The sequence below is a fragment of the Cryptomeria japonica genome, chromosome 5 (genome assembly GCF_030272615.1).
Source record: "Cryptomeria japonica chromosome 5, Sugi_1.0, whole genome shotgun sequence".
NCBI classification, from domain to species: domain Eukaryota; kingdom Viridiplantae; phylum Streptophyta; class Pinopsida; order Cupressales; family Cupressaceae; genus Cryptomeria; species Cryptomeria japonica.
Window position 1 is genome coordinate 896,720,452 of NC_081409.1, and position 72,089 is coordinate 896,792,540.

Genomic DNA, 72,089 nt, shown 5'->3' on the forward strand with positions numbered 1-72,089 from the left:
CTTTCATCTCAAGGCTTGCCGCAGCGAGGGAGTCCGCCACCGAATTGCCCTCTCTATAAATATGTTGAATGTGAAATTCTTCCAGCCAAACAATCATAGACCATATGTCCTTGAGAATGTTGCAAATCATCCGGTTGATCCCAGAAACACCTTTAGTCGCCTCAATGATTAGCTTAGAATCCCCCTCAATGACCAATCTTTTAGCATCAATAGTGAGAGCCAATTTAAGACCCCAAAAGAGCGCTAAGGCTTTAGCCATGTTACTCGAGGCAGAACCAAAATTTCCAGCATAGGCCAAAACTAAATTGCCCAAGTTGTCCCTTATAACTCCACCTCCTGTCGCAACCCCACTACGAGTGACACCATCAAAGTTGAGTTTAAACCATGAGGGAGGAGGGGCCGACCATCTAGTGTTGAATTTCTCCAACCTTTTAGAATTGTCATATTGGAGGAAGTTGTCAGGCAAATTCCATATCCTAACCCAACTGCAATCCATCTCCAAAGGGGCAGATTGCGGCTTTTTCCATTTGCAGACCAAAGCATTCTCCCTCAGAAGCTTTTCCATTATGCCGACCACAATGTCCACAGAGTTCTTGGTATCACGGAAGATCCGGTTATTATTTTCCTTCCAGATGTTCCAGCAGATATGAGGAGGGATGAGTTTCCAAAATTGCCTGATCGGGGGGTGAGAAGATGAGCACTTCCAGTTGATGATAAACTACTGCAAGTCTTCTAAGAAGGTCCAGACGATGTTGAATTTCTGTAAGACTTTGTACCTGACCATGGAGGCGAAGGGGCAATGAATAAAGAGATGATTGATACTTTCCTCAGCGCTATTACACAACACACACCAATTGGCCATCATAAATCCTCTCCTCTTAAGGTTATCAATGGTTGGATTTTCCCATGGAGAGACGTCCACTAGAAAAAAATTATTTTTGGGATAAGCTGCGAATTCCATACTTTCCTCCAGCTGTAGCAATCATTAGTAGGAGTGATGAGAAGATTGTAGGCCAACTTGACACTAAAGGACTCAGAGGGATTGAAAGCCCAAACAAACTTGTCAGCATGGGGGGATAGGGGAATCTTGACATCCTCAATAATAGACTGAAGGTCCCTCGCCAAATGACCCAAATGAGTGTTATCCCCCAGACCATCAGCAAGTCTCAACCAGCAGCGAAGGGGGGGATATGTAATTCATCACAAGAGGACCAAGCGATTCCTTGAGACTCCCCATGAGGTAGCTGAAGCGAGTAAAGGCCAGGGGTCTATCCCCAATCCAATTATCCTCCCAGAATCTAATCTTCCCACCATTGCCTAACTGCCATTTAGGCCTCCCTTAAGCAGTTTCCAACTTTTGAAGATGTTGTTCCATATTTTAGAGCCTGAAGGGAGGTCATGAGAGGAAACAAGGGAAGAAAAGGGGGTGTGGTTGAAGTACTTTGCCTCATAATCTTACACCAGTCAACACTACCCATCACAAGATTCCATCCAATTTTAGTCAGCAAGGCCTTATTTAGGTCCTAAATTTTTCTGACCCCTAGGCCTCCCATGAACTTGGGTTTGAACACCACCTCCCAGTTGACAAGACTGATTCTAGCTTTCTCCTCCATACTCATCCACAAAAAACTTCTTTGTATTTTTTCAAGTTTCTCTGCCATAGCATGAATGGAGATCTTAAATAAGGATAGGAAATAGACAGGGACACCTTGAAGAGAAGCCGATAGAAGCTGAAGTTTGCCGGCACTGCTCAGAGTTTTGCCTGACCAACCAACCAGTTTCTTCTGCATTCTTTCCAGTATAGACTCCCAGAACTGGGGGGTGACCTCCTTAACCATGAGGGGAAGACCCAGGTAGGAATCAGGGAGATTAGCAACACAACATCCAAGAATGTGGATTAGTTTATTTTGGAGATTACTATCTGTGTTGAAAAAATAAATTTTACTCTTGTTATAGTTAATAAGTTGTCTTGAGGCCTTGGCATAATCCTCCAACAAGTGTTTCCATTCTTTAGCTTCAATAACATACGACAGGCAAAACAGGAAAGTGTCATCAACAAATTGTTGCATAACCACCGGGGGAAGGGTAGAAGCCGCTTTCACACCCGAGATTCTTTTGTTCCTAATCAAGTGGGAGAAGTTCTGGCTCAGAACTTCAGCTACCATAATAAATAAGTAAGGTGATAGAGGGTCACCCTGCCTTGAATAATCCCCAAGGAGTGCCATTGACAATCACCGAGTAGTGAACACTTTCCACCGCCACCTTGGTAACATTGAGGAATCTTTCCCGAAATCCCAACTTGGATAGGACAACATACGGGAAATTCTAGTTAAATTTATCATAAGCCTTAGAGATGTCAAGCTTAAAAGCCATACCTGGGTTGCGACTCTTCTCCATGGAGTGAATGACTTCATGAGTAGTTATGACCGCATCGAGGAATTGCCTGCCCGAAACAAAACCCCACTGCGAGGGGCTAATACATCTATCCAGCAAAGGTTTGATTCTGTTAACAACAACTTTAGAAAAGATCTTGTAAACCGTATTGCACAGGTTGATAGGATAGAAATCAATTATAAGCTTAGGATCTGGAACTTTGGGAACTAACACAATGAAAGTATTATTCAATTTCTTCAGAAGGTTCCTTGTTCGAATGAAGTCCCTGGTGGCTTTAATCAAATCATACTTCACAATCTCCCAAAACTCCTGAAAGAAGGCCGGGGGGAAGCCATCGGGGCCTGGGGCCTTATAGGCAGCCATAGCAAAAACCACCACTTTAACTTCCTCTTCGGTAACTTGACACATCAGCAACTCATTGTTAGCATCATTCAGGACATGAGGAATAAGATTGAGAAGTTTATCACTTAATTCTGTAGGTTCTCTCGCCCTGTCATTAGTGTAAGCATTAGTGAAGAAAAGAGAAGCTCATTGCCCAATCTCATTAGTCCCCACCAATTCTTCATTTCTGTCATTGAATAAGGAACGGATAGTGTTTCCCTCTTATGCTTCGAAGAAGACTTGTGAAAGGATGTGTTCCTATTCGCCTCAATTAACCACTGAATCCTGGATCTTTGCTTCCAAAAGATCTCTTCAAGGCCCATGATGTCTTTCCATTTTTGTCTCCAACATTTCTCGTCTTTGTGGATATCCATAGAGGTGACCCCCTCAGCAATGATTCTCTGAAGTCGGTCCATTTTAGTTTCAACCTCCTTCTTTCTGTTAAAGATATCTCCAAAAGAAGATTTATTCCAAGCTCTGACCTCCCTTTTAATTATTTCCAGCTTTTTGGAGATTCTAGTCATAGAAGAACCTTGAACAGGGGAGTTCCACCAATTTTGGATGGACTGTTTAATCTCCGGGTGATAGTGCCACATAATCTCATACCTAAAGGGTATGGTTCCCGAGATCGGCCTATCAACCCAAGAAAGGAGGATCAGGGAATGGTCAGAAATTGTGTGAGGGAGGTTCGAGAGAGAGGTATTGTTGCCGAGGTCCCACTTAGCTGAGACCAGGAATCTATCTAGCCTGACCTGAATAAGATTAGAGCCTTTTCTGTGGTTAGACCAGGTGAAGGGATTCCCTTGAAGATCTAGATCTAACAGGTCATTTTTCCTAATGAAGTTAGCAAAGTCAAGCATGCTATCACTGTAATTAGTTAGACCACCCAACTTCTCCGAGGGATAAAGAGGGGTGTTAAAGTCACCGGCTAACATGAATGATGCCTCCTTATTGTCAGCCATGAAGATAGAGATTTCCTCCTAGACTAGGGCTCGACCATTTCTAGTATTGGGAGCATATATGTTGAAAAAGTACCAGGAGAAGTTATTCAAAGTGAACCTTATAGCAAGAAAACTGTGAGAAAAGGCAATTGCATTCCCATCCAACTTACTTTTATTCCAAAGAGTCTCCACACCACCCGAAGCGCCTTCTGCCTCACTATAATAGAAGGCAACATCAGGCCATAAACTGTCCACAAGAGAAGCAAATTTTTGATAGGTCATTTTCACTTCCTGAATTAAAATAATATCAACCTTATTGGTTACAATGCATTGCTTAAGAGCATACTGCTTCTGAGGTCTGTTTAAGCCCCTTAAGTTCCAAGAAAGGAACTTCATTTCTTGCCTTTCTGAGATGTCTCTAGAGTAAGTTGCTGGCCCTTGGCAATTTCTCTGGCCATTACCTTAGTTTCGAGGGTCCTCTTAGAGAGTCTTCCTGGTTTAGAGTTATTACCAAGGTCTGCCTTCCTATTTCCTCTAGTCTTTCTTTTTGGTTCTTGCCATTCCTCTGTCACATTATCCACTGGCAAAGACAAAGCATATCGACTACCCTAGGAGAAAAAGGTTACAATGATCTCCCCAGTAGATTCCCCACAAGTATCCATAGAAGAAGAACTTGGATCCAAGCCGTTCACTTTGGGGGGCGTGGGGGCAGCCCTGACACACCATATACCCCTTCCATCGTCCCCCATAGTATTGGGATTCAACATTTTAAGCACATTGGGGGTAACCTCCTTGTACCCCTTCTTCTCCCTGAAGCACTCCTCAACTTTCAGTCCTTCCTGTTCTTCCTCCAGGAGATCTCTCCCTCTTCTAGGTCTGGTCCCAAGCAGTTCCCTGAGGAAGGGGGGCTCGCCTTGGGGTCAGGGGTCTTCATTATATTGAGAATACCCTCTAAGAAGGGGTAGCCATCCTCAGCAAGAACTTGAGAATCGTTCCTTTCCATCGAGTCCTTAACCGGGTCCTCAACCTTGTTAGTAGTCGGGGGGCTAGGGGGGGGAACATTTTGAATCGAGTCCTCAATGACAATTCCCGGGGAGGACAATTTCTCCTTCTGTTTGTCCTCCAGAGGCAAAGGGGCCAGACAATTAGCTATCACATGGCTATGTTTTCCACATCTTTGGCAATAAAGGGAGGTGTTCTCAGAGACAATAGCTTGTGTCCAATTAACCCATTTAGATTTTAGAGCGATGAAGTTCGGAAGGGGGTTGTTAACAACCACATTCACACAGAGGCGAGCATAAACAAGTCTAGTTTTCTGCATCGTCACATTGTCAGCAGCAACGAACTAGCCAAATGATTTGCCAATCCATTTGAAAATGGTATCGTCCTAGAATTCCAAAGGGAGGCTAGGGAGTCTGATCCAAACAGGAGCAAGTATGAGGAGATCAGCACTAGGGTCAAACCCTGACTTCCACTTAGAGAGGGCCAAACAGTGTTTGACAGTGCCTCTAGGCAGTCGTTTTGCCAACAATGCTTCAAGCTCCACTAAACTTTCTTCATCATCATCATCATCATCTCTGTTGGATCTGGATTCATAGCTATGGTCGGTATCTCTACTTCTTCTCACAGATGGGTTAGAGATAAAAGCTCGGAATGCAGATTCTGATTTCTATACACTACCATCATAGCCATTTAATTCAAAAGCACTAAGTTTGCCAATGATAGAGTCAAGAGTTACCTTTGTTTTGTCAATGGATTTCATAGCTGCAACTCGAATAGCATAGAGCGATAGCAGGGTTCTCAGTACTTTACTGATCACTGTGGCATCTTCCACTTTCCCTCCTGCACTCTTTATTTCACCGACTATCTCTTTTATCCTTTGACCATATTGCTGGATATTCTCACCTTTAGACATTCTCATGTCATCAAACTTTCCTCTTAAACTCTCCTCTTTAGCAATCTTAACATGTTCATCACTGCTATAAATCTCTTCAAGTTTTTTCCATCATATGCAATTTCAAGACCATGAACATCTACATATTCAACATCAGATAGGGAACTTATAATAGCCTCCAATGCTTGGTGATTTTCTTGTTGTTCTTTCTTCTGATCATCAGTCAGAGTTCCAATAGGTACAATATACTTAGTTTCTACATGATCCCAATACTGACTACCAAGACTCTTGATGTAAATCTTCATTTTGTCGCTCCAAATTCTATAGTTCTCTCTATTGAACTTCAAACCTTCCTTCATCATGATCTACATGATCTTTTCCTCAAGATATTAGGCTTAGAGATCTAAGAGGACCTAAGATGCTCTGATACCAATGATGGTATGATGAAAGAATAAGTATCTGGTAGATTGCTGAGAGGGGGGGTGAATCAGTAAATTGAAAAACTGATACAAACTCCCTAACTCAAATTCAAACTCACAAAGTAAACTTATCAATAAAACAATTCTGTCAAGATCAATACTGATAAGATTACCGGTTGTTTGTTATAGCAACTTAACAATAAATAACTTCAATCTTGTAAACATCAAAATGCTTAATCATTTGTCAACATATTCAATCTCTCAATGCTTCCAGTTATCATGCCTTATCAGAATAGTCAAGTAGTTAATCAAATCAACAAATAAGATCATAATCACAAAAGCATTCACCATATGACACAAATATTTATACGTGGAAAACCCAAATAGGTAAAAACCATGGTAAAATGAGACTCACAAGATAGCTATCTGAACTCTTTTGAAGTTCACCCTATTAGGAGCCAAGCCCGTTAAAGCTTTTACAATAAGTCCTGTTAAGAACTGTTCCTGTTAGGAATCACCTGGTTAAGGGATTTGCAAAATGCCTTGATGAAAAGTAAAATACCCTGTTAGGAGTAACTTTGGTAGAGGGTTTGAGAATCCAAGTTAATGGACCACCTTGTTAGAGGATTTAAGAAGTAACCAAGCTTGTTAGAGCTTACCCGGTTAGGGGATTTCATTTCTGCTGTGATTGTTAGAAAACAACAGGTTTTTCTTGATCTGTCTGAATAACACTACATCTGCTTGATCAGATCCTTTTTAAGCTTCAATCTGCCTTTACTCAAACTGCTGATTCATTCTCCGGTTAGGCAACCACACACATAACTAATTTCTGCCAACTTTTGCCAACACAAAATAAAACAACTTCATCGACCTTAAATACAAATCAATTAGGTCAGTAACACAACAAAAACCTAATTCTCATCATCGAGATTACAAACACGTCGGTACAAGCATGACTGTTAGATTTCATAACAATATCTTCACATTAATCAAGAAAACCTCAACCGCTCCTTGATCACCGATTCATCGGACTTGTAACTCATCACGCGCTTTGCATTAGATGCAATCCACTTTTCTCCTTCCCTAGACATTAAAACACACCAAAATAACTTGAATTTATCTTCATACAATGACCACACGTGTCACCATCATTACCGCTCAACATCAAATCTTAAACCAACAAACTTGATCAGTTAGGGTTTAACAAAAACAGCTGATAGGGTTTACCGGTTACATAACATAGAAATGGTTTAACCTTATACACCGGTTTACCAGTTCAAATTACAAACTTACATACCGGTTTACAACATCTTTCACAAAGTTCATCCTACTGGTTACAAGACAATAGCAATAACAACAATATCAGCAATATCATAAATACCATTCACCGGCTCAATTGACATCAATGACAACATATCATTAATGCAATCTTTATACAAAATGCCAACAACCTAAACTTATTTAGGGCATAGGTGACAACTAACATTTCCTTTTCAGTGACAGTATAATTTAGCTTTGGTCCTTGCAAATTTTTACTGATATAATAAATTGCATTTTCCAAAACTCCTTGCTTCTGCCCCAAAACTGCTCCTATTGCAAAATCGGATGCATCTGTATGAATGTGAAAAGGAATTGACCAATTAGGTCCTTTAAGCACAGGGGCCTTTGTTAAGGCTCCTTTTAATTTATAAAATGCCTCTTCATGTGTAACTGTCCACTCAAACTCAACATCTTTTGTTAATAGATAATACAGAGGTCCGACTATTTTACTACAGTCCTTGATAAATCTCTTGTAGTACCCTGCATGGCCTAAAAACATTCTTACATCCTTTTGTTTTGCAAGGACACGAAGAGATTTTGGCTGGATCTACTTGAATACCTGATCGAGAAATACGATGCCCCAACACTATACCTTCTTGCATCATCATAAAAGATTTTTCACTGTTTAGGGATAAATTGTGATCTTTACACCGCTGCAACACTTTGGCCAGATTTTGTAATGCTTCCTTAAAGGTGGCCCCATAAATAGTAAAATCATCAATGTAAATTTCCATGCACTCATGGGCTATATCTGAAAATATACTGAGGACAACCCTTTGAAAGGTTGTAGGAGCATTACATAAACCAAAAGGGAGAACTGAATAGGCATATGTGCCCCAGGGGCAGGTAAAGGTAGTCTTTTCTTGATCTTCCAGAGCTATTTTTATCTGATTATAACCACTAAACCCATCCAAGAATGAAAAGTATTACCTGCTAGAGAATCTAACACTTGATCTATGAATGGAAGTGAAAAAGTGATCCTTTTTGGTAGCAGTGTTGAGCTCCCTATAGTCCACACAAACTCTCCATTTCCCTCCCTTCTTTGGAACTATAACCAAGAGGGAAACCCATTGACTATCTGAAATAGGGTAAATGAATCCTGCATTAAGCAACTTTTGTAGTTCCTCTTTAACTATTTCCCTTAGGGTAGGATTAATCCTTCGCTGAGGCTGTCTAATTGGTTTACAATCTTCTTTGATATAAATCCTATGGGTACACAATGTAGGATTTAATCCCTTAATGTCATGGTAATCCCATGCGAAGGGTTGTTGTTGAACTTTGAGTAATTTTATTAATGACAACCTTTGATATGCTACTAATTGACTATTGACATTCACATTTCTTCCTGTGGCAACCTCTATTTGATCGACTGACTCAACATTAGATATTTCAGGCAGACAAGAGGTTTGAATCTCTTGTGGTAGTAATGCATGAAATATGTCTGTGGTTGCATGAGAATCTAAAGAGCTTGCAGATGGAAGAAGAGTATGCAAAGGACTTGATGGTATACCTGTGGACTGTTGAGCTGCTCCATAATGATTTTTTATGATGTTAGAGAGTACTGTATCATCCTCTTGAAGTGCTATGAATGGTTCCCTTATTAACATCATCAGTTGTTGAACAAAATTAATTTCCTCTGCTTCTTCTCCTATATCTGGCCATACTACTTGTTTGTGATCAAGTTGTGGTTGTGTTGGAGAATAGAGTGCAAGAGTTTTATTAGTAATATGATCTAAAATGGTCATGTCCCCTGATCTGCAACTTATGTATGCATCAGCTGTAGCAAGCCAAGGTCTTCCCAAAATAATTGGATATCCCCCCAATATTGCCTTAGGAGAGAGTATTATAAAATAAGTCGGGTATTCCCAAGAGTCTAATGTGACAACAATATCTTCAACCATCCCTTCAGGTCGGACAATAGAGCTATCAGCAAGCTGCAGGACCGTTGGGGTTGATCTAAGACTAGTAATGTTGAATTGTTGCATGACATCTTTAGTCATCACATTTATGGCTGCTCCTAAGTCTATCAAGGCATTTTTAATTTGAGTTCCATTAATAACTACCTTCACAATGGGGCTACCTGGGTCAAAATATTTAGGGACAACAATTTTTCCTAGCATAATATCAGCCAGTTGTCCTACTACATGCACTGTTTTTGGGTCCTTTTTCTTTCTCCCGAGTTTCTTCAAACATTCTTCCTTAATAGCTTTTCCATATATGGGAATATCCTTAATAGATTGAAACAGTGAAATATTTACACATGTTTTAACTGATCAATAAGATCAAAAGCTATATCATCCTGCTGCCTAGATATCTCTACCTGCAATCTTTGAGGAAACGAGGGAGTTCTTACATGTGTGTTTGAAGTCTCAGACTAATGAACCTGCTCAGGGTTTCCAGGCTGATTAGGTGTAGTGTCTTGAACAATCTCCTCAGATGGTAATTTTGTTATGACTAGAGGAGATGGAGTAGGTAGTGTTGTTCCTGACTGTAAGTGAATATCACTTATATTGAGAGAATATGTAGGATAGTTATTAGGATCAATTGAAAACACTTGATGTTGTTGCTGAGGTTTATTATTTGGATTTGGCACAGGCTGTGTTGGCAGTTGGGTTGGCTTGGGTGGAGTAGCATTAGGAGTTGGTGGCATTAAAGCTTGATGTTGGGACTGTTGTTGTGGCTGCAGGAAACTTGATGATTGGTTCACCCATTGCTGTCCTCCCCTCCATTATGGTGACTGTTGCCAGTTATCTTGGGGAGGTGACCGATTCCCTTGTGGCTGCTGCCATTGAGAGGAAGGAATCTGATAATTAGGCCAAAGGTTTTGAGAGATTCCAAGACTGAGGAGTATAATTTCCAAGTATGGAGGTTGCCACTGATTGTTCTGTACATTGAAGTTCATATAAGGATTTGAAAATGACAATGGATCTTGTATCATACCTTGTCTTGGAGGCCACTGCCTTCATTGTGCAACATAAAAGAGTTGTTCATCATCTCCATAGATAGGTTTGAAATCTAGGGAAGTCTGGTGGCTATCAACTTTAGCTAGCAATTTACATTTACAGTCCTTCTTCTTTTGTCGATAGTGAGGACAAAATTCAGCAAGCATAGCCTCTGCCTCCTCATGCTTCTTTCTTGCCTGAAGTGTATCCAATTGAGTAGCCATATTATTGATTATATCCTTCTTAAAGTCCTTTATCAAATGATTTATTTCCATTCTTGAAACTGTTGTGGATGACTTTGCAATCGAAGAGCCAGGCCTATAGTGTCTTCCCCTCTTGGTTGCAGCTTTGGAATACTTTTGACAGATTTGTCTGATTTCATCCCATTGAACTTGAGTAATATCTCCTCCTCCCATAAGGTCTAAGGAGTCAACACAATCTTCATTGATTTCCCTTAGAAAGATCAACTTCATGAAGTCTTCACTCAGAGTACTATGTTTGTATTTTCTGACACTAAACATAAACCTCTCCAAATAATCTTCCAGGCTTTCATCTTCTTTTTGTGTCATCTTGAAGATATCATCACCATGTCGATCCATTCCCCTGCAATAGTCTTTATACTTATCTAAGAAGTTTGTCTTCATCTCCTCCCAGGTAGTGATTGCATATCTTCCTAGACTCATAAACCATCTTAGGGCAACTTCTTTCAAAGTAGCAAGGAATAACTTGAGTTTATGGGCGTTAGTGGTATAATCATAACTTCTACAAAGGATGTCAAATTCAAACAAAAGGTATTCGGATCTTCTGTTACTGAACCATGAAATTTTGGAAGAGAAGAAGCCGGTATATTCTTCAAATTTGAATTATCATGTTGGTCAGGAATGGGAAACTCAAAGGTTGGGTTTACAGGCGGAGGTGGAGGATTTGTTGCCATTGGTCTCTGATAAAGGACTAAAGGTAAAATGTTTTTCTCAGGGGGTTTGTTTAGGAAGTCTAGGTCTCCTTCTGATAGATTAAAAACACCTCTATTTCGCACATAAGTTTCTGCGAAAGGGTTTACTTCTTATATCTTGAGTGGGATGCGAGAGAATAAATCTTCCTAATGCATCTCTTCTCCTCCTATGCATGCAGATTAATGAAGAAATTCAAAAAGCTAGCTAAAAACTTAAAACTAATGGTTACAACAGGTTCTTAGTTTGGCACCATCCCTGGCAAGGACACCAAAAATGTTGGTCCTCACAACTGGAATGACAACTAGGTAATAAAACACAATTCAGAGATTGGGTATCTTTGAATAGCTAGTTTTCTTGTAGCAAAGGCTCATTTACTTATCGACCAGGGACGTAAACTTAAAATGGGCCAGCACGGTATGTGCACCAAGTTCATATCACAACCATTCTATATTACTGCAGGAAAGGAAATTCTTTAAAGTAAACATGCAAAATCTTAATGAACTAATACTTAATCCAAATTCACAACTGGAAATCACTCAAACAATTACTACTAAATGATAATGTTTTGGCAAGCGGATAGGAACTACTCCGCTGCTGTGGCTGCAGGAACAGACACAAGAACTGTTTCCAGTGGCTGCAGGAACAGACAATTGCAGAAACAACTACTACTGAAGAATGAAATCTAATTGAAAAACACAAAGGATTACTCACCAAGTGGGCCCCCTTGAGTGAGCATATCCAGAACTTTCAAATTACAATTGTTTATCTTTTAAAATCACATAGATCTCTTTATTCCATTTTGACTGTGAAAATACATAAAATACCGGAAGTCTGAGTATTACAAATATAATGGTCGTTCCCTTCTACCCTGAAAAGAGAGAGAGACCCCTTTATTTATAAGGAAGCTTATAACAGATTCCTAACTGATCGACCACATTTCTACGAAATAGGCGAACAAGATTCATTAAACAAAAAAGAAGAAGAAGACAACGTAGAAAAACTGAACAACATCTATCCTGCGACTGAGAAAATATAGCATGACATGCTTCCTAGATCTAAGCTCCACTAAGAACAGTTATAAATGTTTCATAAATCATTCTGTTGAAGAACCGGTCAAGTGGCTTTGATCTCCCTTATTACTGGTTTCTTTTGATTGGGTTTGTATTGCGGCTATATACCTGGCACTTCTTTAAACCGCCACTTAGTCTTTCATTCTCCTTTGGCGACCATGCATCATGATATTAATGCGCACAACAAATATGTGTATATACTAATGCTAACAGGATATAATTTAAACCATACTTAAGATTGATTTTAGATATTTGCATAGATAAATCATTTAAAAACCATTATATGACAACCTTAAGTATAAGTCAAATCAGCTTCAGAAACACTTAAAAGGTATCAACTTAGGAGAGAATTCTGATCCAAATGTCATCTAATCATAAGACCTAGGCAGGAGTATTATAACAAAAATCTATCAAAATAGAGCCATTATTTAGGCTCATCGCTTCCTGCAGTGGAATATATGTTTGACATCAGAATATACGACCCTGTATCTTGTGATCTTAAGTCAAGAAGACATTCTGCTGCCCGTCTTCCCATTTCTATATTTCCATGGATTCTGCAAGCACCAAGAAAAGCACCCCAAATAGCTCCATTTGGTTTCACTGGCATTTTTTTGATAAATTCCTCTGCCTCATCCAGGTGCCCAGAACGACCAAGAAGATCAACCATGCAAACATAGTGCTCTATTTCTGGAATGAGGCCATGTTCTTGGCTCACTGAATCAAAATAGTGATGCCCTTCATCGATGAGACCACACTGGCTACAAGAAAAGAGAATTCCTACAAAGCTTATGGCATTTGTCTTGATACCTGCGTGGAGCATTTGCTCAAACAATTCGATAGCCTGATACCCTAATCCATGTTGTGCATACCGTGTAATGATAGTAGTCCACAATACAACATCATTTTTGGATTGTTTGTCAAATGGTTTACAAGCATCATCTATACTTCCACATTTTGCATACATGTCAACAAGATAACTCCCAACTTAGGCAGCCATCTCATTTCCACTTTGGCAATGTGTGGATGCACTTGCTTCTCCTGTTCCAGAATTGCAATGCTTGCACAAGCCTTTAAGGTGCTCGCATAGGGGAATAAGTCTACCTTAACCCCTTCTCTAAGCATTCTTCGAAAGAGATTCACAGCCTCCTCGCCCTGATCATTCTGTGCATATCCAGAGATCATAGCATTCCATGAGACAATATTAGCTATGGATTCACCTGAACAAATCCAACAGCCATCCCAGTTGGCAATCCAAATATGAAGTTTGTCATTCTGTCAAACACATGGTGTGCAACATCTACCCTCCTGCATTTGGAATACATGTTAACAAGAGCATTACCAACAACACCATTTAAATCAAACCCAGATATGAAAACATGACCATGCACTTGCTTTACCTTTCCTAAATCTCCCAGTGCAAAACAGACTCCAATTGTCACGATTTACTTAGGTAAAAGGTGAAGTTTGGTAAGGTTTGGACAATTTTAGTTATCTACAACTTTTTTTTATTGAAACTAAGCAAAAAATTACATAGAGAAGGCAACACGTATGTTGTCAGAAAAGAAAGAATAAAATACTTCAGTAACAAATTGGATTACAAGAGTACAATAGCGTTGTTATAATAGCAATGAAAATATACATATCTACTTAAAATAGTGCTACTAGTAACAAAGACACATCAATAATCTTAGTATTCTTCTTGCAAAGCTTATGGGACTAGGAAAAAAGAAAAGCGGCCTGAAGGCGTATGTTAGAGTAAAGCCTTATACTATCAATTTCCTTGTGATAATTGCTAAAAAACACAACATTACATCTATTATATCAAATATGCTTAAGAAATATTTGTCTAATAGAATTAGTAATGAAGTTGTTATGCATTCCAAAACCCAATATGGCTTCTTTCCAATTTAGATCATGATAAAAAGTTGAAGAAAATTTCTTGAACAAAACAAACCACTATTTTTTAGCACATAAACAATTCCATACTTTCAGTACCTTGGCAAAATGAGCAATTAGCTAGTTGAACAATAACACATTTCAACCTATCCCCAACATGTAGTTTGCAATGCATTATCTTCCACACCAACACTTGAGTATTGAAATCAGTTGTAGATTTCCAAACTTGGGCACTCAACTTATTCCAGAACTTAGAATTAAATCTACATTTCCATTTGCAATTTGGTTGAGGAGTGGGAGACCAACTAGGCAAAATATGAGTATACACCACCTTCAATGGAATGTTTTTGAAATGGCTACAAGACAACCATCGCTAATCTTTTAAAAAATTACAATCCTTTGGGGTGCATAGCTTCATAGAGAGTTCAGCAATGACTAGAGACAATTTTTAATGAATAATCAATTGTTGATACATTAGTTCATACTCATTAATGTACCAATAATTGTTGCAAGAATTGAATATAGAGACGTGTGCTTACATGAGAAAAATTAGATTAATTTCTTCATACAAGCATATAAACATGATGATTTATTAATGAGTGCATTTAGAAGAAAAATAAAAATGAGTATTATAATGATTTGATGAGTTCAATTTTTACTAAACTCCATTTCATTTTTATCATTTAAGTTTGACTATTTATTTATCACATCTTCAATCTTGTTATGAAATCTATTATGATATGTCATGATACATCATCCTTGAGTATTCCTCTATAATAAGTAATTAGGTCAATTGGAGTGTTGTTTAATTGGTTGGACACACCAAGATTCAATTTTTTGCTAAAGAGAATTTGGTTTAATTGGAAAGTCCATGTTGTAGACATCTAGATGGTGCTTAGTTCAAGTTTTCTACAATACAAAAAGAAAAGAAAAAATATTCAGATTTCTAAAAATATGATGTAAGGGATGATACCATCCCATTTATTAATATAATTTAAACAATAACAAAAAGAAATAATTTTAAATAATACATGTAATACATTTAATGCAGTTTTTAATTTTTTAATTTTTCTTATGGAAGATTTTATATCTATTCAACATGACAAAAATAGATTAAACAATGTCAAATTGAAACTTAACAATTTTATTAGAAAGTATTAGAAAGAAATATAGAATAATTATCATGAATACAATTATATAAAAACTATAATTTAAAATTCTTTAATAATACATGTTTAACAAACCATAATGTAATTTGAATAATTTAAATAAGAATCCTGCTTTTTAAAAAATTGATTTAATATTGAATGAACATTAAGCTGGAGTGATATTAGAATATTGTTTCAAATTTATGATGCCATTGAATTCATCTAGACACCCTGAATGTATCTTGTGACCAACTATGAATTTATGAAAACAATTTGTCACTTCACATGTTATAAATATTGAATGGATATGAAGTATATATAATAATATGCAGAAATTGTAAAATAATTGAATCCAACAACTCCAATTTTCATCTTGTGGAAGCGGATCTCATGCGGACGCGTTTATTCTGGCTCCAAAACGATAGTACGGATTGACTAACACGCGTGTTAGTCACGCGTTTTACACCGTCAATTTTGCAATTAATGGCTACGATTGACTAACCTGTCGCTAACACACTGTACGAAAGGTCCGTTTTGAAACCAGAATAGACACAGCCATCTCATGCGGGGCTTATCTGCCATGTGGATGTCATGAAATTTTATACAAAACCATTGTTCTATGATGTTAAATTGTACACCAAAACAAATCATTATTTTCATAAGATACCTGAGTCATGATATAAGCTACCATTGGATGTTTCAACTCAACATCGGATTGGATGTTTCACATGCCTGACCACTCAACATTTGTCACAACATGATTGTCTTTTGCACTGCACCTGCCCTGCTCTGCCCCTTGTTTTCCTAAATTACATCCTGACTATGACTGCCACTCAAATTGGTGGTTGCAACTTGCACAGCTCTCCTCTTACAAATACCAGGCCCTTCACCTGCTCAACAATCACAACCCTCTTCCATTCTAGTTTATCTTTCTGTAAAAGCTTAAATCCATTTCCATGGCATCTACCTCTACTTCTAGTCATATTAATGAGCAGAATGAACATACAAATCCATTTGATGAAATTGTTGTATCTTCCTCCACTTCTACTACACCCTCACTGGGAACCCTGTTTTGATTGCTGTTCTCCCTTTCTCTCTCTCTGTTCTACTCGAAACCATTCTAATTCTTTTCAAGAGATCGCACCATCTCCATCTGAACCACATGCTTTTGACCAGGTTATACCATCTACATCTATTTCTGGTAGATCCACTCCAATGCCACACAGAAAACTGCCCTACGATGTGTTTATTAATCATCGTGGCCCAGATGTCAAACAAACACTCGCAGCCACTCTCTATAAGCCCCTCACGGGCATGGGATTGAGGGTTTTTCTTGATAATGAAGAGCTTGAATTTGGGATTTTTTGCCCAGAGAAATAGAAGAGGCAATGCACACTGCTTCGCTGCATATAGCTATATTTTCTGAGAATTATGCACAATCCTCATGGTGTTTGGCAGAGCTTTCATACATGCTAAAAACGGGCACTCAAATCGTTCCTGTTTTCTATCATGTTCAGCCTGATGATGTCAGATATGCAAAAGGAGTTTTTGCTGAGGCGTTTTCCCGGCATATGAAAAAGGGTAGATACACCAAGGAAAAGCTTGAGGAGTGGAAGAATGTGCTCAACAGTGTTTCATATAATGTCGGTTTTGTTCATAATGTTGTGTGAGTACCAAGCACTCTTCTCTCTAGCACTTATCCTCTTCTTATCAATTCCTTCCTGATTGGTTGCATGTTTATTTGTTTCTTATTTTTCGTTACACATGTCATCTTAAGTGATGTTTGGTCTATTTTGTTTTGCTGCTGTTGTATATGCTTAGTGATGAGGGGATCCTGATGAAGAACATTGTTCGTTCTGTTTTGAAAGTAATAAAAAAAGTGTCGTTTGTGGTTGCCAACCATCCAATTGGTCTAGATGAAACTGTCATAGACTTTGAAAGGACAACTCTTCAATCCACAGAGAGCCATAACAATGTCCAAATTGTAGGAATATGGGGCATGGGTGGTTCTGGCAAGACCACTCTTGCCAAACAGTTATATAATGATAAATATAGAACTGTGGGCAAGTCTAGTTTTTTATTAGATGTTAGGGATGCTGCTTCTAAAAGTAAATTGCATAAGAAACAGAAAAAGCTTCTAGAGGATCTTGGTATCTCAGGAGAATCAATTGACAATGTAGAAGAAGGGAAGGGGATTCTTGCTAGCCGTTTGCGATATTCGGGTGCTTATCATTCTAGATGATGTGGATAGTGTAGATCAATTGAATGCTCTAGTGCCTAAGAAGGATAGTCTTGGATTGGGTAGCTTGATTGTAGTCACTTCAAGAGAATTAGAAGTCTTTCGTTGTTGGGACATTTCATCCATCTATAGAATGAAAGAATTGGATCGACCTCATGCCAAGCAGCTCTTTTGTTGGCATGCTTTCTTGCAGCCCTCTCCGCACCAAGAACTTGAAGATCTAGTTGAAAATTTCCTAGATGTTTGCCATGGATTACCATTGTCTCTAAAAGTTTTTGGAGCACAACTATATGGTATCTCCAAGAAAGATTATTGGGAAATTCAATTGCACAAGGTCTCTAGAATTTTACCCAAAGATATCAAAGAGAGATTAAAAATCAGTTATGATGCGCTAGATAACGAGAAGCAGATATTCTTAGATGTTGCCTGTTTCTTTATTGGAGAGGAAGTAAGTTCAGCTATTACAGCTTGGGACGGATTGGGATGGAATGGTCAGCATAGTTGGGAACAACTCTTAAATAAGTGTCTTGTTGAACTCAATGATGACCGTATAAGAATGCATGACCACTTACACGATTTGGGAAGAGAAATCGCAAATCATCAGTCACCCTACCGCCTGTGGTCTCCCCAACAAATTATTAATGTTGGTAATGAAGTACAGGTAAGATTAGTGCTTTTCTTTGTCTAATTGTATTTGTTTGATTCTTGTTTCCATAGCTATTTGACTTCATTTTTGTTTGTATTTAAAAGAGAATTGCAATTCGAGGAATAATAGCCACAGCGGTTGAAACCCCAAGCGAGAATGAGGGGTTTCTTCGATGTTCTGAGGATGGAAAGCTTATAGTTAAGGCAAGTGGAGTAAATTATAGCCTGGAACCCTCTTCGCTTGGATTAAAATTTTTGCACGTTAGACGAAATCATCATAATCAAGTAATCGGTGAACTATCACGAGAGCTGGTATGGCTTCGCTGGCAGGACATTGAGCAGAGAAATCTTCAGTCATTGAGTTCACTTAAAAATTTGAGGGTTTTAGAACTCAGCGAAACTTGGAATGGGGAACATCACTTAGAAAAACTATGGGAAACTGACAGCAATGTAAGTATCTTGATTGAATAAGCTACTTCCATATTTTTATTATTGTGCAGATTCAGTCGATTTCATTGTGAATTTTTCGCAGGCTCCTGTGCAGTTAAGAGAGCTGTTTATCAGAGACTGCCCAAACTTTCAAGTACTTCCAAAGTCAATAGGATGTCTTGAACATTTGAAAAAGATAATCATTAGTAGGAATAAGATAAGGAAGCTGCCGGAAGAATTTTGTCTTCTTCAATCGCTGGAGCACCTGGAGTTGGATGGTTCAGAGCTATCATCATTACCCAGCAGTTTTGGTGATCTAAAAAACCTAAGGCATCTTGCTTTTTTCAATTGCCAGAAATTGAGGAGGTTGCCAGTCTCGTTTAAAGAGCTCACACTCCTACAACACCTCTTCTTACAGTGCTGTTATGAACTCACCTTAGAGTCAGACATTCTGGAAAACATGACAAGGCTAGTGTATTTCATTATCGATGGTAGCAATCAATTGGAAGAGTTGCCTCGTCACATTACAAATCAACCCTCCTTGACAGAGCTATGTTGTTATTCAAAGAAGTTAAAGGAGATACCAGTGAACATCGGTCAACTGAGCAAGTTGCGAAGAATGGATATAAGAAGTGAATTGATGACAAGCCTGCCGACGTCTATTGGAGATTTGTCTTCCTTGACTTATCTTCATATTTCTTATTGTCACAAGCTGGAATGTCTACCTGAGTCTCTGGGGCGCCTTGATCTCTTAAGGAATTTAAGAATGGATTTTGTAGGAGTGAAATCCTTACCAAAGTCATTAGGGCAACTAATTAATCTTCAAAAGTTGGAGATAATGCGTTGCCCAACCGGTGAATTGGATCTTGGGGCAGGGTTGTTTACATGTTTGAAGGAGATATACCTTAAGTCAACTGAAGTGTCCAAGATCTCCATCTCTGAAGACTCTCCTCTCGAGTGGCTCAGATTTTGGGATAATGGACATCTAAAGGAAATAGAAGTCCTACCAAATACACTCCAGCACATAAGTTTGATGAGGTGCCCCAATTTGGATGTGCTTCCTAGTTTTGCACAATTAGGTTCTCTCGAAAGTTTCATCATCAAAGGCTGCTACAGAGTAAAGAAAATACCAGGTTTGGAACATTGCAGAGCAATGGAAAGATTGAGAAAAGTGGAACTCCAAGCAATCAACAGATCAAGTTTCGAAGGTTTCATTCATAGCATGCAGGTAATAATAGTTTATAGACATATAAGATTCTATTTATTTTCAACTAATTGTGCATTATTGCTAACGTGTTGATGTGCGAAGGACTTGCAGAAATGGCCAAAGGAAGAAATAATAGTGTGCACGCGAGCAGTCCCTGATGCGGCCACAATTGTAAACTCGTTTGTAAACTCCTTTCCCAATCTCTCTGTGGTTGACTCCTTCGCTAACCAAAAACTGAAGTCCGACCCATTTCTCAAATGGCCCTCCGCTGCTCGCTGTATTCTTCTATGTTTTGTTGTGAATTGTTAATCTCAAATAACCTCGTTACGGCCGGCATACAGTACTGAAAATGCGGATAAAACAATTATGGGGCACTCTGATGTGATGGTGTTGGAGGAGGGTAAATGGGTATGGACAGCTCTGTTAACGAAACATTCATGGTTCCATAAGGGCATTTCAGGTGAGACACAACCACGGGTGCACATATGTGAAGATGGTCGTGGTGTAGGAGAAGTGGAGAAAGGAGTAGTTGTGATGGGAGAAGAGGAGAGCGTTTGGGAGGCTTTCACCGGTTTATGTGTTGTCCTAGCAAATTAAGAATATTGTCAATAATATTGATAGACATGTGAATTAAATAGATTCATTGGAACGAAAACAACATTCTTTAGTAACTTATGGTTCTCTTTCATTATATATATAAATTATATTTAAATAATATAATATAATAATATTTTATAATTAATTTTTTTATTCAGAAATTATTAAAAGTGGATTTTTATTATTTATAGAAAATTATAGAAAAGTACAATTAAAAAAAATAAAATTAAGAATATCATTTTATTTGATGGTTGTGGTTTTAATTTAATAACATTTTTAAAGGAGATTTTATTCAAAGTTTACACAAGATTACTAAGATCCAATATTGAATTCAACTATGAAGACATATAGACATGTAAATAAACAACTTAAAGATTGTCTAGAACCACAATAATAATAAAATAGAACATACATACAAAATTTTAAAGAACACTAAATTTTTTAATTCACGTGACAATAATGATTACATCACTTAAGCCACCCTTATTCATAATGGTAAAGAGGTGGTTTAAACCCTCCATCAATTACCACTTGTGAGCACTCATAAACCTTATAAGATGAATACTTGTATATTTCTATAACAAATGGGAAGCATGCTTATATAGATGCGAGATCCTCAACTATTGCCTTGTTATTTTCTTAAATCTAATCTTTAAAATTGCCATTGAAGAGAGAAAATTAAGATTCACATTTTTTTATAAAACATAAATATCATGTTGCTATCAAACCTCAGACATCGATTTTCTAATTGGGTCCTAAGAGAGATGTGAGAGATGGTGTGCTATCAACCTCGGACATCGATTTTCTCTTTGCACAAAGGTTTTGCATTCGTTCTCTTTGTTTTGCCAATACCATATCTCTCTTATGTTCCTCTTCAATTGGCATGTCTTCTTCTATGGCGTTCAATTTCCTTGATTGACGAATTTGCCTTATATTTTCTCTTGTCTTTGCATTCTTAGCTTCACGCTTTTCCCATGTTGGCTTTTGTTCTCTTTTCCTCGGCATGGTGGTGATTTCTAAATATACCTACACAAAGATTGTATAAAACAATTGCATAAACCAATAGCAACATATGAAATTAAGTTATGAATGCTAAAATTGTTGAAGTTATGATCTAAGTGGAAAGATGTGATAAGGTGGTCTTATTCACATATGCACTGCTTAGATTTTTCTCTTATTGATGTAGTTAAATTGTATATTATGAAATAGCAACAAAAAAAATCATAATAAACATTTTAGTTTTTAAAAAAAAAAAAAAAATCTCAAATAACAAAAATCCCTCTAAAAACTTCAAATGTTTGTCGTCTATGATGTCCAACCAGCAAAAAGGTGGTGAAATTGTGATGGAATATGTTGAATATTCTTCTATAATAAGTCAACACCATGAAAAAAGTGTTTCCTTGTTGTGATCAGACAAAAAGCACAGACAGAACTAGGTAATGTGGGCCAGAATCATGGGTCCAATATCTTAGTTTACTGTTTTTCACGTGCAATCCATTTGACATGTGCCAAATTTGGCGCACGCCAAATTGGCTCTATCAACTTTTTAACATTCACCAAAAATATTAAGGTGTGTGTGCATTAGAGAGAGAGAGAGAGAGAGAGAGAGAGAGAGAGAGAGAGAGAGAGAGAGAGGGGGGGGGGAAGAATAGAGATAGAGAGTGAGATATAGGAGGAGAGGGAGGAAAAATAGAGATAGAGAGATATAGGTGGGAGAGAGAGAGAGAGAGAGAGAGAGAGAGAGAGAGAGAGAGGAATAATAGAGATAGGGAGATATAAGAGGGGAGGAAGGAAGAATAGAGATAGGGAGATAGAGAGAGTGAGAAAAAGAGAAAGGGAGTGGAAGGGAGAGACTTGAGAAGGAAAGAGGGAAAGAGAAAGGGAGAGAGAGAGGGAGAGAGAGAGAGAGAGAGAGAGAGAGAGAGAGAGAGAGAGAGAGAGAGCTGAGAAAGAGAGAGAGAGAGAGAGAGAGAGAGAGAGAGAGAGAGAGAGAGAGAGAGAGAGAGAGAGAGAGAGAGAGAGACCTGAGAAAGAGAGAGAGAGAGAGGAGAGAGAGAGAGAGAGAGAGAGAGAGAGGGAGAGAGAGAGAGAGAGAGAGAGAGAGAGAAGAACGAGATGGGGGATGAGCGAGGAAGAATGGAGATAGGGAGATAGAGAGAGTGAGAAAAAGATAAAGGGAGTGGGAGGGAGAGACTTGCGAAGGAAAGAGGGAAAGAGAAAGGGAGAGAGGGAAAGAGGGAGAGAGAGAGAGAGAGAGAGATAGAGAGAGAGAGAGAGAGAGAAGAAGAAAGGGAGGGAGGGAGAGAGAAATGAAGAATAGAGATAGAGAGGGAGATATAGGAGGAGAGGGAGGAAGAATAGAGATAGGGAGATATAGGAGGGGAGGGAGGAAGAATAGAGATAGGGAGATAGATAGAGTGAGAAAAAGAGAAAAGGAGTGGGAGGAAGAATAGAGATAGGGAGATATAGGAGGGGGGAGGAAGAATAGTGATAGGGAGAGAGAATTGAGAGAGAGGGAAAGAGACTTGAGAGAAAGAGAAAGGGAGCGAGAGGGAGAGAAAGAGAGATAAAGGAAAATAAAGAGAGACTTGAGAGAGTAAGAGCAAGGGAGGGGGAGGGAGAGGGAGATAATGGGAGAGAGAGACACTTAAGAGAGGGGGAGAGAGTGAGAGATAGAGATACTTGAGAGAGGGAGAGAAAGAGAGACCCCAAGTGAAAGACAGAAAGAGAGGGATAGACCAAAGAGAGACAGTGGGCGAGGGAGATGGGAAAGAGAGGGAGAGTTACCTAAGAGGGAAGGAAGTAGAGAGGGAGAGACCTAAGAGAGAGAGGGCGAATGCAAGGAAGAGACCAGGGAGATAATGCTGATATGAGCATGTTGATTACTGAAATTTGACTGTCTGAAATTTATATGAATACTCTAAAAACTAGAATATACATTATATCTTCTAGAGATCTAGAACCACTCTCAAACATCCTGACAATATATACATAAAATATAACATTTAAGTATACTTATACTTAAATGTTATATTTTATGTATATATTGGAGAGAGAGCACTTGGTGCCTTCTAAGATGAAAAAAATGCTAAGAAATACATTTGGTGTGCGCCAAATGTATTTTCAATTTTTTTCCATTTGGCATGTGCCAAATGTGTTGCCTTGGGAAACACCAAGACAAAAGATTGGATTTGCCTTGGGCATCCAACCCAAAGGCTTGTACACCCTTCTCAAGCTTGAGATGTGTTTTCTCACAAATATTGAAATTTTTTAAACTTTTTTGTTCATGCTCTCGGTCAAGTTTGCACTTGTTTCAATGCAATAAAAAAAACACCACAGAATCATCAAGCTCTGTCTTAGCTATCCAGCCATATAATTATTTTCAAATTTTGATAATGTTAAGGTCTTCATCCATAATTTCTTTTGTTAGTGTGTCTGATTTTTGTCAAAAACCAACATGTCATATTTTGGCCATAGATTTTTACTCGTTTATTAAGTTTTGAAACAAATTACATTTTTAGAAACTAGACTCCATTCTACACAATTTTTAAAAAAAAAAAAAAAAATCTGATTTTTTATTTCACAAATTTTTGGGGGAGCATGCTCAAATTTATGCTTTTTAGAACGTGTCCACTTCGGAAATTCGTCAAATATTCAAATTAGCCAAAAAAACTAGCATAAAATTCAATGTGTTAGCTACTTTCTCATCGAAGCAATTTGCAAAATTCTAAAAAAAAGTTGACGTTTTAGGGGCACCATATTTTGTGCTATGTTATTTTTTTTTCTGAAAAAACAGGACCATTAAATGTAGTGCCCCTTTTTAAAAGTTAAAACCCTCAATCTCCTATGTTTTCAAAACAAATTACTAGTTTAGAAAGTAGATTTAGAGCACTTCAACTTTTGTTCTTGTTGCATCTTCAAATTTTGAGTGTACCTATCTTCAAATTGTCGTCGAAGTTCAGACCTTGTTGATTTCAGAAAAAATTAAATAGTGGCATCTTAAGACCCCTTTTTGGTCCCCCATCTTTGTGCAATTACCCATGTGCAACATGTCATTGGATTAGGAAGATGTTTCTTGTGACACAACTTACCTCTTGTGCTTTGAAGATGGTTTTGGAAATCATGAGCACATGCCTCTGTGTTGAGCTCTATTAATATGTTGATGCCTTAGTTGTTTTTTATGAGAACGATAGGTTGAAGACGTTGTTATGCTGCTGGAATTATTCTCGAAATCTCTGTTTTAAATATCCCTGAAGAGTATTGGCTCTATGCATTGTATTGTAACTATTTTGTTGTTGATAATACAATTGAGTCTGGCTTTTGGAATATGGGTTTTTTCTCGAAAGGGTTTTCCCACATATATCTGGTGTTGTGGTTTTATTTATGTAATTTGATTTTATATGTGTTTATCTAATTTGCAATTGTTTAAAAGTTTGTAAGAAATTTCTGCATCATCTCACCTGTTAGATTTAGCATTTGGAAGCGTTATTTCGCACTTAGGCTTTCTTTCAAAAAGATAGTTGTGAACAATAAGAACAAGGTGAGGAGTCTGCCGAAAGAATTTTGTCTTCTTCAATCACTGGAGTACCTAAAGTTGGATGTTTCGGAGCTATCATCACTACCTAGCAGTTTTGGTGATTTGAGAAACCTGAGGCATCTTGAGTTGTCCAATTGCAATAAAATGAAGAGGTTGCAGCATCTTTTAAGGAGCTCACACTCCTGCAAGACCTCTTTTTCCGGTGCTATTGCGAACTCACCATAGATTCAGACATTCTAGAAAACATGGGAAGGCTAGAATCTTTGAATATCTTTGGTTTCTCGCAATTGGAAGAGTTGCCTCGTCACATTACAAATCAGGCCTCCTTGACAGAGCTATGTTGTCATACAGAGAGGTTAAGGGAGCTACCAATGAACATTGGTCAACTGAGTAAGTTGCAAAGCATATCGATTACAAGTATATTGTTGACAAACCTGTCGAAATCTATTGGAGATTTGTCTTCCTTGACTTTTCTTCATATTTGTAACTGTCGGAAGCTGGAATGTTTACCCGAGTCAATGGGGCGCCTTAATCTCTTAAGGACTTTAAGTTTAGGTTGTTAGGAGTGAAATCCTTACCAAAATCAGTTGGGTAACTAATTAATCTTCGAACGTTGATGATAGATGATTGCCCAATCGACGAGTTGGACCTCAAGGCAGGGTTTACTCATCTGAAGGAGATATATCTGAAGTCAACCGAAGTGTCCAAGATCTCCATCTCTGAAGACTCTTCTCTCGAGGAGCTCTCACTTTTGTATAATAGCCATCTAATGGATATAGAAATCCTACCAAATACACTCTATAAAATAGCTTTGAGAGGGTGCCCCAAGTTGGCTGTGCTTCACAATTTCGCACAATTAGATTCTCTATGTGCATTTGAACTTGAAGGCTGCTATGTAGTTAAGAAAATACAAGGTCTTCACAATTTCGCACAATTAGATTCTCTATGTGCATTTGAACTTGAAGGCTGCTATGTAGTTAAGAAAATACAAGGTTAGGAACGTTGCAGAGCATTAGAGATCCTAAGAGCAGAGACGATGTGGGAGGATGCAGGTATAGAAGGTTTGGAGCACATGGAAAGATTTTAAGAGAGTGCATCTCACATCACTCAGTAGATCAGGTGTTGAAGATTGCATTCAAAGCATGAAGGTAATAATAGTTTATAGAATTCTAATTATTTTCATTGATTGTGCATTCCCTAATGTGTTGATGTGCAAAGGACTTGCAGAAATGTCCTAAAGAACATATGATAGTATGCACGCGGGTGGTCCCTGATGCAGCCACATTTGTAAACTCCTTTCCCAATCTCTCTATCGTTGACTCCTTTGCTAACCAGAAAACAAACTCTGGCGCATCCCTCAAATGGCCCTCTATTGCTGGCTGCATTCTTCTATGTTTTGTTGGGAATTGTGAATCTCCAGAAACTGTATTGCGGTTGCACTTGCATTACCCAGAAAGTTATATTGGCGAGTCCGATTGTCCAATAGAGGAGGGTAAATGGATGTGGACAGCTTTCTTCACCCGACGTTCTTGGTTCCACAATAACCTTTCAGGTAAATGGGTACGCATATGTGAGGATTTTGAAGGAGAAGTGGAGAAAGGAGTGCTTGTGATGGGAGAAGAGGAGAGAGTTTGGGAGGCTTTCACCAGCTTATGTGTTGTTCTAGCAGATTAATATTATTCTTAACAATATTTAAGGAAAAATGAATTAAACAGATTTATTGTAATCAAAACAGCATTCCGATGATTATATTTTCATTCTTTATTAAAAAAATTTAAATAAAAACATATCATTTACTTACATACAAACATGGTAAAATCAAACAAACAATTTGGCGCACAGAGATTCTGTAAGCTTAACACTTAACTATGATCTAGCTATCTAATCAAGTATTATGCTAATCATATCAACCTTGCAAATTTCATTGTTTTAACCATGGATCAGAGTAATTAATTCGATATCATGTTGCAAGTGTTTTTAAAGTATATATAGACTGACACAATAAAAGCTTGTAATGACTTAAACCGAGATAACAGAATGGGCACCAAAAAATATCACAAGGGCATCAATTAGTCTCTAAAATTTACCAAGTGTATGGCTTGTGATATCTTTCCAGAGTTTTCAGAAAAAAGGAAGATAAGGAAAGAACAGTGAGAACAATTACACTTACAATGCTCAAGCACAGATTTTCACACAAAAATAATCATACTGCTCTCAGTACTGAGTACAGTAACCGGGTTAAAACATGGCCCAGCTAATACCCAGGTTAGGTTTGGAGGTGCAAGTGATTGGGGATGTTGAACATACCCAGGTTTTCTTTCTCATAAAGAGATAAGAAAATCGTGTGGTTCTGGCACTAAAGCACAACTTCTTATTTCCCTGCTTGATTGCATCTATGATTTGCATACTCAATACCCCATCAAAACATCGAGGGTAAAATAGCTGAAGCACATTGTCATCACATATCATTCAGGTAAAACTAAACAAAAAATTTGGCGCATATAAATTCTGTAAGCTTAACACTTAAGTTCTATGATCTAGCCATCTAATCAAGTATAATGCTAATCATATCAACCTTTGCAAATTTCTTTTTTTTAATCATGGATCACAGTAATTAATTCGATATCCTGTTGCAAGTGTTTTTGAAGTATAGACTAACACAATAAAAAGCATCTAATAGTCTAAACCAAGATAACAAAATAGCCACCAAAACGCCACCACAAGAGTCTTGAGAAAAATTGGGCCTTAATCATATTCATCAATCTTCAATGAATATTCAATTCTGCTATCAGTTTATAGTAAAGAAAGATGTTTTATATTACATGCATTTTCTGGAATAAAGACACCTTGACATAAATGATGTATTCACCAAAAGTCAAGCATTAGCTGATATATTAGAATCATAATAACAAGCATCCACACCTTTCGAAAATTTCTCTCAAGAAATCAAACAAATCATATCGGGGAAGAGATGTGTACAAAGATATAAGATGACTCCACAGCCTGATTAGTAAACTTTGGGATTTACCCTCAACCTTACAAAGACGGATGATTGAATGTTAAGACAAATTCTATATCTGTTTCCATCTGTTCAGAAAGCTTTTGATGTAAGCTTTCTAAGCTGTTGATTATGATCCGCATCCATAAAAGTCATTTGTCCATTACTCTTCACAGAACAGACCATACTCTCTCTACTGAGGACATTAAACTCTTCATTGTACATTTCCAATATAACATCCTTTACCAGTTGGCAGTTGACACAATCACAAAAATCAATGTCATGTCACTCCTTCCTCTCTTAGCCAATTGAAATCTTACAACTGTTACTCGACGCCCAGCATCACCAATAATCTCCACAGGAACATTTTCCATCCTTAAAATGATGAAAACGACGGTTATCCCTGAGAACTATTTCTCGGCAAACTAGCTTAGAGATGAATTTTATAGCAATGTGGCAATCACCACATACGCGCAGGTTTTTTGTAATTCGTAATGTTGATCCTGAAGGTGTGCTGATGAGTCCAAAACCAATTGCTAGCTTTTCACTATGGTGGCCAAGAAGAAACTCCTTCTGCTCTTCCTCTACATCGTGCAGCACAAAGTTTTTGTCAGGAACATATCCTACTTGTTTCATTTCCATGGACAATTTCTCCAAGAAAGTGTAAATCTCTTCTGTTTGTGGATGTGATCTATCTCCAACAGTAAACAAATGAACCTTATCTCTGACCTCAATCCAGCTGTACCCAGGTTTTTTCTTTAAGTTTCTATATTCCATCATTTTCCTAACTTTGGCTGCATCAGCCCATCTTCCTGCAGTGGAATATAGGTTTGACAGTAGAATATACAACCCTGTATCCTGTGATCTGAAGTCAAGAAGACATTCTGCTGCCCGTCTTCCCATTTCTATATTTCCATGCATTCTACAAGCACCAAGCAAAGCACCCCAAATAGCTCCATTTGGTTTCACTGGCATTTTTTTGATAAATTCCTCTGCCTCATCCAGGCGCCCAGAACGACCAAGAAGATCAACCATGCAAACATAGTGCTCTATTTCTGGAATGAGGCCATTTTCTTGGCTCATTGAATCAAAATAGTGATGCCCTTCATCGATGAGACCACAGTGGCTACAAGCAAAGAGAATTCCTAAAAAGCTTATGGCATTTGGCTTGATACCTGCCTGCAGCATTTGTTGAAACAATTCGATAGCCTGATGCCCTAATCCATGCTGTGCATACCCTGTAATGATAGTAGTCCACAATACAACATCATTTTTGGACTGTTTATCAAATGCTTTACGAGCATCATCTATACTTCCACATTTTGCATACATGTCAACAAGAGAACTCCCTACAAAGGCAGCCATCTCATTTCCACTTTTTATAATGTGTGGATGCACTTGCTTCCCCTGTTCCAGAATTGCAATGCTTGCACAAGCCTTTAACGTGCTCGCATAAGGGAATAAGTCTACCTTAACCCCTTCTCTAAGCATTCTCCGAAAGAGCTTCACAGCCTCCTCACCCTGATCATCCTGTGCATATCCAGAGATCATAGCGTTCCATGAGACAGTATTCGCAATGGATTCACCCGAGTGAGTTTTTGATGCTTCACCACGAAAAAATCCAACAGCCATCCTGGTTGGCAATCCAAATCTAAAGTTTGTCATTCTGTCAAACACAAGGCGTGCAGCATCTACACTCCTGCATTTGGAATACATGTTAACAAGAGCATTACCAACAACACCGTTCAAATCAAACCCAGTTCTGAAAACATGACCATGAACTTGCTTTCCCTTTCCCAAATCTCCCATTGCAGAACAGACTCCAATTGTTATGCATAAACTGTATTGATCCATCCTAATACCTGCACTCCGCATGGGAAATACAAATTGCAACGCCTTTTCATTCATCCCATTCTGTGCATATCCCGCAATCATTGCATTCCATGACACGACATCTTTTTCTGGAATCTCATAAAAAAGCTTCTTAGCCTCTTCGAGACGCCCATTCCCAAAATACCCTGCAATCATGGCATTCCAAGAAAACTTATCTGGATTAAACATTTTGTCATATATTTGCCGCGCATCTTCAATGTTACCACATTTTGCATGCAAATCAATAAGCGCATTCTCCACAGCAACATCAACCTCAATTTCCATCTTCCTAATCTGATCCTGAATCTCTTTGCCCCGTTCCAAGTCCGTTAACCCCGCACAAGCTTTTAAAACGCTAGCGAAAGTAAACTTATTAGGTAATACGCCTTCGCTCTGCATTTGCTCAAAATGCTGCAAAGCTTCTTCATGATGTCCATTGTGAGTATATCCTGTGATTAACGAAGTCCAGGTGACTACATCTCGTTGAGACATTTTGTCAAACATTTGGCGGGCAAACTCCATCTTCCGGCATTTTATGTACATATGAAGTATATTGTTTTGCAAGAAGAAGTGCTGCTGAAATCCTACTTTGATTATGTGGGCATGGGCATTCTTACCTTCCTCTACGGATCCAGCACTGCCACAATTCTTTAAGAATCTGGTGAGGCTATAAGAATCTCTGAGAAACTTCATGGATTCTAATTCTTGTCTTTATCCATTATTATTATCTGCTGATAAGGTTTCAGCACATGAAACATAATAATTTGTCTGATGGCGTATGAGTTTTGCTAATTTGGAAGAAAGTAAAGTAGTTGCGTTGTTGATAATGACATTGAACTTCCTCCCATGGAAACCCATATGTTGGTATATGTGATTACAGATATGCTTATTGTATTTGTGTAAATTTGCATTGATGTTTGTAACTTTGGTGCAGAGATTTTTCTGAGGTTTTGGTTTTAAATGAGCAAGATTTTTCGTTTGGTTTGTTTCCTTGCAAGAGACCTTGTTTCTAACTTTAATGGTGAAAATTGCAGACCGGCAGTTTGTAAGGGAAAATAAACTAGTTGTATAAATATGTAAGTTAATTACTTAAAAAATCATTCTAGAATGATATAGTTGTATTGAAATAAAGTTATCATAAATATGAAAAATTAATATAAAAGTATTTAGTGATGAATATATTAGTGTATAAGTGTTATATTTTTATTTTTTATGTATATTGTTGTATATATCGATTCAAAAATATAATAGAGATATCCACAAGAAAATATAGGGGGACACAAGGTCACCTTCAGAGTCATATGGGCAGCACGCATAAAGCTAAAGTAGAGTCACAGCACGCATAAAGCTAAAGTAGAGTCACACAGGTAGAGCCTGGAAAGCTGAATAACAACTAAACAAATCAAGAGGTTGACTATTTTCAAAATCCACTAGTGCATTGTCTTGCCTAACTTTCTTGAGTGTGGAGGTGTTTGATGGGAGTGCGAACCAAAGACCTATGCACATACCTAAACTTGTAACTTATGGATATAATCTCACTAACTTGTGTTGTTTGAAACTTGTTTTCTCTTGCGTATGGGCTCCAAATTGATTACAAATAGAGGGTGTTTAGAAATCGCTTTAGGGATTTTGATGAACTAAAGGATCATGTTTGCCTCAATTAGAAACTTTGATGGATTTATTCAATGGGTGTAAACCAAAGTTGAGAACAAGAAGCAAGTATGTGATGTGCTCCTAGAATGATGCAACATTGTAATCCATTAGATTGATTCAATGTTGGCCAAAAGGTAAAATGCTTTGCAGGCCCCAAATCTAATCAGGCGGCTCTCATGAAGGTGGAGGTCTTTGACTAATTGATGTTGAAGAGGCCACGTAAAAACACCAACCGTTCGATCTGACTCTAATCAAGATTAGAGATAATTAAGCACGATAGGCTCAAGGCAAATAAGAGATAAGTACGAAGATAAGTTCCTAGGGGTTGGGGTCAATAACAACAAATGACATAAAGACCCTTTACTCAACAACTCAAAATAGGTTATCAGTTAAACAAGTCACTGACCGAATAGAACATAAAGCTTAAGACTTGCACACAAGGTTTTGTCTTAGTCATTTTGTAAAGACCTAAGGTTTAGGGTTTTAGGGTTAATAAAGAATTAACAAGACCAAATGCTAATGACAAAAAGGTAGGAAAATTCAAGGACTCCATCATGTCCAAGATTTATGTGAAAGAGCTTGTATTCATATTGCACCAAATCTAATGCTTTTTCTTGATATAAACTTGAAAATAGTGCATTAGCAATCCCTTTGCCTATTATTTTTCTTCACACTATGTGATCTTAGTAGCTTACCTATTGGGGGCTCTTTTTTCATTCATGGTGATACAATTTCATTTGCAATCATACTCGGGTAGCAACATAATAGCCTTGTTCTTGTATCTACATTGGGGGGCGAGAATAGTGTGTTTGTTCAATCATTCATTCATTCTTTCCCTTTGTAGGGTTGTGCCTTTTATAATGACCTCTTCTAGATTGTGGAGATGCATATACTTGTTGAGGATATTCTTCCTCTTATTATAAAAAGTATTCCTAATGAGGATCTTTTCATTATTTTATAAGTATGCGTCTTGATCTTTCCTAATCTTTCTTATTCTTGTTTCCATGCTTGGGGAACAATAATAATGTTTCAATTCTCTCTCTCTCTCTCTCTTTTTCAGGGAATTCCTTTTCCTTCAATATTGAGTTGCATCTTTCATAACTTGATGTCCTTTCTTTCATAGAATTGTTCTCCATGTGTAGACATGTGTGTCCCTTAGTTAGGATCTATTCCTTACTTGAAGTGGTTCACCATTAATGATTAATCCCTCCTTAATGATAGTGTTTAATTCGTCACTAAGAACCCACTTTTTTTAGCAATGGGAAAAGTGTGCATGCTTAGTTTCCTCTCCCTTTCAAAAGATGTTATATTTCTTAAAGATATCTATTTTGGGGGGTAGAAATCTTAAGGCAAAGATCTCTTCCTCCTTTCACTATGTACCCCTCAAAAGGATCCCTCTACACTTGTTGCAAGATATTCTTTAACAACTATTTCTTCCTTGATTTACAAGAGTTATGCCTCTTTATCCTGGAACTAATGTACATTGTTTCTTAAAGGATATCTCCTTGGTGTTGAAGGTATGTATCCTTGTCTCTCATTTATACCTTCTTTAGACATAAACATAGGCTATGTTGACATCTAAAGCGGGGTGGGGGGCATACATGCAACCTCCTTGTTGCTTGTGTTCAATTCATGTTGCAAATTTTCTTGCGTACAATGATTTTCTTGGTTATCCTTTTGAATTCATGTTGCATATTTCCTTATATACAATTCTTTGCTTGGTTATCCTTTTTCAATTTATGTTGCAAATTTCCTTGCATATAATAATTTTCTTAGTTATCCTTTTTAAATTTATGTTGCAGACTTCCTTGCATACAATGTTTTGCTTGGTTATCCTTTTTTCAATGCATGTGGCAGATTTCCTTGCATACAATACTTTTCTTAGTTATCCTTTTTCAATTCATGTGGCAGATTTCCTTGCATACAATTCTTTGCTTGGTTATCCTTATTCAATTTGTTTTGCAAGATTTCCTTACATGCAATACTTTGTTTGGTTATTCATATTGTGGTGTCCCAGTAACACCTTTGTAGTTGCTTGCCTTGTGATAAGAAAGATTCACTTGGAAAAACATTTTCTTTCAATTTACACAAATTAGTCCCCTTGTGATAAGAAACCTTTGCTTGGAACCTTTTTTGCAGATGAGTTGACTAGCATAACACAATTTGCAAGACTATTCGACTCTTCCTTTTCCTTTTGCGGGATGAGCTGACTAGAATAACACAACTTTCTATACTACATGACTCTTCCTTCTCGTTTTGCAGGATGAGAGGAACTAGCATAAAACAACTTGCTAGACTATTTTGACTCTTCCTTTCTCTATCTCTTTCGTGGATCACCTAGCATAACATACCTTGCTAGCCCACGGAATCCACGTTCAGCTTGACAATGGAATAGTAAAAACAATTTCAAATAAAAAAAGGTGGGAAAGGCTTGGAAGTATCTATGGGATGGATGGGAGGAAGCTTCATCACATTACAATTATTCAACTTAAACATGACGTTATGTAATGATTCAAAAAGAGGAGTGAATGTGTGCCAACACGATGTTTGAATTTTGAAGAAATGAGATCTACAACGAGGGTTGCACAACTACTACTTTAGAATCAATATGATTGGAATAATTATTGTTATTGGTCTTGATGAAGTTCTAGTTTTGTTTTTAAAGATGTAAAGTTTTAATGGGAATCTTCACTCCTATCAATTGGATTCAACGATGAAGAAGGTTCATATTGACTCACTAAAGAATGATAATTATGAAGTGATGAGCACAATTGTGTGAAAGATGCATAATAAAAAAATCCCTTATCTCTAATGTCTTTTTGTAAATTATTAATAAAAATCCTTTAAACATCATCATCAAGCATAGGATAAGAAATTCTTGAATGCGAATGTTTATATCTACCAATGAAATCAGTCATTTTCTCCATAACACCTTGTTCGTAATGCACCAAATTAGTCAAAGTAATTTGTGGACCAATATTAACTTTAAAATGTTGCACAAATGAATCAACTAATTTTTGAAAAGTATTAATCGAATAAAGAAGCAAGGAGAAAAAACATTGCAAAGATTTATGTCTTAAGGTATGGGTGAATAGTTTTACAAGTAGTCTATGGTCATATTAGAAATCATTACACAAATTTGAAAATGTTTTTGCATGATTTTGGGGGTCACCATGTTCATTATATTTCTCCAAATAAGGAACCTTAATATTTTGTGGAAGAGGAGCATGAAGGATGTCAATTGAAAGTAGGCTAGTAACATAATATGTAGGAATAACGGATTTGGATTGAGTTATGATAGCCAATTGGTATTGTAAAGATGAAACATTTTTAATCAAATGGTTTATGGTGGCTTCAGTGGATGAATTGGATCAAGATGGAGGATTTGAAGGTGTTGTATGATAGGCACGTTAAGAAAATTATTTTACCGGTCAGATACTGATTCACCCCCCCTCTCAGTATCTTTGGGAATCCTAACAAGGTACGCAAAGGTGATGATTGTGAAACAAATGGAAGATTGGTTGAAGGTGATGTGTAGGAATATTGATTGATAGGACCCCCCTAGTACTAACATGTGTAACATTAAAATTTTGTGTACATGTAGTCATGATGGAAGATGCATTTGTGGGCACATTAAGTAAAGATGTAGGAATAGGCATAGATATCTCAACTTGGTTTAGAGGATTTGAATGTGGACAACACTTCGACACAACTTTTAACTTTTCAATGTCATAATATTGTCATCCATAATATGAGCTATATCATGCAACACTTCTACACCATTTTCACCATTTTGAATCAGCCTCCTTAAATCTTCATTCAAGGGGATTGCCTCTCCATCTTAGTGCTCATAATTTACAAGCTATTGAAGATCTTCCAATTGTTTGTCAATCTTCCCCTATTTCTCAATAGTCAATTGAGTTGAAGAGCCATCCTCATCATGAGAAGCATAAATGAAAATATTCTCAACAATTAGGCATGTTAGATTTTGAATTGAAAGAAGAGGATTCATCCAAGCTCCTAAGGAATAAGTTAGTCAACTCAAGATCAATACCCTTTGTGTTCAAACTTTGGGAAGCCATACTTCTATAACTTCTTCTCATTGAGATATTGGATTCAAGACAATAGGTTGTAAAACTCATACATAGAAAAGGAAAAACTAATGAAATATTTTTTAGCTCGCAATGATTCTTATACAATTTGATGCCCTGCAAAATGGACAAGGTTAGTCTAAGAGACAAACAACACAAAACACACAAGAAACCGTTAGTGTTATTTAATCAAAGACTAATCTAAATAGGCATACCAAGAGAGACACTGAAAACATGAAAGCATATTTAACTAAAGAAGCAAATATGATGAGGCATCTCCAAATACCTCCTAACATGCACTTAGCTCTTTCTCCCTTGTTCCTCTCCTCTCCAAGTTCCAAAATAGTGTAGCTCTCAGCAGCTTTTTGCACTATGGATGCTTATGGAGGATTGAGATTGTAGTATTGTGCTCCAGATCTGAAATGAAAAGCTAATACTAAACTATTGATACTAAAATGATTGATTTTATCCAAAATGCCAATATATGAGTTAATTATGCTAAAATGCTCTCTTAAAATGCCTATATCTTAAATGCATACAAGTATTCAGGATCTGGATTATGAAGAAATGGGCTCTATTTATAGGAAAAATGGAGCAATGGATGGTTGAGATTGAGTAATCTCAACAAGGGTTAGGATTGAATGATTTCAAATCCATGTAATGGCTTTCAACCCAATCCCAGGATGACAAGTGTCAATGTGAGATAGGTTGAGAGGAGAGGGAATAAACTTTAAATGCTTGACATGACTTTGGAAGTTAAAGTCAAGGTTAGTTGAATGAATAAACTCTTTATTCAAAGAATAAAGCTTTTATCCAATGGATAAATTCTTGTGCAAATGTGAAATGGATGAATATGGTCAAAACAATAAATGTTTGGGGAGACAAGTTTGAAATAACCATAAATGGTTATGTAAGAGCCATAAATGGTCATGTAAGAGCCATTAGTGGTTTTTGAAGACTTTGGGGGTTAATTTGTTGAACACACAAAGCATTAAATGCTTTTCAAAGACTTTGGAGTCTTTGAGAAGTGACTCCATTTTGCTTAGAAATGTGACAATAATTAGGGGATGGATTAGGCTAATTAGGAAGGGTTTAGAAGAATCTAGAAGGGGATTAGATTTTGCAAGTGGATTTGGTGGGTGAGGGAAAATAGGATTTTATTAAAATAAAAATTCATTTATTTCAATAAATGTGTGCAAGTTGCATTTGTAGGAAAATGCAAGTGGGGTGGGGATAATGATTTAAATAAATGTTTTATTTAATTTATTTAAAAGAGGAAAAGGGGATTTTAATTAAATAAATAGATTTTATTTATTTAATTGATTTGAATTTGATTTAATGAATTAATTAAAATAAATTGAATAATTTATTTAATTAATAGAAGAATGTTTGGAGATGAATTAATTAAATATTAATTTAATTAACTGATGGCTAGTGGATTTTTAATCAAATAAATAGTGAATATTTATTTAATTAAGCTGAACAGATTTGTGTGACTACACAATTTATAATGCAAAAAATTATAGCAAAATAAGTCATTAAACAAAGAAATATACCAATAGAATGTTTAATTAACCAATTAATTAAGTAAAATGAACTATAGAAAGGATAGATTTCAACAATTAATGTCTCTAAATCTGAAAATGATATACAATTAAAGTTTTATTTGAACATCCAAATCAAAAAGTATGCGATAAAAAGTCAAGTTTCACCAACATGTAGTGTGTGGAAATGGGGTTCACTAGTCTAAACATGCAACCTTGGAATCAAGTGCATACATATAAACATACATTCAGGAAACAACCAATAGACCCAACTACAAACCCTTGGGAGAGATGGGCACAATGGATTGGTTGCTTCCTTGCTAAGTGTAGATGAAATTGGATAAGATAGAATCATGGAGTGCATGAACTAGGGATAATGATACAAAATTGAGAGTAATCAACATAAACAGTGAGCTATAGAATTAATATGTAGACTCTAAGTATAGATCTAGAAATGAAAATAAAAAAGGAACTCATGTTTGTAATTTGAGCCTGAGAGTGTTGGAATATGTGGCTAGGTACCCTAGTCCTAAAGGTGGCTAATGCAGATATCAGAAACAACTACATGAAGATTATGATGTCACTCAGAAAATTGGCCTAAAATTTCATTGAAAAAGTGTTACACTTCAAAATTGTTTGAAATGTCCATGGTTTTTCTCTTAGTCAAAGTGTGGATTCTTCATCACAGTCTACTCTTTCTAATTCTATAATCCTTATCCACTAAACCTGAAAATTAGACACACATGAGAGGAAAATGGTGTTAGGTTTATAGGGGTTTTCCTAGGTCAAACCTAGGGTTTGGAATTAAACCTATAATGAATAATTAATACAAAAGAGAGTTTACCTTTATAAGGCAAAGGCTAGTTCTAGAATAAAATTCTGAATTGAAATGTTATAACTTCCTTTTATGAATCCCCTTTCCTTGAAGTCTTCAAGAGATGTTGATGTTTCAATGTGGAATATCATGCATTCCTTCATATAAACTTGATCATGAATGCCATCTTGAATGCTTGAAAATCTAAATACTTGACCTCTTCTTCATTTCCTTGAAGATGCTTGATTGCTTGCTCACTTGAATTGAATTAAAAACTTGTGGAGAGATGTTTCAAATTAGGAGATAAGACTTGATTTTATACTCAACCTCACAAAATGTGTTGAAAATTACAAAGAAGGCCGAAATCAGGCATTTTTTCCTACTCAACTTTTTTTGACCATTAAAGGGTTCAAATTCGGAACACTTTGCCTAGACTATGGTGCCTAGCACCCTGCTCTAGTCCTTCTAGATCAGAACAAGGTCAAGAAGTAGTAGAGACCTTAGATTGGGCCTTTAATCAAGCATAATCAAGGGAAAAAACAAAACACAATAAGGTGAGACCCAAATAAGCATGAAATTGTATGAGAATACAATTTATGACACTAGAATTTGGAAATAGCTATTTGGGTAGAAATTGAACCCACTAGTAACTAAAAATGCCCATTAGCACACATATTATTCTTCATACTTGCAAACTAGCATCATTTTGTAGTTCATCTAATTCACTCAATGCATTGTCTATCATTTGCATCATTTCAAAATTTGATTTCATACCCAAGGCATAAAACATGAGGACAACTAGAACTACAATTGATGAAAAACTAACATTAATCACTTCTTTTCCAACAAACTATTTGTCACCTTGGATGCCTAGACTATTTTGACAAGATCATTGTTCCTCTTCCAGATAAATCCACTTGAGTGAAGTGTGTATATTGATTACCATATCACTAATATAAAGTTCCTCTTGTTCAATAAAGACTTTATCATGCCCTTTTTACAATGAAATGCCCTCCAACATCAAACAAGCAACCAACTTCCTATATTACATATTTTCCACCATTTTAAACATCTTGAGCATCTAACACCGATCTATAATGCTTGGCAAATGAAATTTTGTCCTACAAAATATCCTAGTTTAAGCCTTGCCATGCTTAATATTTTGCCAAGCATTTAGGATAAAACCACACTTAAGAATTGTACACCAATTCTTTGTGCTTCACAAATGTCCATTAAAGTATTCCAACACGTAAAATTCAGCCTTTGATTCAGCCCCTAAATTATATTGATTGTATGACACCATCCTTCACAACTCTGAAAAAGATGGCTTGGGAATCTTCTGTTAGGACATTTTAAATGTTGCTATTAATAAAAACATAAACCCTAAATGCAATCAAACACTTATTACACAGCCTATTATGTGGAAACAAAAAAAACAAATAAGAATTTACTGTTGCACCCTTGCTTTGTTTCTCTTTAAGAATTTACTGTTTCACCTTGCTTCGTTTCTCTTTACACTCAAAGTCAATGCCCTATCAAAAAAACATAAGAAACTGCACCTAAACCTAACACAGCTTGTACTTTGGTCTTTCTCTCCTCTCTAGCGAAAATACAATATGTGGATAACTCTAGTGCCCACATTCCTTGTATAGAAAACATTCTGCAAATGCCATTCTTCCATTGTTGGGTCAGGGCATTTAGAGAGCTGATGCAAACTGTCTCGACAGAACAGGTGGTGTATCTAGAAATAGTAATGCAAGATTCTCCATACAGAGTGAATCATTTTGGCATTCATTAAGAATAATCCCATTGTTGATTCTTCACCATGCATATTCCTCTCACTCATATACTCTCATGTGAGAATTGTGATACTATTCCAGACTTGTTCCCACATAGCTAAAGCTTTGGAATGGTTAAATTTAAATGATAAATGTTCCAACTCACTAGTCTTGGGATCTTTTTGGTAATATTTTGATATACATAGAAGTTGACCATATGGCTCCAATTGGATACAATATCACCTGGAAATATTAGAATCGCCCAGCCAACAAGAGTCCTTCCTCTAAGCTTGCAGTCCCAATCCACTTGCCCTAATGTATTGCTTAAACAGCTTTGTGCCTAAAAAATTGGTTCAATTTGCACTTCATTTCAATGGAAAATCCATAGTTTGAGATGCACATTTGTGTGAAGTATTTGTGTATCTATTCTCTCCTCTTCACGGATAACCCACTGTGCAGCTTAGAAACAAAGTCTTCGTAGGAAAAAGGATAAAGAAAATCTTGCTCCATTTGTTCAACACTCCAACTCCATGTATCTAGAATCCACTGGCAACACCTGATATCAAATGCTATTAAAAAACTAAACAATAGAAGTGAAGCAGGTGCGATCCCTTATCTGTTGTGTGATGGTGAGCATCACATCTAAAGATATATCATTTCCTTTCTTTCTAGTGCCCAAATAATTAAAGACTTAAAAAATTTAAAGAGCACAACTTGGTTCTTGTTTTTGTTAATTTGTCAAATGCATTTAAAATAGAAAGTCATTGGATATGGTACATCAATCTTGGGTTTCATAATTTGGAAGCATTTCATGAAGAATTTCAAGCATGAACAAAGGAATTTCAAAAGTCAATATGAGGGAAATAAAAGAGAATAGTTGAGTGCCTCATAAGGGTTGAAATATCTATAAAATTTAGTTTGTTATCATGTTAAGAAGTAGCTATCAATAGCAACAAGGTTGGAGAAAAGAACTTGCATGTTGCTTCAAAAGATTACTTAAGAGTGCAAGAAATCAACTTGTGAAGAGAGGAAAGATAGAAGAAGAGGAAAAGTAATTCGCAAGTGTATTGGTGATGTTTAAGATAGCCATGAGAACTATAGGGTGAAGAAAAATATCAAACCGACTTCAAATGAGGAGTGAAGGCATGAAGTGCATACAAACATTGTAATTTTTTTGAATTTTGTTTCTTGCTATAATCCTCCATATATGTAATTGCTCCTAAATAATTTTGTAATAAAGATTTGTTTCAAATGTGTTATGTGGGTGGGATGATATGTAAAGGCCAGAAGATTGGGCAATTCAATAAGACCTCCCAATCATGACTACATCAAATGGTATTAGAGCTGTTGTTCTTGAGGGTGGAGATAGATTTCCGAATGTGAAGCAATCTATACCATAACCTTGGGTGGGATGAAACTTGTATGAGAGAATGTTGCTTTTCCTCCAACAAGGATTGAAATTGGTAGATGGTGAACATAGTTCCTCCACTAATAGAGAGTGGGTAGAGGAAGTGAAAGATGTGTCTTCCAAAAATCTTCATTTGGTAGAGGATAAATGTGAATGTGATTATTGTTGCAAGTTGGAAATTGTATGTGAAGATGAAAACCATGAAGAGTTTGGGGTAGGTTGTGGGAAATCCCTTAGGAATTTTAGTCCTTGCTAAGAGAGAAAGAATATACATGGCTAGAATGAATGAAATGAGGGGTATGGTAAGAGGACCAAGGAGATCAAATTAGCAATGGAAAAGAGAAGAGAAGAGAAAATATGGATTTGAGACAGTCCCACTATTTTTCTAACAAAGATGCATTTATATAAATGAATTTGTGTATTTAGGTGAAGAGGAAAGAGGAAAGATTGCAATAATATGCCTTAATGGTGACATGAAGGAAGAGAGAAATCGTCAAGTCATAGAGGTTGAGGATAAGAAAGAGGAGAGTGCAACACAAGTTAAGAGTCCTTTGGAGGACATGAATGTATTTGAAAGTGCAACTAAGAGTGAAGAACATGTTGTAATAGTGTCAGAGAAAGAGGTAATGCACAATATTTTTTAATTTTTATGTTGAAGAAGAGAATGGATTGTATGAAGATGAAAATTTTATAGTAGATAATTAGAAAGAGAATGTTGAAATAATAACAAAGGAAGAGGTAAAATCACACTTTCTTGAATTTATGAAAGACGATTTGTATGTTGAGAAACACGATGTAGTAAATGTAGAGATGGAAAATAAAGTGAATGTAGAAATACATTTTGTTAGTGTTGATCTATATGTAGAAAAACATATATATGTCAAATTACAAGGAATAGTGCAAATACATATTGGTGGAGGTGGCTTGAATATACTGAGTTGGATCTAATGAAATAAGATAAGATTGAGAATTTCAATTGGTAGAAAAGGTTAGAATGTGTTGGAGTAGATTTTGTGTTGAGGAAAAGGAGTGAAGAGAAGATATGGTTGAGAAGGATGGCGAATATTTCAACTAGACATTGGAAGAGGCAAAGGAAGAAGTATTTTTATGATCCTAACATAATGATGGGGTTTTTTGCAAGTTTTTTAGTATTTGAAAGGATAGTTCTACTATCCAACTCCATTTTTTAAGCCTATTCTCACAAACTTATTACTCAATGTGTTTGATGTAGGAGCATTTCGGATCACAGACAATCTTGCATCACCAAAAATATATTTTTCCTTTTTGTTCAAGATTTTCATTTTTGGTGTAGGTTGGAGATTAAAGAAAATAGTTTGGAGTGTCGAAAGATACAATATTTGTTTCATCAATACTTGGCTTCCCTTTCAAAAATCAAAGACAAACAAGGTGTTTATAGATTTATAGTGCATAATTTCAAGGTTTCAAAGGTTGAAGGGATTAATCGATATATTATAAATTGAAAATGAATTAATTTACTCAATTTTCAATGCTATGGAATTTTTTATAAATAAAGTAACATTTGTCATTTCTTTCTTGTATTATTCTTCCAATTTAGGTACCTCAATGGAGGGAAAATGTAATGAGTTTTTGACAAAATAATTAAAGAATCTTCAATTTTCCAAAGAGCGCAACTTGGTTCTTGTTTTTATTTATTTTTCAAATGAGTTTAAAATATCAACTCACATGATATGGCTCAACAATCTTGTGTTTCATATTTGGAAGCATTCAATGAAGAATTTCAATCATAAACAAAGGAATTTCAAAAGACAAATTGAGGGAAATAAAAGAGTAAATTTGGGTGCCTCAAAAGGGTTATAATATCTATAAAATGTAGCATTTTATCATGTTAATAAGAATCAATCAATAGTAGCAACGTTAGAGAAAATAACTTACCAATACACTAACCAATACACTGAAGTAGGGCACAAACACTAACCAATACACTGAACTTCAAGAAGTGTAAATGTGCTAGATTTGTAGGTGCCAATAAAAAAATTGCTAGTGATATTATCCTCTTGCACCAAAATATTCTCATGATTAGGACAACTTTTGGGAGAGGGACAGACATGTAATTCATCAATGCTTCATATCTAGAAGGGAGGTCATTAAAGTGAATAGAAGGTAATGTATCACTAGAAAAAGTACATCAATGACATCATCCTCTTGCACCATATTGTCCTCATGAGGAAGGCATGTTTTAGGAAAAGGGTCAATATTCTTCATTTCTTCATCTCAAAGACATAAATTATTGATAGAAGTGTTACTAATCTCTTGGGTAAGTGCACAAAGTTGAGTCCCACAAGTGCATGCATTCGAAAGCGTGTCGCTAGGAATGGGAGCCCATTATTTAATAAACAGGCGATCGTTATGCTTCGGGGACCTGAGGCAAAAATAAAAAATGGGGCCTCGTTGTTAACGGCCCCCGTTATTTAAGTCAAAAAAATAACAAGGCCTCGTTTACAAAATGAGGACCTGTTTATTAAAACGAGGCCCTGTTTCTTAAATTTTAAAAATGGAGCCTGTCATGTGCATCGGGTTTTGGTTCGGGAAAGGCATGAAATGCCCAACCCTTAGCCTTGGACCTGTAAGTACAAGGTTGTATCAATGACATGGTGAAATACTAACTTCTGACATATGTTTGATGTCTATTATCATAGAATTTTTCAACAAAATTAATATCCATTTTAGATTACACTATGTAGATTCCAAATATATAATTTTTTAAAAGATTTTATTTTTATTTTTTATTTTGTAATTAATTTATACTAAATTTGGTCCATTAACTTGAAATATCAGTTTATCTTGTTTATTTAATAACTTTTTTGTTTTTTGTTTTTTGAAAAAAAAATTATGTATCATCAATCTACACAAAATTCTTTTCAATTTAAAAAAAAATCAAAAAATGATAAATTTAGGTCAAATTATGTGGGCCGTACACGAAAAGTTTTTAAGATGACAATTAGGGCCAATAAAAAATTAATTAAAAAAAAAAAAAAAAAAGAAATACAAAAAAATATGCTAATCAATCTTTATTGTGTTAAAAATAATTTCCCAAGAGTGTTTAAAAAGAAACTTTTATTTGTGTCAAAAAGTGTGGCTTGTACTCGTGCATGGTATGGTCCTGAAACAAGCATTTTTAAAAAGTAGTTTTATGAAATCCCTTCTGAAAGTCAATTTATATTATCTAGGTATTAAAATAAATTACAAATTTGGAAACTAGACTCCGAGTGCTATATTTTGTATTATTGACGTTTTTCAAGATTCAATCTCTAAGTGCTTCAATTTTTCAGCTCAAATGTGGCAAAATTTGAAAAATCTGGGAAAACACTTCCACTTTTTGTCCAAAAAGTGGACACAACTTCTTGCACTAACCCTCTTCTTGCACCAAAGTTTCTAGATTATTGATAGAAGTGTTACTAGTCTCTTCTTGCACCAAAATTTCCTTATTGGTGAGAAAAAAATTGGGAGAGTTGTTCTTTGTTGAATTTTTTTTGGAACCACTGCCTTAATCTACACTATGCACCTATACCTTCAAACTGAGCTTGGAACCTAATTTTGATTCTATAAATGCACAAAATGAGAGTAAGATTGTGTTGAGTTATATAAAATATTGCCTAAGTCAATCTCCAAGGAGGTGTTACCCTTCACTACAACAATGTTGATTAGAAATAGTGCCTACCCTTGCAGGGTATAGGCTAAATATAAAATGAAATGATTATATACCTTTGAGATCAATGATGTAATTCTCTTTAGATAATTGTTTCAAGTGTTGATGCAATAACATGATAAATCTATTGCAAGGTGTGCACCCTTGGTCTCCTTGTGTTGTGCAACACAACGCTCGGGTTTGTGACATGGCTTAACTGCCTCCTATGGATTCTATAAGTCTAGTGGTTGTGATCGAGGATTAACAGGTTGATATTTTGGTGCAACGACAACCGCACTTGTAACAAGTGGTATCAGAGCTTGGTCACAAGCTCAAACCCCTCGCTTGCGTTGGGGAGGATTGTTGCAAGGTGTGCGCCCTTGGTCTCCTTGTGTTGTGTAGTGCAACGCTCAAGTTTGTGATGTAGCTTAACTACCTCCTATGGATTCTGTAAGTCTAGTGGTTGTATCAAGCATTAACAGGTTGATCTTTTGGTGCAATGAAAACCGCACTTGTAACAAAATCATAACAACGTACATAATGAAAACATACTTGAAAATAGCTTAATGTAGCTTGATGTAGCTTGATGCTCCTTATACTCAAATATGCTCTTAATAGAAGAATATTTTCTCTTGTAAATGAAAATTGTGGATGTTCAAATGAATTAGGAATGATGTCTTATATAGGATTCTCAAGGTATTTTTGCATTTTGGCCGACTTCCAGTGGTCATAGCTCAATATTGAGGTTGGATTTAATAGTAATGTTACGGTCAACACATTACTCTCCCAAAATTTTAGCCAAAAAGTGTCAATCATTATGGTTGATTGATAGTGACTTGACATAATAGGCCCCTGTTGGTATGTGGCGACTGATCATGCAAGTACTGTACACTTGTTGGGCGGATGAGTTAAACCAAAGGGATGGAGTATTTGGAAGCCGAAGGCTCCTAGCGAGCGGAGATTGCCAAGCGATTTATCGTACATACGAGAATATGAGAATAGGAGAGTACGAGAACATGTACGGGAAGAAGATCACGGGAATATTCCTTTAGGGTTAGGGTTATCCTTTGTTAGTCGACTTTGTATGCTGCCATAAATTACATGTTATAAGCGGATGGAATGTATAAGGTATTGTAAGTGTGTTGTACTGATTTATTGGATGATAAGAAAAGATTGGACGACTGTGTTTGGTGGATGTAGCCCATCTTGGGTGAACCACGTTAAATCTTTGTGTTATGCATTTTTCTTCATCTTTTTGGTTTGTATCCGCATATAACTATTAATTTGTATTTGCTTCAAATTTGCCTAAACCCTAACAACCTCAATTGTTAACGAAGTGAGATAATAGGGCCCTAATATTGAATCTCAAATTTATAGTTGTATTGACAACATTAAGTGTGGGATAAAGTTATTTAAAATTTAAAAATAGGACAAAAGCCTAAATAAGCTTAAAATGACATTGGAGAAGGCACACTAAATCAAAGGGTTCAAAGAGGGGTGTGAAATCATAAGGGGTTATAATTTACGACACTACAATTTTAAATTCCCTGTTGCAATTGCATCACCATTTTTAAATCAATGTATAACATCTTCTAAACATGAAACAAATTTTCACCATTTTTTTGTGAGCTAAGATAGCTATTTCTCATTTTCGTCTTTAGGTAAAATTGCTTCTTATTTTGAAGCCCCTTGACCAACATTCTTATTTCTTTAAAAAAAAAATTGTAATAGGAAAAGGGAAAAAATATGAACTATCTTTCTTGGAGTATATTAGTTCATTGTCTTCCCTTTCAAACTTAGAAAGAACAATACTATCTATGCCCATACTTGATATACTGTAAAAAGAATTTAATATATTATCATGGTGTGAATTGGGAGAGATTGGCCATCATTATCATTAGTATATGATAGTTAAAACTTTTTAGGAGTTGTGATCCACAATATGACTCCAACTTAGAATTTCCTTAGTAATACACTTTACACCAAGTTTTTCTTGTTTCTTTGCACTATATTTACACATTATCCTAACATCCATTACTTTAGATCTAATAGCGTAAGCAAAGAGAAGTAGTACCAATTCTAGAATGCATCATTTGACATTTCTCAATCAACTTTATACATCTATCTCTCCTAGCCATCCATAATTATTTTGATAATTTATAGTATTACTAAGTGCATAGTGGCGAAACAAAATTTACCAAAATTCAACTCTTCCCAAAACAATTGTCGCGAAAGGCTTTGTGAACCCCACAATATTGTCTTCCCCATCAAATGTTTCTCACCATCTATTTAAGTATCTTAGATCTTCAAAGGAGAATGGGATTCTCCTCTAATGGATGGAAAAAATCATCACACATTTAATCAACCACATGATATCAAATCTCACTAAGAGAATGGAGTGGATTTTAAGACATGGGAATAGATCAACATTTCACTCCTCATCCTTACCCACCTCTTTGGCTATCATACCATGAGAGAATTTAAGAGTAGATTTAGCACACAAATAATGCTATATTTCTCTCTTACTTTATTGAAAATGATATTACAAGTTTATAGGAATTTCATCTCCTATATTATAGGATAATTGTTATACCCGCAATATTCATTCCTCTATATGAACGAATTGTTTAACAACTCGTTATACAAAAATAAATACTCCTCAACAAATAATTGTCCTATAACAAACTAACAAACCTACTAGAATGATGTAGTATTCCCAACAATATTTTCAATGAGACTTTGGCCTTAAATGGTTAAGGTTCATAAGAGAAAATTAGATGTTAGTTTATGGTTTATGTTTCTAGATACAATCATTCATTGACCAATTTTGGTGGTTACGTAATACTCAATTTCTATTCAATTAGATAAGGTTGTGATGTAAGAAAAGGAAGTCATTCATAAAACTGATGCATGAATATTTTGAATCAATGTATAAAAAATCTTTATCAAATATACAAATTTGTTTATAGAAAACCAAGTTATTACATTGATGATTGACAAAGAAAATTTATATATAGAAAAATACAAGATTTTTATTTTAAAATCTCATCAAATTAAGCCTATGATTGCCATTTCACTTTAAATAAAAACATATATACTTACATTTGATACTTTGATGAGTCCTTATAATTTTCCCTAGAATCTTGGAATGGATGGTAAATTATTATCAAGCTTTCTTACAAATGAGTCAGTATTTTTCATATTCTAGATAAGCTCCATTTTCAACTATTTATTTTGACTGCTATTTTATATAATATATATATTTTTAACATTTCTCTCAATTAAAATTAGAATTCATCTTTCTTTTATTTTAACTGTTTTATTTTATAATAATTTCTATATATTATATAAAAATATTTTACTATCATAAATAAATCATTTAACTAATCATATTTTCAAATAAATAATGACAATAAATTTAACTAAATCTACGAAAGAAAAAGAATGTTTTAACTCTTTAAAGACCTAAAATTCTTTGAACTAACCTCTCTAAGTGCGAATCCAATGAAATTTGCATTATTGGTGTGAAAACTGTTCAAAATTCTTGGAATCCCCTATATAACTTGGAGCTTTCTAATCTTTCCATTCATAATGGATTAATGCTAAGTTGGAGCTTTCTATTTATTTTATTTTATCCAATATACTAAGTTGGACCTTTCTAATTATTTTATTTTATTCATAATGGATTAGTACTGTGTCCATATTCACAGCAATAAAGATTCAATAAATTTGAACTAATTTAAGTGCTTGTTGTTACTTATACATATTCTTCTTCTTCTTCTGGCGATTACTAATAACTTAAAACAAATAAATATACCACAGATTGTTTTAATCAATAAAAAATCATGTATGCAAGCAAATATTTGTTATATTTATCAAATGGGTGCTTAAATAATTGAAGATCCTACAGTTTATAAAATATTCTTAATACCATGTGGAGCCAAATGCTCCCTCTGTTAAGAAACAAGGTGTGATATTCCATTTCCTTATTTAAAAAACATTCTTTTATTAAATCTCACAATAGAAAAGGAAACTATTGGTACATAAAATTTGAATAATTTGCAAAGATATTATTTTTATTTTTAAAATTATGTCAATGGTCTACGTGAATGCTTTTGACTCGGAGCTATGAACCAGTGACAATGGCCCACGTGAACACTTTTGACCTGGAGCTATGAACGAGCTATGAACCGGTGACAATGGCCCACGTGAACGCTTTTGAACCGGAGCTATGAACGAGCTATGAACCGGTGACAATGGCCCACGTGAACGCTTTTGACCCAGAGCTATGAACGAGCTATGAACCAGTGACAATGGCCCACGTGAACACTTTTGACGCGAAGCTATGAACAAGCTATGAACCAGTGACAATGGCCCACGTGAACGCTTTTGACCCGGAGCTATGAACGAGCTATGAACCGGTGACAATGGCCCACGTGAACGCTTTTGACCCGGAGCTATGAACGAGCTATGAACCGGTGACAATGGCCCACGTGAACGCTTTTGACCCGGAGCTATGAACGAGCTATGAACCGGTGACAATGGCCCACGTGAACACTTTTGACCCGGAGCTATGAACGAGCTATGAACCGGTGACAATGGCCCACGTGAATGCTTTTGACCCGGAGCTATGAACCGGTGACAATGGTCCACGTGAACGCTTTTGACCCGGAGCTATGAACGAGCTATGAACCGGTGACAATGGCCCACGTGAACGCTTTTGACCCGGAGCTATGAACGAGCTATGAACTGGTGACAATCGCCCACGTGAACGCTTTTGACCCGGAGCTATGAACTGGTGACAATGGCCCAGTAGGGATTTGAACCTTGGTGGCCACTTCACCAGCGAAGTGTTTAAACCGCGATACTACATGTCCGAAGAAGACACAAAGATATTATTTTTGGATTTGATTATGTAAACATGTTTTTTCATCAACATTTCAGATCATATTTTATTGTTCTTGGTATCTCATTCTAATGAAAGATCATGATCATGGAGACCATTGATCTGCAAAAAAGTGCCTCATGATGACAAAATCTTATTTTTTATAAATGTTTTTTCCATCAATGTTTCAGATAATATTCCATAATTCTTAGTATCTAGGTTTCATTAAAGATCATGATCATGGAAGGCATTGATCTACAAAAAAAAGCCACATCATGATAGTAGAATCTCATTTCATTTGTATTGAGGAAGAAAGAAAAAAATTAACGTAATCAAATCTAAGCATATATCAAGATAAACAAGGTGAACAGTATATAACAAACGGACCATCTAACCCAAAGCCTTAACAAAACCCATGACTCATATCAAATATTACAGATTGTTTACAAAGTAAGAAAGTGCATCAATGAAATTATTCCACACATTGACCATTGATGCACCCACAAGATTAACAATTTCTTGAACCAAATCTGTGACAAAATCTTCAACAGTGTGAAGAGCACCTCTTGACTCAGAGATAAACTCAGACAAAATACTGAGCAAGGAGCTCACAAAAGCCTCTATTGTGCTCTGAATCAAACTGCCAATAAAACTGACACCCAGAACCAAAATCCCTGTAATAAACTCCACCAAGTACTCCAAAACTGAAAGGATTGCTGTCATGAAATATGAGCACAAAGTTCTCAATGCTTCTCCAGGAATACTTACAAACGTCTTGATTATTACCAGCAGAAGTATAGAACAGGCATGAGTCACTGCAAAAGACAGAAAGTTTACAATGCAGAGAAGCATATCAACAATGATTGGCATGGTTTCAGAGTCTGTCAAATGGCAGGAAAAAAATAAGAAGAAGTGTTAGCTGATCAAATCTTGGAAACTCTATAAAAACTTTTGTTAGATTAAAAATATTATCAGATCAAAAGTTAATTGATCAAAACATGTGAAAGGGTTCTTACAGGCTATATGAAATCATTGATTAGATGCATTATGAGACCTACTCCCTATCGGTTTACCTGTTATTTGGAGTTGATATGAATTTGTTTAGTTTTGCAAGTCAATGTACAGATAAAACAGTTGCACCAACATAGAAATTGTCATTATAGTTTTTTTGTTTGTTTATTAATATTATGAACAAACTGGGTAGCTAATTACTGGTGTAAATAGTTTTTTTTAATATTTGATGATGACATCATATATTATAAGAATGGATACGTTTATTATGTAGCTTTCATTAGGAATTAGTCCAACCCTTACCTAACACTGGTTTTCTGTGGTAACAAGGAAGGGTCATGGAGGAATAGACTAATATTGATAACAAACTTTGTCTCACATCCTTTGGCCAATTGTGATGCCTAGGGTTACTTTATTAGATTAATTTTTTTTAATTTTATTTTTTTGTAATTTTGTTTTGGTTAAATTATTGCACTACTTTAATTTTGGGCGATCTTTTACTTGATTTCGGAGAATCTATCATTTTTTCTTTTTTTTTAAGGTTCAATCCTACAAGTACATTGAATTAGCGAAGGCACAAGCCTCTGATCACAATGGCTCAAATGGAGGTTTCTTGGTGGTCACAACAACATTGCCACCACTTAACCAACACATTATGAAAAGAACCCATTTTATTTGATGAATTTTGAGTCTGATTTTAAAGTTTGATTTTCTTAAATGCCTTTATGTTTTATTTTGAAATCTCATATTTGTATGATGGTAACTATTATTTTTGTTGGATGGGTTTTTTTTATCAAATCTATAAAATCGCTAGTCATTCATTATAGAAACACGAATCTTACATTGAAATCTCTCATGTCGAGAATCAAAGGCTAAGGGGCATCTACTTTGTCAAAGTTGCCCAAAACATGATTGTGACTCTGTCTCTTACGATGTTAGGGTCTCAACACTTAATAATACTTGATCTCTAGTGAAATCATTTAGAACCATTCAACGTCACTAGAAGACCAACGAAAAGACTCATTAATTGCTAATTGATATTTAAATTAAATGTATAAGTATGCATCAATTTAATATGATAGAGTCTTATCACTTAATAATTATTAATCACCACTGAACTTATTTAGAACCATTCAACTTCACTAGAAGACCAAAGAAAAGACACATTAATAATTAATTGATTTTTATATTAATTGTATAACTATGTGTCAATTTAATATGATGTCAAAGTCTTAACACTTAATAATTTTCAATTACTAGTGAACTCATTTAGAACCATTCAACTTCACTAAAAGACCAAAGAAAAGACTCATTAATGTTAATTGATTTTTATATTAAAAGTATAATTATGGATCAATTTAATTGATTTTTTAATGTGTAGAATATTATATGAATTTTTTAGAAATCTTATCTCAAATGTTGATATATTTTTCTATGAGCTTTATTATTATTTTTAATTAAATTTAGAAGAGACTTTTTGATGAAGAATAGTATTAAATGAAAAATTAAAGAGTTTTCGTAAGGTTGTCAAATATGTTATTATTTAATTTTTAGTTTATGAATGTTATATAATTGTATTTTTTTTTTAATAATTTTAATAAGATTTATGTGTCTTTGATTATAGCATTTAGTATATGGACTTTTTTAATTTAATGAAGAAATGTTTAAAGTGAAAAGTTAGAGATATATCATAAGATTGTCAAATATATATATTTTTTTGTTTATGAAAGTTATATTTTGTATTTTATTTCCATATGAAGAGGAAAAGGTGTTTCAAGGATTCAACTCTAAAGTTATATATATATATATATATATAATCATAATATGGTTCAATATATTGGCTCAATGTTAAGGGGAAAGTGGATAATTAAATTAGGACATGCCAATTGATGGTAGAAAACAAATAACAAGGGGATATGATACAAACAAAAAAAGTTATATTATAATGGATACTTATTGAAATAGGGAGCTACTTAAATTATACTAGTGTATGAAAAGGAGGTATCAAAAACATTAATTTGAGGGATGGAAATAAAATCAAAGATGTTTATTAATACCCAAAAAAATCATGTGATATGCCATGAGTTAATTAAGTGAATCCCTCAAGAGGTACCTATTATGCCCTGCATAACACACCCCAGCTTATCGCTTCTCGAGCTAGGGGGCTTTTGCTTTGGTTGTGTTTATTTCCCTCTTATTTTTTGGTTTTCGTCATGTTTCCTTATTTCCTATAGAATTCTAGGTTTCATAGTGTTCCTTTGTTTCCTGTGAAACTCTAACTTTCATATTATTTCTTTGTTTCTTGTGAAACTTTAGGTTCCATAGTGTTCCTTTGTTTCTTACGAAACCTCAGGTTATGTAGAGTTCATTTTCAGTAGGATTTCGAGTACCATAGGGACGTTTGTGCCTAAGTCCAAACACTCTTTGTGGTCCTGCATCCCCAGCCTTGCACGTTTGTTGGCACATTTGGCTATCGTCAAATGTCGCTTCATTGCGTTGTTTGTTGTCACGTCCTTTTTGGTCTTTGTCACGCTTCATATTTTTTGTTGTCACTTATGTTGTTGTTGTCAATGTCCATTTTCCCTTCCTATTTTTTTGGTAGTTGTAGATTTAAAAGTCTTGGAAAATCCCCAAAAAATAAGAAATTTTAAAAATCCAAAATAAAAAAGGAAAAGCCCAAAAATCTAAAAATATGGAAAAAGCTAAAAAAATTCAAAAATAAATAGGACAAATCTAAAAAATCCTAAAAATAGGAAAAGTCAACCCACAATCCAGTTTCCTAAATCCCTAAATCTGGAATCTCAGATTGGAATTCTGAACTTGGCTCAAAAGGGGTAGTCTTTCAAGATTTCAAACATCGAGCAACCAAGAAAACCATTGGCAAAATAATCCTTAGTACCCAACTCCCTGAACCCCGAAGTCCAAAATCGCTTTACAAAATGGACTTATTTTAGAATGACAGACTACAAAATCTTAGAATATGGAATCCCGAACTACAGAATCTCGGACCCCAGAATTCTTAAATTTAGAATCCCAAAATCCCACAATCCTCGAAGTTTGAAATCGAGACCTAAAGGAACATTGAAACAAGGTAATAGGGAACTTGCAGAGCAAGAAAATCAATGAAAGGGATGTTTATTAAATTTTAATTTATTTTAAAAATTTAATAATTCATAAAGTTCATTATAATTTAAGTCATTAATGATAATGTTTAAAATAAATATATTTAAATTATTTTTAATTTACAATAAACATATTTTATTTTACCCTAAAATTGTGAATTTGTGAAAATATGCACGTTCGTAATTGGTTTGAGATTATTTATTTATTTATTTTTATTCTAATGTGTAGATTTGAAATGGAAACAAAGTTGGGAGTGAACTAAGCTCAAAAATGGAAAGTTGCTAATGGAGAAACTTGCTTGCATAATCAAAGCTAAAAATATGGACTCAAAATTAGAATGTTGAAGCTTTCAAGGGAATATTTATTTTCCTAACTGCTTGCATGCACCAAAATGATGGATTAAATTGGAATATTTTCAAAAGTTGGATTTTCACTTTTGGAGGGAATTATCATTTTTTTTTAAATGCTATAAATCATAGCCAAATGCTCATTGTAAAGGGTTAGATCCCAAAAGATTAGAAAGTTAGAGCTCAAAAAAATTTAGGAGTTAGTCTTTAAAAACTTACAGAACATGGTTGTAAGCCATTTTGTTCTATGTTTTTGTTTGCATTTCATCTTAGTGTAGCTAGAAATATTCTGAATACAATCATCAATTAGAAGTTCAAAGTGACAAATCTATTGAACTAGTGCCTCATTTGAAAGCCATTTATGAATTTTAATGTGATTTCTTGTTTATTTCAACTATTTTCCATCATATGGTGTAATGTTTGATGTTTGTTTTGTCCGATTTAACTTCCTAAATCTAGAAGAATCATGTATGTGTCACTTTAATTTTCACATGTAATATGGTAACTTATGTTGATGTCAAATGTGGTTTAAGGTCTCTACCTCTGAGTTTAGCTTGATAGATATGTTGAATCATTGATTTGCATGTTTATGTATGAATGTTATCATGCTCTGAAATCAGTTGACATTGTTGGACTAAATAGATGCTAAATGTTCACCATATTTGTTTTTATTATTTCTTTCTCCTTGTTCAGTTTTGTTTTAGTTTATTTTCTCAACTTGAAAATAAGTCAAAAGATCCAAAACCAACAAGCCCCTTATACAAGTATAGCTAAGTCAACCACTGGGTTACCCAATGTTTTCATGGCCCAGCTATAGAGACCTTGGAGTTATCAATCTTTCAAGATTGGTTACTTTTTAGGAGAGGTGGTATGTGCATTCATATTCTACCTACCTATTTAGTGTGTCAAAACACTCGTCAAAAGTACCTTAACACATTATTTTGTTTATATGTAATAACAATATTAAAATTATCTTGCTCATGTCTTCTCACCATAATCTTGAATTCATCCCCATTTTTATTATTATGAACTCTTTGTTCAAATAAATATGGCTCAAATTTTTAGTACCCAAAATAAAGAAGGTATGTGCTTGATTTAAAATTTGTAGAAAAACCTTCTTTATTGTATCACTTGAACTCTCCACCATTCACTTTTATTCAACAATAATACTTTTGATTCTTACTAATTTATTAATTCAACTAAATGTAGTATTCATTTAGCCTTTGAATATCCTATGTCTAATTTGGTTGTGCTACCAATATTTCATGTAAGCAATTATATTTGTAGAATATTACCAATTTTTTTGTTATTATCTATGTTAAGGAATTCAAGGGTTTCACTTTCTTAGCCACTTGAGGTCATATTGGACCTCCTAACATAGGATGAGGACACTTGTCATGATCTAACTTAATCTTCACCTATGGTTGAATCTAGGGTTTTCTCTTTTTTATTTTATAATAATTCATCATAATCATCATAATCTATTCATGTTATCTAGGTTCATTCAATGAATAATGGCATATCATCATGATTTTCTAAATCAATCTCTCTAACAAGGTTGTATGAGAACATCAATGACTTTTCTTTTTAAATTGATAAGTGTTTTTGGTTGTTGGTGATTTCAAAAAGATGTTGGATTCACCATCAACTCCAACATGGTACTAGAGCATCAAATCTATGAACTCCTATCCAAATTCTAAGAGATCAAACCTTAAGGTAAAAATTTGTTTAGCTTATAATGAAACAAGCATAATGGTTGGATCCAAAACGATCAAGTTCTTATAAAGACATCCATGAATTCTAGAAGTATAATTCACAAAAGCCCAAGTTATATTTTAGTGAATTTGACTTGTGTATTGCATAATTTATTATCTATATGCTTAGATCTGATTGTTATTGCATGTTATTTTCATATTTAGAAGCATGTATTGTTTAAATCTATCATTTTTATCTAGGGCATTTTTCTTAATTAAATGGTTAATTGATCATTCTATTGGAAAAGTGCATTGTTTAATCACTTCTTTTTCTTGCATGAGAAGCATTGTGAGTACAACTATATTTCATTAGCTTTTCTCTCTTTGTGTATGAGTTTCATTGCCCTTTGTTCCACATCCAATATCCTAGTGAGAAGAAGTTATAGACTTATGGCTTTCCAAAGTTTAAATACCAAGAGTATTGAGCCTAAGTTGAATAACCTATTCCATGGGAATTTGAATGAATCTTCTATCCCTATACAAGACATATACCTAACATTCTAGAGAAGCATATCCCTCATGATTTTCATGATAAGGATGACTCTTTAACTCAAGTGACTATTGACCAATTGGGGAAGCTTGAACATGATTTGGATAAACTTCAGGAATGGATGGGTTAAGAAGAATTGAATAGTGAGGCAATATCCTTGAATGAGGGTTTGAGGATAATTATTCAAAGTGACGAGAAAGGTGTGAATGTGTTGCATAGTATTGCTCATATTGTGGATAGTAATGTTAAGCCAATGAAAATTTGTGTCAAATTCATTATTTTTTCAAATCCTACAAATCAATATGAGTATTTCATTCCTACATCTTTGCCTATTGTGTCAACATGTATACATCTTTCATTGTATCTACCTCTACACAAAATGTTAATGATACACATGTTAGGCATGGGGGAAATCCTATTAATCAATAGTCCAACATATCTCCTTTTGTTAGCCTTCCATTTCTTTCCCAACCATCTCCTTTACCCACTTACCATAATGTTCACCCTTTTTACTCCAATGCTCCACTACCTATCATAATGTTACACCTCTCCAACTTTTAGCTTCTTATTTGTCTTTCATGTTGGGCACATTGAATTTTCCTTATAATTACTTTGGAAAGACAAATCTATTAACTAACAAATTTTTGGTGACTTTGTTGGGGAAAGAAAAGTTTGGGCACTTGTTTCTTTAGTTATCTAATATTGCCTCACTTGTAATGGAGGTTGGCAACTCTATTTAATTAAAGATCTTAGAAAATGGTTCAACACTAGACCAATCAAAGAAATCAGTCCAAATCCAGAAGAAGACTTGTACCAACATTTGAGGAGATATGGGCTGAAGATGATAAAAAGCTTTAGTCATTGTGGAGAGGTTTTAGAGAAAGCATAACTAGAGCTAAAAAGAAAAATTTGCATCCATTAGAGGATTACAAATTTATACTATTGCTAATAAGTATGCATCATAAATTTTATATACTCAAAGATCTTGAAGGTAAAATTCATCAGTTGCAGGGGGATTTAAAAAGTTAAGATTGCTCAAAGAAGAACGAGAATGTGAAGACCAAGTCTCTTATAATTTTTTTGTTCACGGTGAGCAAGATTTTGTGCAAACATGGATTGAGCCTAGTGACTCATTGATACCATGGAATAATAAACACGCTAAGATAAATGATCAAAACCTTTCTTGACATGCATGTAGACCAATGCGATCGAACCATCATTCATTTCTCCTAAAGAAGAAGCATTTTCAAACAAACACAATGTTGTCTTTATTCCAAATCGGTGCCTGAAGGGTTTGTATGATGACTTCCAGTGTGGAGTTATAGATGAAAATGGTCACATTACTAAAGTTGAAATAAATGCATCCACTGGTGACCCTAGTAACATAGAAAAAGGTATGAATGGCACTATATCTACATTTTCTTTTTCTCCTAAATTTGAAGCTTTTACCTTTGATATTAATGAAGTGGTTCAAAAGGTAGAAGATGTTTTTGAAGAGGTTGAAAAGGGGTTTTTGAATCATAATTTAGACATGGAAGTTTTTGTTTTTGATGATTCAATAATTGATGAAATTAATTCAACATACAAGAAAGTTAAGGGAATTTTAGGAAATCCAATTAGTGTAGGAGAAATGGAAACAATCAAATTTGTGCATGACAGTATATATGCAACCTGAATATTCATCTCTTATATTTATTGATGAAGAACATGAGAAGTTACAAAAAGAGGTAAATTCTTTTTCTAGAAGAGATGTTATATAATCTTACATGTTTTATTTTCAACTTCTTGTTACTTGTGATGTTGGTCCAACAAATAAAGCATATGTGTATGGAAATGAAATTGAAAAGATTGATGTCCAGTTTAATGGTTGGACCTAATGAAGTTGGTGAAATTTCTTCCTCGTTGTGTTAACATTCCTAGTGATGATTTTATTTGTGCAAAAAAAGAAGAAGCCATTTCTATCAAATTCAATCCTATGCTTGTAGAATGCAATTTTCAAAAACCACAATCAGTAGTAACATGGTTGAAAGTTGGTTTAGCCTACAATCTATAGAAAGAGTGTTTGATTTTAGATACTTTCTTTATATGTTCAAAGGAAGTCAAGAAAGTGGTAATTAGTGATGAGCCAATTTTTTTTGTTGGTCTTGAGGAAGTGAAGTATGATTTAGAGGTCTTTGATGAAGGATGGATTTTTGGGCACCATTATGTATTCAACATATTTTTGCACTCCATTAGTTTAAAATGTAGCATTCGAGCAGTCGTGATGTAGCTTTTTTTTCATACACATCACATGGTCATAACTCATTTTTTTGTAGAGGGTCATATTTTTACCAACCCGTTGATGGTTTCATGTAAGAAACCTTGAGCGCTTTTTAAGGTAGGGCCTTATGACCATGTATATACTTAGGTGGTTTTGGTGTTTTGTTAGTATAGTTTCCTTTCCGGTGTCCTCATTTTTGGTTTTTTCCTAGTCACCCCTCCACCATCTGCAAAGTAGCACCCTTTCCTCCTGCTATTCTTTTGACTCTATAGCCCAATATTTAATGCATTGTTCTTGCTTGAGATTATAGGTCCCTTGCTTTGTCCTTCACAGTCCTCGTCCCCAATCAAAGCTTGTTGTTGGTCAATTTTTTAACTTGGCAAAATTTAAAATTTTAAGTTCTAGTTCATAGTTAGTCCTTTTCAAGTTTTTAAGTTCCAGAGTTCCTAAAATGGTTGATTTCCCTATAGTTCCAAAGTTCCTAAAATGGCCTATTTTACAACCTCAAACTGTTCCAATGTTCCAAAGTTCCCTGATCCCCTAATTTCCTGACTTCACTGATTCACAAGTCCAAAAATGCATCCAAAAAAAATTGCAAATTACTTAAATCTAATGACAACCCACCTAATATTTTGGTCTCAAATATCCCCAATTTTAGTTTTATGGCCATACAAGCTCATATTATATATTATTTTAATATTTTCTCTACAAAGAGATATGGTTGGTAAGGCCAATTTACAAAGGAAGTACCTCAATTTTGTGAGCTATTCAATTATGGTTAATAAACCCATGTTTTATTTTTATTATCATAACTGCTCATAGAATTTTATGGCCCCGGGATGCTCAGTTGACTCGCAGTGAATTTACTCAAGTGTAGCTACAAGAGAAATTAAAATTTTCTCAATTTCTCTATAGTTTATGTACAATAATATAAAACATTTTAAGATGTTTTAAATCATTTTGAGAGAAGCAATTTCATGTGAATGTGAAAAGGTTATTTCATTCTTTTAAAAAGAAACAGTTACAAAAACTAAAAAGGTTGATTGGATAGTCTTTAAATATGTAATTAATAGATAATGGAAGGCGAATTTTGATCCCCCTTATGATTTGTCATATGAGTGAGACTCGATTAGAAGGAAGCATTTTTGTTCCATCTTTGTAATGGAGAGATGGCAATGCGTTGTTCTTTGGAAGCATAATCTTTATGTACAGATATAGAGTCTTTGAACTCTTTGAATGTGTTAAGAAAATAAAAGAAATTTTTGAGTCTTTGCATTCCATTAAGTTTCCTTTTGATTGTCATATACTTTGTGATCTGCACTCATTCTTGATATTTTTTGTCTATCATATTAAATTGTGAGTGTGATTATTATCAAAACTTTGAGTCTGGAAGTAATCATATCATCCAAAAGGGAACTCTACTCATTTTTCCTAATTATCTATTGTGAGCACTGAGTGAGTGAACTTTGTGTCATTTATCTTGGTTTCTTTTTCTTTCTAAATTCATAATTACATTCCTATCATGGTGATGAACGAGTGTTAGCTTGCCTTTCCTACTTTTTGTTTTAAAAGCTTACCTAGAAAATTAGAATTAGATCATATGAGGGAGTTGTACCTCTGAAATTCAGAGGAAAGTTGCCAAAACAATTGCAACCTCTCCAACTGTTAGCTTCTTATTTGTCTTTCATGTTGGGCAAATTGAGTTTTCCTTATAATTACTTTAGGAAGACAAATTTGTTAACTATCATGTTAAAATAATATTCATTAATAATTTGCAAAAGGATATTAGAGAAGATTTTATTTTTCGATTATGCTTGTTTAACACAATTATGCACAACACTTCATAATTATTAGCTTCAAGTGAGTCAATTTGAATATTCTTTATCAATGACCCTTATTGTTAAGAATGAAGAAGCTCATCAGTATTTTCAAAAGTATAAAAAATAAAACAATATTTTCATCAAGATCAATATTAATTCTTCTAATAATATTGATACACAAGTGGTAGCTACAACATCAAGTGTGTCCCCTTTATCATCAATCTTTACACATTGTAATTTTACTCCTCTTTCTAAATCATTGCATAGTATCATGCTTAGATTAATTAAAATTCTAATGTGATGAAGCTTCCTCCTATCAAGGCCATAGATACCTCTAAGCCTTTTTCTAGCCTCCTTTGATCCTAAAGCCTTTTGCCAATACTGTTGTCAAATTGACCGTGATACTGAGAAGTCTTATAAATCAAAACATGTGATTCAAGATCTCATTGATTCTAACACTATAACCATAGAGGGTGTGAATGATAAAGAAAATAAATTCATGTCACCTTCTAATAAAAAATTGAAAATCTCACCAATCCTTTGCCTTCTCATTCTACCAATGCGGTTGAGCCTAAACATTCAAAAACTATAGTTCTGTAGAGGGGGAAAAATGAACCTCTTCAATAGGTGGATAACAACCTCTCCACTCAAGATGTAGTATGTCTTCGTACGTCCTTTGATAGCTCTATGCACAAGGATGCACACACAAATTATGGACAACATCACGACATGCTAGCATCTTGTAGGGACAAAATGTAAAGTTCGCACAAAAGGGCACAATATAACATATATGTATTCTAGATTAATTTAAATATGATAAATGTATATAAAAGAAGGTAAAATGATTATATAAATGAAATGAAAGCCACAAAGGAAAGGAAGAAGATAATCTCACAACTGGTCCACGATATGAAGCCTCCAACCAAATAAATCTTCTCTAATGCAACCTACACACAAGCTAGAAAAGAAAAATGTTTGGAGTTTCTTGGGGACTTGCCTCAGTCAAATCCCTATTTTGGTGTTTCCACCTCCACAGACAAGTAGATAAATAGATAGATAAATAAAAAATGCAAGATAAGATAAGTGATAAATGATAAATGATTTGATGGATAAGGGATGTGATGAATCCCAAGATGCTCAAAGATAGGATAAATAGAATGATAGAAAGATATTGCCAAAGAGGCTTGAGAAAGCCAAGAGAGTTGCAAAAGACTATTGTGAGAGCTTGAGAGTGTTGTAGCAAACTAGAGACTATTGTAGCAAGAGAAAGAGCGAGCAAGAGAAAGAGCGAGCAAGAGAAAGCTATGAGAGCCCCAAATAATAAGAGAGATTGTGTCCAGAATCTAGAGAGCCTGAAAGAAGAGAAAAGATAGATTTAAAAATGAGAGAAGAGGAGGGAAAGAGAGGGTCGCGAGCCATTTAAGAAGATTTTGAGCCATTTCCACCAACCAAGATAGGTGACAAGTGTTGAAATGCGCAAAACCAACATTTGAACGTTAAGATTTCATGGGACAAATGCGCGGTGCACAGACGTCCACACGACGCGCTAGTGTCCATATAAATCACGCTAAAAAATGACAAGAGAAACACACAACTAATAGGAAACAAAACCATAAGGATAGCTATCAAAAGGTGTCTTGAGCATCCTGAGAGGGAAAAGGTTGATGCAAGGGCTGAAATGAGCCTACTCAGGTGCTATGAGAATGGACGCCAAAGTGGTTACAAAAGATGCAGGTCAAATTACAAAGGGGTATGCAATTTTCAACACTACAAGTTCCTAATGACACATGAGTAGAAGTCAACAACAATGTTGTGGACCTTATTGAGTAACCTAGGCCTAAACATGGCCCTCACATCACCTTTGAATCAAGAGAGAATATTGATGCACCTAATGGACCATTATAAATTACTATAAAAATTAAATAAAAGCTCTCACAAGGAGTGCTCATTGATCTAGTATGTATGGTGAATATTATTACTAAAGAACATCCTTATACACAACAATTATATCGATATACATATAATAAATCTAATATTATGATTAAGGTGCATGATGGTTTCACTTGTTCCACTATAGGTTCCATCACCCTATTTGTAGAGGTTGGTATTATGTGCTTAGATGTTACCTTTTCCATTATTCCTACCTCCAACAAATTTTGTGTGAAGTTGGGACACCCTTGGCTCAATTCCATGAAAGCTATCCCTTCTACCATCCATAAATGTTCAAAGTTACCTCATAACAAACATATTATTATGATCAATCATAGTATTTACAAGCCCTTATCAAAACATGGAAATTTTACCCTTTATTGATTTTGGCCTCAAAAACTTGAACCTTTGCAACCCCAAGAAGATATCATTTTCCTATATTATAAAAAATTCAAACATGAAAAGATATCAGCCTTGAGTAAACCTAAGGATTCTTCACCTATGGATATTCCTACTGGTGTATTTGGATCCTACCTTTGTGTGTGGAGATCTACATTGGGTTTATGCATCTAGAAGATATGTTTTTGGGCTGACTAGTAATGTGCTACATGGATTATCTACATGTTACCTTGTTGTCAACTTTTTGGAGGATATGTGCTAGCATGTAAAATGGTTGAGGTAGCTTAGAAATGTGCGATATGATGCTTTTAGATCCTCTCTATTTATTGGATTTGACCGCTTTCACCACAATTATGTTTGTTGGCCAACTTGATAGAACTTATGTTTGTTCCCTATTCTGGCCAACCTAATTGGGGTTTATGATGAAGAGGATGATATATAGAAGATAAAATCAGTGAGGATTGGTGTACATAGTGTGTGGATCAATGTGGATGAGTGTGTGAATCAATGTATGTGTTACCCTTACGTGATTATATCATTTGCATTTATTAATGCGAAGTTGAGGTAGAGGCGGCGTGTGGTGATTATTTTAAAATTGGTCACTTGAGACAAAGATTCAAGGGTAGCTTCATACTTGGAGATTGTTGGAGGCAATGTTGTTGAAGGCCTATTTATCTCATTCATATGTTCATGTACCTTGCTTAGAGATAGTGAGTTTCCTCCACAAGTTTTGTACCTTACCCTGAGGTAGTGAGTCTCAGCCTACAAGTCTCTTGTATATTGCCTTGGGGTAGTGCATCTCTTCTTGCAAGTCCTTCAAGGAGCAATGGACCTAAAACATTATTGTAATCTTTTTCATATATTGTGAGTTGACTCTCACTGTGTTTTTTCCCTATTTGGGTTTTCTTCGTAAATCTGGTGTCCTCTTCTGCATGGTGATTCATTGTGTTATCTTGCATTGCTAGTGATAAGATTAAGGTTAAGTTGACATTTATTTGTGGAGTAAATTTTAAGTGTTTTGATAAAGACTAATTTGCCCCCCCCCCCCCCCCCCCACCCCCACACACCTCTCAGTCTTGGGGTGTTTTTTCCCAAAATGGTTTTCCCCAAATATATCTTATGTTGTGAGATTTTATCTATGATGTTTATTTTATCTTTCTTGTCATCTCCATCTAAAACTGTAACTATTAAGGATTTGTACAAATTTCCTTATTTAATTAGTGTAGGGAGTGATTCTACTTACCTTGCTTCCTTTTACGATTCAACAATATGTTGTTCTTGTCTAAATGTAATGTGATATCATTCAGACATGTGAAAAGTCAAAAATAGGATTCTTATTAATTGTTGAATACAATCCAAAAAATTACATAAAATGAGAAAAATGGGCTATGATACTTCATTATTAGACAGGGTTGGTAAATCAACGAGACTTGGGAGATAAATCATGCAACATACAAGACTCTCATGACTCACCAAGTTACTCAAAACAAAAAAATCAATAAAACAAAGCCATGAACCATCTAAAGCAACAAGGGTTTTTAGACACAATACAAGGATAAACCTTGATAAAGAAATTTTTTAAAACCCCAAAGATTCGACTAGCAAAAGTTGGAACACTTCTAACAATTTTGTTGACAATAAATTCACATTTTGAAGTCTAGGTTTCTATATTTTAATTTTAAGAAATAATCAACTTTTTTAACCCCCAATTTCTAAACTATCCACAACTATTGTTTACAAATAAATTGGACTTGAAGGTTGAAAATATAAATTGTGAAAATTGAGCAAGTTTTGGTATTGTCATCTATCTCTATTTAAACTTTCAAGTCTCTAAGGAAAAAATTGAGTATGATTTTATTAAAACTCATTTCATTGTTTTTTTAGTTAACATTTTTCAAAAAATAAAATTATTTGTACATTATTTTAATTTATATGCATAACTTAATGATTTGAGTGAAATAATTTCATTTATTATAAACGATAAACTAATGTAGAAATGTTATATGATAGATATTTTATATGTAAAAACATATAAATAATGTCAAAAAAATTCTATTTCTCAAAAAAAAATTGTACATATAAATCATTTAACAATGAAGTGGTTTTTTTTCTATTCTAAGCATGTTGACGATAGTGAATTTATTTATTTTAAACTGCAAGACTGAGTATAACACGCCCTATAAACTAGGGTGCATCGTGTAAACTTTTTAATTTGATTAGTGATCCTGGTGTGACACGTCCTTTGGTACCACATGGATTGGGGGGAGACTAGACCTCATGACCTCGTGCTTTACCACTGTAAGCTCTTACCAATCGAATTAAGCCTCCAATCTCACTAAAGTAAAAATTTTAATTCAAAAGAAATTGTAAATTGTTTTTAATTAAAGTCATTCATTCCATTCTAAAATACATGGGGTGATGCATTTGAAAAGAAAAACGATATTTTAAAATATTTCATGGAGGAACTTTATACGGTTAAAGGAAAAACTTAAAAGCTCATGATTAAAGTTGTAGCCTTTTTTGAAATTATATTTCCAAAGTCCCATAGGCATTTTTTCCTTGGAAACCAAACTAGACTTGAAATATTTTTATCAAAAGTTTATTAATAGTCTCCTACTTGGATCTTTAGCTTGCATGGAAAAGTAAAGATATCTATAGCAATGAAAGAAGAGTATAACAAATGTCACCTTAAGAAATTTATAAGAAATTTTTTAACAACTTTGTGCATTTAAGTAATGTTTTCCACTATTGCCATGCTAGAAAAGAGGAACAAAAGAAACCTTACTAATAAAAAATTACCTAACAACAAATTTCAACTGTTTGGGCATATAAAAGCTATTTATATGTTCATAAAATATTATTTGTTGAATATGTTTCAAGCTAAGGTAGGCATAGACATATATGACAGCTATACAAGGATCGTTGATACCAAGTATGATAGATATAAGGTGCAATTAAACTATTCAACTCAATGCATGTACCTGTGAATAATTTTTTTATATATTATGGATAAAGTTTACTTTGTTATCATTGCAACCACATAGAGAGAAATAAGAAAGGCTGCAAAATAATATTGGGTGTATAGTTAGAGATTTTAGAGTGGCATGTAAAATCAACACAAAATGTGAAATAATATTAAGTTTATAGTTAGAGATTTTAAAGTGGTATGTTATATTTATAGGAATTAAACAAATTTAATATATAAAAAATGTGATTCTCAAAAAGATATGTAATGGTATATTAACAAGTGACGTAATGCGTCAAAGTTCCTGTCAATAGTATGGTTTGTTTGGAGTAGATAAAAGTAAAAATGAAGATGAAGGGAGAAGAAGACGAATGAAAGAAATAGATAGATATAAAAGAAGGAGAGATAAAAATAAGGAGATAGAAAAATAGAGAGAAAGAGGTAGAGGGGGAGATAAAGGTACATAGAGAAAGGGATAAAGAAACAAATAAATATATAGGAAGAGGGAGAGATAAATAGGAAGAGGAAGAGGGTTAGGGAACAAATAACAAATACATATGACGATGATGAAATTGTGATTATGTTAATTCCTTGAGACTTGAGACTTTATACAACACAATGGAAGACAATATGTGTCAAAGTAACCTAGTGCAAGAACTAAGTTGTTTATGTAAGAGCCAATATGACATACACAATATGGATTTTGAACCCTTGAGTGATGTTTGTGATAGTTAAGTTGTCTTAAAATGATGGATGTGCATGATTCTTTTCTTTATTAAAATATCCTAGGGTGATGTCAACTTTTAAATCTCTTAGGCTTACAATTTGAAAGTTTTGATGCAAGACTTAGTGAGTTATATTAAGTTAGAAGAGAATCAAAATGGATCTATTAGTAAATTGGAATTTTGCAAAAGTGAATCAATCACTCACATGTGACTTAGAATTGAGTTAAGGCTCAACTTCCAGCCTCGAATCTAGCAAAGGCTATGCTAGAATATAAAAATTGTTTGAACGAAGGTTAAAGTTTATTTTTGAATGTTAAAATGAAAATTATATACTAAGTCCACATATCTAAACATATATGTGATAATCACCGAAAATAAATTAAATATAACTCTCAAAATCATTTTGCATACATGTAAAAAATAAAAAAGTTGACTTATAACCATTAATTGTTAATTTATTGGTGAAAATATTTTACTTATAAAATAATCTTTTGAATGAAACTTTAACATCATAAATGTTGTCCACAAAACTTAATTTTATAAGAAATGATAAAACTAGAAAATCTTAATATATTTGCTAAAATAAACACCCTTTAATTTCAACATTGAAGTAGAAAATAATATTTATTTTTAATAAAAAAAACTAAAAAAATATATTGATTATTTATTTCTCCCCCTTAAAAAAATTAATAAAAAAGATAAATAAATAAATATTATTTATCTGATTCTTTTTGCACCAAATCATTTTCTTTAAAATATTTAAGTATCAATTACAAATTAAAAAAATAATTTCAAATGTATATTATATTTATTATTTATTATTGAACAATTAGAATTCTAATTTATAAAATTCATCATCATAATTATATAAATTTTATAAATTCAATATGTAAAATTATAAAAATATCACATTAATTTAATCCAAATAAATAAAAACTTATTATAAAATGTAAATATTAACTAATATCTTTTTCCCTTATTTATGAACTTATTATTGTCTATTTTAATATTAAACTTATAATAATAATTTACATTTATCTTTATTTTATTTCATTTTTGAAATAAAATAAATTTTATTTAAAATAAAATTTATAAAGTAAATTTTAATAAAAAATATTGTAATAAAAATAAATTATAAAATAAACTTTATAAATCTTAATTAAAATAAAAGATATTAAATACTATAAATTTTTGTTTAAATAAAATTTATAAACTAAATTTTATTTAAAATATACTTTAATTAGAAACAAATTTTAATAAAAATAAATATTATAAATCTTTTTTTACAATAAACATTAATTAAAATGTAAAAAACAACTTTTATTTATTCTTTTAAATCTCTTCCTTTTTAAAGCTATAAAAATAAAATTTTAAATAGAAATTTATTAACTCAACATAAATAAAATAAAAAATTAAGTAAAATTTTATTTAACTATAAACTAAGTTTATAAATAAAGTTTTTTTTGTTTTTTCAATGTAAAGCAACTCATTGCGGGTGGCATGGCGTCCGTGCATATAAGCCAAAATTAAAATTGTATTAAAATGCATATAAGCTTTTAATTAAGTTTGTCTTTTGAATTTGAGTTGTGGATTTCAAAAAGAGTTTAAAATTAGTTGAGGGCCTCGACTGCCTTTGGTGTAAGCAACATAAACTAATGGCGCGTACGTCTTCTTTAATGCCACTTGCCTCTCTTTGTACTAAGGGCTAACAATAAATTTAATGTATAATTTTACGACGCAGTGCCTTGTGGAATTTTGATTTGTTTTATATTGTTGAGTTCATATGAATATTTTTTTTAAAATAAAAAATGTACTTTTCTTCGAACTACGTGAAGCTGCAGGGCTTAATCAAAAAAATTTAGCCAATCATATGATCAATAAATTATTTTTTAAATATTTTTTGTTAAAATTTTTTTATGTTAATTTTTGTAAAGAAAAAATTATTTTAATTAGAAAAATTCTAAAATTTGATTGGTTAACAAGAACAGTGATTAATAACCATTTAAACTAGTTAAACACAACATGAGTGCAATAGTATCCTTGGCAGGAACTAATAAAAGGAAGGTAGGATATTAAAAAATATAATGGTAGTTAGAGAATTGGTAATGCACATTTCTTTTTATCTAATCAAAGTAAAAAAATTATATAGAATTAGGTAATTAGTGTTAAGAAAAACGATGTCTCAACCTTACATTTACATGAAGTTACTATTTATAGTAAGTTTTCATTTGAGAATGAAATGGTACAAAATTCTCCTTGAATCTTCCGGTTGGCTACATAAGCATTCCGGTAAAGTTACGTCGCAAGATCATAGCTAGTTTGAAAGATAATAAAGTTTTCATTTTGAAGGGGTGCAATGAAAGGTTTAAATATAATTTTGAGGACTTTAGAGGCCTCAAAATGCCTTGAAAATTGGGTGTAAACGATATAGTTGCTTATGAGGCAATAGGGCACTTCGCGAGCTTTTCGGCGCTTCAAATGGTTCGTCAATAGGACACACGATGCTCAAGTTATGGCCTTTGGAAGTTTGTACTCCTGAAATAGGAAATATAAAATACATCGGACACATAAATGAGCTATAAAAGGGAAGGACACATGTTGATGTGTGTTTAAAGTTATCCCCCCTGGGTAAAGGTGTAAAATCTTGGCGAATCTTTCAATATTTTGGGGGAAAATATATTTTTTTTAATAAGGGAAATATATTAAATTATGTTGGCAATTTTTTCTCAGTTGTGTAAGAATTGTATGAAAATTAAGGCGAATTTTTCATTCTTTTTGGGAAAAAAAAAATTATTTTATTGGCGAATCTTTTTCTTTTGCGTGATTTTTTTTGAAAAATTAAGGCAAATATTTCACTATTTTTGGCGAAAAATAATAATTACATTGGCGATTTAGTTCATATTGCATGAAAAATGTGGAAAAATTAAGGTGAAACATTCATTATTTTTGGGGGAAAATAATAATTAAGGCTAATCTTCCATTACTAATTGGAGAAAAAAACTAATATAGCAAACACATCACATCTTAGCTGTAAGTGTTCTGCATATCCGTATGAAATCTTTTAGAAAGCCGCTTTTTGGCACGTATGAAATCTTGATCGAGGATTCTTTGTTATCCTTTTGCATATAAAACTCAAAACACTACGTGTGTTAGAGGAAGAAAAATACAGAGGATATCACATGTTTAATATTCAATGAGAAGCTATCATTATTAATCTATGTTGAGGTCTATGAGACATGTACAGGTGTCAGGACTATTAGAATGAAAGCTTTCTTGTGGAATGAGAGAAAAGTACATCCTGCACATATTAATACAGTGTGTGAAATAATCCAAAGTATAGACCGGACAGTCAATTGCCGCCACTTCACAAATCAAGAAATAGGGCGATTATTCGTATGCTGCATTTCAGAATGTAGAAGATAGACATTTTCTAGAGATATGTTTTTAGGAAGTGTCATTGTCTTGCTTGCATAGGTTTTAAAATGAAGTGCATAGAAGGTGTAGCTAAATTCTGGCATAAGGAGATATGGTTGAAGGTTTGCAGATGCCACGAAGTAAAGAAAATTGATGACTTACCTTGTAGCCAGAGGGTTATTAAAATAGCCAAAGATAACCAGAGGGTTATTAAAAGGATCAAGTGCAACTACAGGCTTCGGCTGCAGTTGCAAATAATTACAATCTCTCTGGCAACCACCATGTCCCCCTTATAATGGGTAGAATGCAGAGAGAAAGTTGGGTGAAGACACAAGAGATGCGGTTTTCGAGTCAAGCATCCTTGCTTGATCAAAACACTCAAAGCTCTCCCCTACCAGGAAATGCAATGAGAATCTTGTATCCTGGTATTTTCTGCATCAATAACCACAAATGTGCGGTAGCGGCATGGATCATAAGGTAGCTCACATTCATGGAAGCTTTCTATGTCTCTAAACCAAAGCTTTCATGAATATTGCCCTGGAGGTATTACGACATTGCATTGTTGCAATACAACATGTTACACATTCTTGTAAAATGTCGGTAACTTGTTGCATTCCTTATGATTATAAAAGGAATATCAAGGCCGTAAAGAAAGACTTTGTAATTTTCTCATCTTCGGGGAGATTAGAACTAGAAACATGGCTTTGTCTTGTCTAGTGTGTAGGATGGTTTCATGGTGAAATAATGTACACTTTCTTTCAATAGTTTTTCAATTAGTTCATGAATAGACTACTATATTTATTATTGTTGCTAGCATTGTCTTCATTTGTAGTTCATTTGTGCATCTTTCACAGTTTTTTTGGAAAATAACCCGTATAGAAAGTGTACTACATATCCATTGGAATTAGAAACGTACTTTTTAGCACGTATGAAATCTTCATCTCAGATTCTAAGCGATCTTTTTGCATAGAAAACACTCATCCTGACAGAGGACTTTATGCTTGTCAATTTAATGAAGAGTTGCATGGGTACGAATGTTATCTTATTCTTGAAGAAAATATTGAATTGATGGTTAAATGATTATAGTAGACTAATGAGTTTTGATCCTTTCATTAGGTGGCATGAAAAGTTTTGATTCTTTGAAAAGGCAAACAGGTGAAAAAGAATATTTAGAACTTCTAAATTTAAAGGTTCGAGGTTTTTCATAAATTGGTAGCAGTTGAGTTGATCAAGGAGCATTATAAATATTTCCCTCTACACTTGTTCAAGAACAGTATTAGAAATGGAATGCCCATATGTAGATGTTTCCTGTGTGTTCATAAGATATAGGTTTAATGATATCGGGTGGAGAATATTTCAGGAATGTTGTGTTTATAGCAACACAATATATTGCTTTGTAGCTAAAGGGACTTTGCAGATGGCCTTTCCCTGGCTGCCTACATTTGCCTCCTCATCTCCTGAAGCCTAAAAGCGAGAGGGAGCGGGGAGGAGAACAATGAGGACAAGGAAGAGTCAGCTCTATCAAAGAGCCTATTTAGTTAAAATTGATAACTAAAGTCGGACCCCTGTTCTGATTACAATATCCCTCTCTGGAGCTCATCCAGTAGTTTTTGTGGAGCTCATCCACTAATTTTTATAGCTAGAATCTTGCATCTGTAAAACTACTCCTCGAGTTTTTATAGTTAGAATCTTGCATCCATAAAGTTATCAGCAATGTGATGGTGGTGTGGCTCAAGCAGTTGAATTTCAACAGTATTTTATTCTTCACCATGGTCCATGATAGTTTCATGATAGTTTTAGTCATATGGTTTGATAAGTTATCCTGTTCTATTTTAGGTTTCATATTGGGAATATATCATTTCCATGTGTATAAAACAAACATATGTCAAATGAGAACATGGCAGTTGTATACAGCCTGGAGCTTGTTGCATTCCTTACTCTTATAAAAGGAATTCCAAGGCTATAATTAAGATATTTTTTGGAGGGAATCTTGGTCTCTTTGGAAAAGGGTATAGTAGTAGTGTCTAAGTTAGAATGTGGAGTCTTCCACTGTGAAGAATGTATATACTCCAAAAATATTAATTAGTTTATGATTTGTCATGACAATTACTACAGATATAGTCTGTAGAA

At 34.6% G+C, this 72,089-nt stretch overlaps 3 protein-coding genes across 4 annotated transcripts; 1 reads left to right on the forward strand and 2 right to left on the reverse strand.

Moving 5' to 3' along the window:
* Positions 1–12,738: 12,738 nt before the first annotated feature.
* Positions 12,739–16,341, reverse strand: LOC131033554 (pentatricopeptide repeat-containing protein At1g06140, mitochondrial-like). The gene is made up of 4 exons (XM_057964784.2): positions 16,217–16,341; positions 13,532–13,619; positions 13,277–13,475; positions 12,739–13,121 (listed from the first exon to the last, which is right to left on the reverse strand). Exons 1-4 carry the CDS (start codon positions 16,339–16,341, stop codon positions 12,739–12,741), a joined length of 795 nt encoding a protein of 264 aa, XP_057820767.1.
* On the forward strand, positions 16,065–20,535 carry LOC131033555 (disease resistance protein RPV1). 2 transcript variants are annotated; one of them, XM_059221821.1, is made up of 5 exons: positions 16,065–17,024; positions 17,180–18,258; positions 18,348–18,692; positions 18,775–19,899; positions 19,981–20,535. In XM_059221821.1, exons 2-5 carry the CDS (start codon positions 17,731–17,733, stop codon positions 20,185–20,187), a joined length of 2,205 nt encoding a protein of 734 aa, XP_059077804.1. In that variant the 5' UTR covers positions 16,065–17,024; positions 17,180–17,730; the 3' UTR covers positions 20,188–20,535. The 2 variants fall into 2 exon arrangements, with proteins under 2 accessions (XP_059077804.1, XP_059077805.1); XM_059221822.1 differs by having other exon boundaries at positions 16,069–18,258; positions 19,990–20,535.
* Positions 20,536–28,352: 7,817 nt separating this feature from the next.
* Positions 28,353–30,575, reverse strand: LOC131033597 (pentatricopeptide repeat-containing protein At2g22070). Its single transcript, XM_057964833.2, has one exon. The coding sequence runs from the start codon at positions 30,573–30,575 to the stop codon at positions 28,353–28,355; it is 2,223 nt and encodes a 740-aa protein (XP_057820816.2).
* Positions 30,576–72,089: the final 41,514 nt, after the last annotated feature.

Excerpts from the sequence above, each read along its gene's own strand:
- LOC131033554 (XM_057964784.2), bottom strand. The coding sequence starts at position 16,341 with ATGACTAGAAGTAGAGGTAGATGCCATGGAAATGGATTTAAGCTTTTA. Across the intron at positions 13,476-13,531 it reads TGGCTGTTGGATTTGTTCAG|AATGATCAGGGCGAGGAGGC; the intron begins GTGAATCCATAG and ends GGATATGCACAG. Across the intron at positions 13,122-13,276 it reads GGGAGTTATCTTGTTGACAT|GTATCAAGACAAATGCCATA; the intron begins GTATGCAAAATG and ends TGCTCCACGCAG.
- LOC131033555 (XM_059221821.1), top strand. The coding sequence starts at position 17,731 with ATGAAAGAATTGGATCGACCTCATGCCAAGCAGCTCTTTTGTTGGCAT. Across the intron at positions 18,693-18,774 it reads TATGGGAAACTGACAGCAAT|GCTCCTGTGCAGTTAAGAGA; the intron begins GTAAGTATCTTG and ends AATTTTTCGCAG. Across the intron at positions 19,900-19,980 it reads GTTTCATTCATAGCATGCAG|GACTTGCAGAAATGGCCAAA; the intron begins GTAATAATAGTT and ends TGATGTGCGAAG.
- LOC131033597 (XM_057964833.2), bottom strand. The coding sequence starts at position 30,575 with ATGAAGTTTCTCAGAGATTCTTATAGCCTCACCAGATTCTTAAAGAAT.